This window comes from Gastrolobium bilobum, unplaced genomic scaffold (assembly GCF_033153095.1).
Source record: "Gastrolobium bilobum isolate Gb01-03AN ecotype WA unplaced genomic scaffold, APGP_CSIRO_Gbil_v1 utg2703, whole genome shotgun sequence".
In the NCBI taxonomy this organism is placed as follows: domain Eukaryota; kingdom Viridiplantae; phylum Streptophyta; class Magnoliopsida; order Fabales; family Fabaceae; genus Gastrolobium; species Gastrolobium bilobum.
In genome coordinates, this window is record NW_026898904.1 from 251,419 (window position 1) to 323,507 (window position 72,089).

The following is a 72,089-nucleotide window of genomic DNA, read 5'->3' on the forward strand; positions in this document are numbered from 1 at the left end:
CCTCTTATTTACATTATAATAATTACTTAAATTATATTCATTAATTAATTACTAATTCACAATAAATTATAACAATTAAATGTACAAAGATCAACTACTATAATATAAAAATCATTGATCAATTTTCACTTATCAGCTTGAGCTGTTGGGTTGAAATTACTCTTTACGTGCTATTAAAGCCTATGTGACCTCAGGCTCACATTAGTTCGATCTTCACTGCCCTCACTTTCTAGTAAAATTAAATCAGCATAAGGTAGAACAAAAATAACAGACCTGTGTAATATCCACGCAACCTCTTGTTTGAGAGGTTGCTTTAGATAAGTATAAAAAGCATTGATGGATATTCATTTACCGGCTTGAGTTCTTATGTGAGATAGTTACTTATCAACAACCGAGATGAGGAATAAAATTGTCTATTCTTACACTAAAAAATGTTACGTCGGTCAAAATATATTTTTTCTTTACTTAAAACAATTTATATATGGGTTAAGTGTGTCCTTTTAAAGAACACAAGTTATATTCTTTAAGTGATTAACACTATGTACTACGGGTAGTAAATAGTTATAATATAATTTTTTTTTCTCTGTCCACCTCAGATGAAGTAACTGAGGAGAGAGAAAAAAAAACTTTTCATATTATAACTATGTACTACCGTAGTATATAATATTAATCACTAAAAGGACACACCTTATGTCCTTTTAAAGAACAAACTTTTTTTTCCATATAAGTATATGATCTTTTGATACCAGTGTCTAACTTTAAAATTTGACATCAAATCAATAACCGTTGATTTCTGTCAATCAACGATTATCATTTATTGGGAATAATAATTAATTATTAAGTTTGATTCTCAATAAATGATAATCGTTGATTTACGAAAATCAACGGTTAGGATTTGATGTCAAATTTTAAAGTTTGACAACAGTGTTAAAGGATCTTGCCCTATATATATATATATATATATATATATATATATATATATATATATGAAAAAATATTTGTTCTTTTAAAGTATAATTTGTCCTTTTAAAGTATAATTTGTTCTTTTAAAGGATATAAGTTATATTATTTTAAATTTTAACACTATGTACTACCCTTAGTACATAGTTATAATATGAAAAGTTACTTTTCTCTCTCTCTCTCCTCCGTTACTTCAGCTTTCATGAAGAGAGAAAAAAAACTTTTTATATTATAACTATGTACTATTCGTAATACATAGTGTTAAAAATTAAAAGAAAATGAGTTGTTTTTGTAATTCAAGTTAATCTTTCCAAAGTTAACACACATTGACGCAAGTAGGGGTGTAAATAGGCTAGACTAGGCTAGGCTTTGACTTAAATAGGCTAGGCCTATATAAAAAATGTTGCGCCTAGCCTGGCCTGCTGGCCTGTGTAGGCCCCAAATCACAAGTTTGGCCTGACTTATATTTAAAAGATAAAAGCCTTAGTCTAGGCCTGTTAGCCTGTTTAAGCTATTCAACATTCAACAATTAAAAGAATAACTAAAATAATATTATTGTATTAGTCGAAATTATTAAAATAATAATTTTATTTACAATAAATAATATGATATAGGCCAGCCTGTAGGCTTATAGGCCCGACATGTACAAAAAAGCAATGACCTGTTTTCTAAATAGTTTTTTTAAAAAACATAGGTCTTTTCTATTTTACTATTTATAATAGGTCAAGTCTAGCCTAATATAGGCTAGGCCGTAGGCCGGTATAGCCTATTTACACCCCTAAATGCAAGTGTCTTTTCAAATTGCATCATTTTAATGTTGAAAATTGAGTTGCTAGAAAACTTACAAATGAAGGTCGAAGAAAAGTCAAGCACATTCGATCATATATTGAGCTACATAATATTTTTGAGTTGAGACCAGTGTTCTTGGAAAGATACATCTAGGGCTACAAATTGGTATTAACTATTAAGAACACTTTTCTTGGTTCAAGAAGAACACTTTTTCAAATTGCACTATTTTATTGTTGAAAATCAGACTGCAAGAAAAGTAAAATATGGATGTGTAAAACAAGCCAAGTATAGAGGGAGACCTTTTTTTAAAAGTAAATACATCCGATCAGTTCCTCTATTTTCTCTAGGGAAAATTTCAAAAAACCTCCAACAAGTTTCCTCAAAATTACTTAACACCCTCCTTGAAATTTTTAATCATTTATCCCCTTACTTAATTTTTTTTATCACTTACCTCCTTAATTTGATTTTTCATCCAAAATTTTGTTAACAAAGTTAAATTTTTAAAAAATACCAAAATTACCCTTAATAGAAAAAAGAAAAATATAATTTCTTCACCAACGCAATTTTAGACGAACTCACGGAATATTTTCTTTAAGGTAGCCTTGTTAGAATTAGTAATTATTAAAATTATTTCCTACAAATTCCATTGCTATTGAACACCGCACTAACAATTGATGGTGTCGTTGTTCAAATACATGGGCTAAAAATATCAACGAGTTGATTACAAAGAAACCAACATGATACTCAATAGAATCGTCCACTAATAATTTCCTAAGATGTAAATCATTCACAATATCAAATATTATCAAAAAGAAAAAAACTTGCCACCGCTTAAAAGTAATATTTTTAAGGAAAAACTTCAAAAAAAACTCCTTCAAGTTTTCTCAAAATCACTTAACCCCTTCCCTGAAATTTTTACTCATTTTATTTTATCAACGACACCAACAATTATGAGTGTGGTGTTTAATAGCAATGAAATTTGTAGGAAATAATTTTAATAATTATTAATTCTAACAAGGCTACCTTAAAGAAAACATTATGTGAGTTCGTCTAAAATTGCGTTAGTGAAGAAATTATATTTTTCTTTTTTCTATTAAGGGTAATTTTGGTATTTTTAAAAAAATTTAACTCTGTTTACAAAATTTTGGATGAAAAATCAAATTAGGGAGGTAAATGATAAAAAAATTTAAATAGGAGGATAAATGATTAAAAATTTCTGGGAGGGGGTTAAGTGATTTTGAGAAAACTTGTAAGGAGGTTTTTGAAGTTTTCCTTTTTCTCTATAAATTGAAATATATGCAGATGGTTTTGAGATGTGAAAATATGAAGAGGAAGCATTTAAGGACCACTCTTTTCCGCTTACTTGATATATATAACTTTTATTATTTCTTTTTCTTTTCTGATTTGCCTCTTCCATCAAAGGTTCATGATTTGCCTCTTCCATCAAAGGTTCATGATTTATGTAATTTTTTATTTTCTTTTCATTGTCACTTCCTCCGTGAAAGACTTTGAATTTAGGAAAAAATGCGTATTATTTTAAAAGATATAAAGTTGTGTTATTTTAAGTGAGAGAAGATAGATTATAGGAGAGAAAGTGAGGGGGGGGGGAGATTTTAAAAGTATGAGTCTCGTCTCTTTGTGAGAGTGAAATGACACAAGGTGTATTATTTAAAATGACACACCTTAAAATACCAAAAAAAAAATGACACACCTTTTTTCCCTGGAATTTATATAATGTTTTCTTTCATTTTTGTTCCTTCCATATAAGATTAGGGTCTCTATAATATATAATTTTATGAATTTTTATTTTACTTTTTTTCAAGGAATAAAAAAAATATTTTAAAATTTATTAATAATTTGTATGATTAACTTTAACGTAATCATGTTTAAAATGAATGTATTAACTTCAACCTACTTGTATACTCTTCACTTAGTCAATTACCAACCAAGTGTGAAACCCACCATTGATATGTTCCCCCTCAACCGAGTATCCCAGAGCCTAGTACTTAACCCGCCTCCTAACCAATCACCTGGCTAGTTTGCGCCCAACCCGGCTCTAATACCACTGTCAGGCAGGTCCAGGGAGAAGTCTGTGGCGGATGACCACCACCAATGAGCCAAGTTACTCCAAGTACATCAAGTAGGTCCGACACCACATCTCAATACGGCCCTGTAGGCTAGTCCTTCATTGGAACAAGAAATTGCTTGAGGTAGGGTTTGAAACCCTGACTCAAGCAAACTCTTGGGAGCTCAGTTGTCAGCTGAACTATCCTTAGAGGTTAAATTTCAATTAACTCTAACAGCGATACAATCCAAATTGTTCGCACACGCGCGCGCACATATATATATATATATATATTTTAAAAGAAAAACAGATACACTAATGTTAAATATTTTGTTTAATTTCCTCATTAAAAAGACATTTATTTTTCAATGTGGCTTTATAGGCTTATAGCATGTTTGTAGTATATAATTGGGTGTTAACACCGCGAAGCATTAAAACGTCGGAAATCAGAAGCGGCGCAATTAGGAAAATGAATGACGAGTGAGATGTGATTATAGGTAGGTCGGATTAAAAAGAAAAGGATGGGTGACTCATTGTCCTCAGCATGAGCCAATAAACAGAGCCAGCGAGCATGCATCGGTATCAATCCTCCTTTATAAAGGAAAACGGGGATTGTAATATTTTGGCACTTCTAATATACTCTACGTCATTTGTAGAGTACAAAAATAAATTGGAGTGGTGATCGAATTATAATTACTTGTGTAAATCTTCCCATGACAATTTCTTACTAATGTATTATTATGATGTTATGTTTCATTGAATCTATTGAGATAATTAAGTGTAACGGAATTCCACGTTAATTAGAATTGACAAGTGGGAGGACTTATGAACCCAATAACTTAATGTTTTGGATTGAAACATGATATTAGATTAACTTGATATGATCTAACTTAACTTATTGGTGGTGGTCCCCTGTCACAACTTTCCCCTTGGCTTCCTCATCTCCTCTCAACTATAGTCATTGTGGTTGGGTCCAATATCATTTGGAATGTTATGACGAGCAACCATAATTGGTTGCAGAACAACAACTACTACTCATCCACGAGCTTGGACGAAAGGAATAAAGTCCTCGTGAAGGGTCTAGACATGGCCTTCGGGGTTGCTAGCTCTTGGGGAAAAACAAAACCTTATTATTGCCATAAGGTGTTGTCTCGTTATTGTGCGTATACAATGGTAAGCTATGTGAAGGTGAGAGCCTTAGAGGGATCCCCTATTGAGTCACATGTGCTTATAGTGGGGTGTTAAGGGATTAAACCCTTGAAGGGGCCTTTAATTTCTAGCCCATTATAATGTGCTTATGTGAATTGTCAAAACAATACCATATAATATAATATTAATGATTCTTTTTAAAACAATTATTTTATTAAAATGTAATTATATAGTTTTTTTAAAATGTATTGTCACATTGACTAGTGAGTAGGCCGAATCAATATCCGTTTCATTGCCAAATAATCACGATTTTTCAATAATTTCGTAGAGTTTGTTTGGGAGATAATTTTAGGAAGGAATGGAAATGAAGGATTTTATTAATCTCTTTCTTTATTTGTGAGTTTAAAAAAAATAAGGGGAATAATTTGGGAATTTTCATAAAATCCTCCAGAAAATTTCTTGTTTTTAAAATTAAAATTCTCTCAATTTGGAGGATTTTAACTCCCAAACAAAAGAAGAAAATACTTCATTTCTCTTCTCTTCCTTCTCCTTGCTTGAATTTCTTTTCTTTTCTTTTCTTCCAAACTCCCAAACAAAGCCTAAGGTAGAAATGTTTATTGTCAATTAATCACTCAATTAAGGGTAAGAGAGTTTAACAGAGTTGTAAAATCTTTATGGGTCCTAATTTATTTCAAGGCCCTCAAAATTAGACTAGTATCTTGCACGTGGAATTTATTTAAATGATACTAACAAGTAACGATTAGAAGAGTTTCACTCGAAGGTGTTGAGATATATAGTTTCACATTGGTTGAAGAGCAACTAATGTGGAATTTATAAGGCCTTCGGCATTTCTACCTTTTGAGCTAGTTTTTGGGATGGTATATCCCAAGGTTCTTTACAGAAAGAAAAGTGAAAATTATTCATGTACCTAATAAAGCAACTTGGCACTCGAAACTCAATCATTTTCTTATGAAAGTGACTCATGCTTTCCTAGAAAGTTGAAAGGTTGAGGCACTTATAACCCTTGACGATATGGAACTTTCATTATTTACCTTTTCTCCTCCGGATAAAACCAAACTGTAGTTAACTCTACGGAACAAGCAATTAACAATATGTCAAAATAATTTTATCCAGGTAAGAAAAATAAAGAAGAGAGAGTCTCACAAAAATGAGATTTCTGTCAAATCCCAACTAGTAAAAGAATTTGGATACGAAATCACTAGGTTTTGTTTAATTGAGAATGTTGAAGTTAAATGCAGTTGGTCAATTTGAGTGTTATGTGACTTTTCTTATTTTGGATTGTCAAAATTTTAGCTATATAAAAATAATGATAATAATAATAATAATAATATTTATTATTATTATTATTATAACTATTATAATAATAGAATACTTAATTATAAGAGATCTGATGCATTAAAAAGCAAAGAAAACTAAAAAAAAAAAAGTAAAGCTATTTTCATACTCAAATCGTATGAAATTTTTTTAAGAAATCAAGTAAGGAAAATAATAATTACAATAACAGGTTAATTTTCCTTTTAGCATAAATTTGTTTTATATCATGTTCTCAAATCTCAACTGAATGTATTTGAACCAGAAGCGATAATCCAACTTTGTTTCAATTATCATATGGAAGTGCGCCCAAAAACATCCTTTGTCCACTCAATATATTCCAAGGTATAGAAAAACTTCAATAATTGTCTTATATTTAAGATAATAAATAATCTGATTATTTAAAAAAATTAAAAAAATTCATTTTTTATTCATTAATTATTAAGAAAAATATGCGGGAATAATTAAAGATAAAGTAAGAGTTATATTGCACTGAATCATCGAATTCCCGGCATATATGTATACAATTTTAAAAAAGATATTTAAAACATATACAAGGAAAATAAGAAGACGATATAAAATATTGGACCATTTCATGTTCCCGGCCAGGCACATAATTGTACCTTTCAAAGATTCTTTCTATTTTTCATTTCGGGTCCAAGTTTTGAGTGCATGCATTTGCATTGAGGAGAAGAGAAACCATAACATTGATATCTATATGGGGCCACCAGATAGCGAGATTTAACCCCCTGCCATGTGCATTATGGTCCATCTATAGCTTGGTTTTTGCACCTTCTAGCTTCCCACCAATCCCATCCCAGGCTCTAGAAAGTGAAAACTCATTTGCACCTTAGACACTTGATTTTGGGGTCCCAGCTTGTAGATGCACATTAAATGAAATAAAAAACCTTTAAGGGCATGCAATGTTTTACTTTTATCCTTGGCCAAAGTTGCAAAGAAACCAAAGGTGGGCTCAACTGCTACTTTGCTTCAGCAATCCACCTACCCAGATGTATGTGACTTTCAGTTTTTCACAATCCGTGACCCTTGCAAGGCTGCAAATGAAAGCTCACATTTTTTTTCTTTTGATCATGATGTACATGTGTTTATTAGTTTTAGTTTTTTTTTTTGGATTAAGTTTATTAGTTTTAGTTATGTAGGCTTAACTCAGGTCTTTGATCGAGGAGAAAATCTTAAATAAGTACTATTACAGGTAGACATGTTTTAATATGGCATCACCACATTATACATGTTTAATGTTAAATAAGACTACGGTAGACAGTGTTTATGTAAGATTTTCTCTAAATTAAGAGCTAAAATTTGATAATAGACTCATGTTTAATTTTAAAAAGTAACAAGAGAGGCAAAACGATGGTAGCTAAGTTGGCGCATGGCAACTGAGAAAGTGGGGGTGAAAGTATGTGTTCGATCCAGTATCATCTTTGGGAAGAGTTTAAAGCTTTAATCATAAATTCGCCCCAAACAGAATTGACTCTAACGAAAGATACATATAGTTTATAAAAAATTAAAAATTAAAAACAAGGAGAGAGAGAGGGTGTGTTTTTTCACATGCCTTACGTTTTATAGAGTTTTATAAAAGCAATTAGTCATCGTCAACACAAAATGTCAAGAGAGTTTAATACGTATCTTGAGTATTATATTGCATATAATGTTTTTTAAGGGCATTCAATCATTCTTTTTCCTTTCTCGCCTGCGTAATTGCGGGATTTTGAGCATGCATCATGCATTAATGTGTCACTAAGCATCAACTTGCATTTTTTAGTATACATTAAATAGATTTATATTCGTGTGACAAAAAATTCTATGTTTACCCATTATAAATGTTTTATTTATGTAATTTCTCACATTTAATATAATCTCTCACTAATCAGCATCAATTTACCCACCATAAAATGAATTTTGATGTGAGGAACTAAATTATAAAATCTGGCACATAAGAGACTAAGTTGAGAACGAACATATTTTTAGTGCGTGACCAATGTATGATTTTTGTTTATTCATGTAAGAAGTCTATCTATCAAATGTTGGTAACTCAGTTGATAGCAAGAAAGTTGAGTAAGTGGAAAGGAAAGGGTCTTGGTTCGATTCCCATATATCACATTTGGAAGGGGTTTAAATATTTTCATATCTGACCCGCTCGCACTTCGGATTAGTCTCATAGCCGGTTTGTTTTGTCCTGAAGATAGAGATGTCTAGGCTAGTGAGTTTTTTTTGGATCTAGGTACTCTATAAGGTACCTATGAGTTAGATATCCTTGAGTTTAGTAGATTATTATGCACAGAATAAAAGATAACTTTCGCCAATGAGCTGATATGTGTACACAGTGACAACATAACAATAGTAAAGAGAAAATAATTATACTTGTAGGCTTTACCTCTTATTTATAGAATTTATCTGTGGGTATTATTATGATTCTGGACCTTCTGTGCCTCTTCTAGTAGCCCAAACCCATGTTTAACACTGTTGTATTAGGATTAATATTTTTGATGAATATTTTTTATTGATTATATCAGATTTGTATTTGAATTATTTTTTATTGGGCTTTATATTAAATGGACTCACATATGAGTCCATAATACGGCTCAAAGAATTAAAAGTTATAAAAATATTAAGGGGAGCTAATTCATTGAGATAATTAGGATTCGGTTAATGTAAAAAGTCTATCTGGAAATCTTGGAGTGTTTACTAGTTTTAGTGGAAAAGAATGATCATGCCTTTTCATACTCACCTTAATTTTGGACAGTCTGGAATCTCATTTCAATTCACATGTGTTGAATTTTCTCTATTGTGTCTTGCAACAGGACTGAACAGGGGTCAATTCGTTTTAGTTCGTCTTACAAGTACTTTACATCTATATAAATATTATATTTATGACATTGTTTTCAATTAAGGATATTTTATTTATTTAAAATATTTTTGATATTTTATATAACATGGGAAATTTTTACATTTAAGAATTAAGCGTTAAGTGTTATCACAGTGGATCTAAATAATAAATATGAATAGGTTATCATGAGAGGTGAAACTAAAAGTTTTCATTAATTTAGGTATTTATATTGAGTATATTCATTAGATTACTACTTATTTTAAAAAAATAACATATATGAGATAATTAATTAATTTTAATATAATAGTTAATTATTGTATGAATTTATTTTAAAGCATATAATAAGTACTTGACGAGGTGAAATAAAAAAGGTGCGGGTTTTAATTCTTAAGACTATGTGCAAGTGCAAGGTTGGGTTGAACCAATACCTGTTCTAACTCCTCCATAATACCAAACCTAGATGGTAGTGATCACTAATAACTGTCGTTAAGTTGAAAAAAATTATTCTTTGTTTATTATCAAATGTTTTTCTTGATATAAATTCAGTTGTGTCTCGCTTGGATTTTTTAGGTTTGGACGTTTTTAAGGATTGAGCATGGGCTCTTTGACCCATTGGGTTTTTTTTTTTTTTTTTAGTGTACCAATTTAGTATTTGATTTTCGTTATTTATCAATGAGTCGTTTAGTGACGTGAGAGGAACTTAGCGTTACTGACGCCGCGACCCTCCCCCTGCGTCACTCACATATCTTTTTTTAATTGAGTGTTGTCCCTTTCCCTTCTGGCACTTAAAGGATTGTGCCAAGTAGCAAAATCTCGTTAGTCCCGTTACCGTAAAACTTCAGAAGACCGTAACTTTTGACTCGGGTATTCAAATCAGATGATTTTTTTATTTTACATAACTTTTTGATATCTACGCAATGACACCTTATTTGTCATATTTTATCTCTCACAAACATAATTCAAATTTGTAAAAATGTAGAACTATTGTTGCAAATTTGAACTATGTTTGTGAGAGATAAAATATGTTAAATAAGGTATCATTGTATAAATCTCAAAAAGTTATGTGAAAAAAAATTATTCGATTTGGATACTTAAGTCAAAAGTTATGGTCTTCCAAAGTTTCATGATAATAGGACTAACGAGATTAGGCCACTTGGCACAATCCTGTGAGTGTCGGAAGGGAGGGGGCGCCACTCAATTGAAAAAAAAATGTGTGAGTGACGCAGGGGAGGGTCGCGACACTCAATGATGCTGGGTTCTCTTTGCGTCACTAAATGACCCCATTAATAGATATCGTGAATTAAATACCATATTAAAAATTTAAAGGGATAAAAATCTCAAATGGGTCAAAGAACCTTGCAACATGTGTGTTGAGTTCATATATTGTTAATGAGAAATATTACTCTCATGTGATATAAGAGAATTTTTCTCTTATGCACTCACAAATTAAGGGTGAGTTTCACTCTTTATTTTTTTTTCTCCTTTATTCTCTCTCCTCTAAGTTGTGAGGGTATGAGAGAAAAAATCTCTCATGTTACACGAGAGTAATATTTTCCATTGTTAATAGCCTGTAATCCAAAAAAAAATAGCCTTGTGATTGTAGATTTTCGTTATGGGTGTATTTTTCTCTTTTTTTATTTATTACAAGAGAAAAGTGTTTATTCTTTTAAATGACACAACTTATATCATTTCACTCTCACAAAGAGATGAGACCCACACATTTTTTTTTTTTGTCCTCTCTCTCCTCTTTTATCTATCTCTTTCTCTCTCTTAAAATGACATAACTTTACATCATTTAAAATGATACACATTTTCCCCTTATTACAATGATAGTACTAAATATTTAACGTAAAACCTTATGTAAATTCCCTTACCACTCATTAGGGCGTTTGGTAGAGGAGAAATTTTTTTTATCTGGGAATCTTGATTTTTAAAAATATAATTTTTACATTCAGTTTACGATAATATCCGAAAATTTAAAATTTTAAAAAATTCAGTTTCCTTAGAATCCGAGAAAAAACGGTGTACCAAAATTCGACGGTATATAATTTTGGGTGTATTTTTCTCTTTGGTTGGTACTTGGAGATATTTTTATATAAAATTAGTATGTATTTATTTTGTGGACTTATCTCATTATAAGTTTATAACTCTGTATGTTCCGTGCTGGGTTTTTTATTTAAAGTCCACTGTTCATAACAAATCTATATAAACCATCGAATCCACAGATTAAATAAAATGAAGCGTGTTATCAAAAAAATAAAAAATAAAAAAAAAATGAAGCGATTCTGTTAGCTTTTTTGATTTTTTTGTATTTTTGGCAGCAAAAAGATATGAAATATAGGGAGTGATTTGGGCTTGAAAAAGGGCTTTGGAAAATTTGAAAAGTCTATGATGTCTGCTGATTCAAAACGTGACCCAAGCATGGAACCAATTAATCAATAATACATGGATTATTTGGCCCAGGGATTTGACTACTTTCAAATAGGAAGGATTTAATGTTTTTGTTTTTATTGGAGAAATTTTTTGTCCACTACTCTAATGTAAAAGTGAATGGGTTATATTAATTAATTTTTTTTTATAATGAGATTCACTTACTTTTATATGAATATGATAGATAAAATTTTTCTGCAATAAAATAAAAATATTTTTCCCAAATAAAATTGCAGAAAAAATACAGAGTTAAATGAAATAGATTTTAAAAAATTTACAATAATATTTTATCGGAAGTTAATTTTTAAATAAGAATTACAAACCCGCTTTACTTTTCGAGGATTTTTTAAAATTGGTTGCTTCTGTTTATTCTAGTTTCTCTTCTTTTTATGAGAAGAAATCGGATCAAACATATTTTTGAGGTTATATATCTCTTGAAAAAATAATTTTTTTATGAAGAAAAATAAAAAAAAAAACCTAAAACTGTCAGGACAGGAGGAGCTTCTAGAGCTTTTTATTTTTTCGTCATTCACCATTTTTGTGAGACACAAGTTTTGAGGAAAATTATTTCATCTTCTTATGTCTCTAACAACCTTAAGGCTCTATTAACTATGTCATTTGTTAAGTCATAATTATTAATGGGTTAAATGATAATCCATTATAATAAGTAGGCTTAATATCATGTCCTGAACCAAAATCTTAAAATTTTAAATTTATGAGTCATTTCACTCACATTTTCCTTATTTAATCAATTCTTAATTGATATAGGATTTAATTACTTATTATTCCAACTTGAATATCCAACATTGCTTTGATAACTTCTCTAATCTCCACCATTAATTTTTTGGAGAAAAATCGTTCAAACCCAAGGGATTGTTTAGTGACATAGAAGTGTTCCTATTGCCTCAATATATAACATTTATTCACATGAATTTTAGTCACGAGGACGATTCGAACATTTTCTGAGTCTAACCTTTCAATAAACAATTTGTAGGCATGAACAATTATGGATTAAAGACCAAATAAATTTACTTATATTTTAGCATAATTTTTAAGAGCTTATTTTTTAACTTTAGCCTTAAAGTAGTTGAGCTACATGGTGTAAGGAAAGTGAGCCACTCAATTAATATCCACATATTAATATAGAGAAAATGCACAATAACTCAGCAAAAGCTTACAGAAACTTTGTGAGGATGATAGGGATTAGGAATTTTGTTATTGTTTAATAGTTGAAAGTTTCATTATAGATTGAGAGTCAAAGTCTGGAGAGGAATTGCAGTGCTATTGGTCCATGAAATTTTGGATGCTCCCTCTCTCAAAATAGGGGACAAAATGGAAAAAGAAGAAAAAATGAGAGAAATAAAAATGGGAGAAAAATTTCTTCATGTGAGAGGGATCACCAAATAATTAAGTGAGTCTGAACCACTTAATTATTTTTCCAAAGTCTGTTAAGTAGCCATACTTAAACTACTCAACAACATTCCGAATTGATTGAAGAGACCAATGACTTGTTAAATCAAGCATTGATCATCAAAATCTTGATAAATCCGTTCAAGAGTTAATTTTTTCTTAACATTTAGATTTGCTTCGTGTGTATTATTAAGGGAAGGATGACCTATTTTTCTTGTTGCTACCTTAGAGGAATTTGAAGGTTATTGAGTAGTTTGTAGTTTTTGTCAATGCTCCATGAGTGATGATTTGATGTTTCTGTCTCTGACATTTACTAAGGTTGCGATAGAAAAACACTCTCCAATAAAAGAGTGTTTTTATTGGAGAGTGTCCTTAGGTTGGTAAACTTAACTTTTTATTTTTATTTATTGGGTGTGAGATTCCCATATATTAGAGAAATAAACTAAATAGTTTAATAATTATTATAAAAAAAATTATATTTACAAACTTTTTTTATTTTATAAATTCTTATAAATTATACTATCTATTATCTATTAGGGGTAATACATTTTAATAAATCTATCATTAAAAAATTAAGAATGCCGGATAATTGTAAAAAAACAAATTAGAAAAAGCGAATATGTTGATAAAACAAAAAACATTGAAATTGGAACCATTTTGTGACTGCGTACGCTGTTGTTGTTGGAAGACAATTTCTCTTGGTCGTGCTCGTCCTCCTCTTGCTGTCGCCATTCTCTGCGATCCAAAGCGCAAGACAACCTCAATCCCTACAGATCTCGTGTGTCGATCCACAATCCCAAGGTAATCAATCAACAATGATTCCAAGATTGATTCATAGAATCAACAACATCGATTCAATTCGTTACTGATTAGGGCTGTTTTGTTTGATTTGCGTTCTCTCTCTCTCCCCCCCCTAATATCGGTAATGATTTTGATGTGTTGTTGATGCCTTAGTTTTCCAACTCATTTCCTTAGGAATATTTTTGTGATCCTTAGTTTATTGCTTTAGAAACATTTTAGGGTTCAAATACCTTCTCCCACTGCTCCACCTCATTGGTTTGATTCCAACAAAACTCGTTCTCTGCTCCCTCCTCTGTCACAGGTGGTCTGATAAACGCACGAATCTTTTTCTGTTCTTTTTCTCTTTCTTTTTTCCGACTTCATTCCTCTGTGTATTCCCTTTTTTTCCCTTATGCTCCCTGACTCTTGTTGTTATTAACATGTTAATTATGACTTAGATTAATGGTTTTTGTGTGTCTCGAGTATGACTTTTGATTATTAAACATGAATATGTCTTTATTTTTGAGCAAATTTTTTTTTTTTTTTTTTTATATTTGAGCATATATATTTGTGCTGTATAAATTAATTTTTTTGTTCTCTTCTTTAGTGCACTACTTGATGCTACACGTAAAAAATATTTCTCTCACTAATAGCTAATGGTTATCTGTTTCTATAGTCTGATGACAAAAGTTATATGGTGAGAATGTATTTTGAGCTAGTATAGATTGAGGCAGCTATATCTTGTTTCTGACAAAAAGAGAGAGATGTGTTTTTTGCAGCTGTGGAAGAAATGAATTGGATTCAGCGCAAGATCCTCCTTTACAATGTGACTTTTGGGCTTTATATGTTGGATTGGTGGGAGCGTTGTACTTTTAGTATCCTTTATTTGCACTCTCATATACATGGATTTTAACTCCTTCTTATATCTTTTTTCTTTGTAATTTACTAATTTTCCTAAAATGCAAAGTTTTCATCATTTCTAGATATTTTTGAGGGGATTTCTTTAAAGTGTGAACTTGAGATTCATCAATTGTTGGAAACTTGTTTGTCATATTTCTAAGGTAGTCTGAACAGTAGTGGTTTAGGTGACTTTTGGTTGGGAAGGAACCATGTCAGAGGATTTTTGCAAAAAAGGTGGAGAAATTTCTTGAAAGCATATGCTATCATGTCTGTTGTGGTACTACTTGTTTGAGTTCCTAAACTTTTACAGATACTTTGGTGATTGTATTAATGTGGTTCGTACTACGATACATTGCTGAGTTCTTCAAGAGGTAGTGGATTTCCTCCCTTGTCATCCATCTTTTTAATTGGTGGCATAAGTGGCACTCAACCTTTTCCTAACATGCATGTATATTACTAGATTATAATGATATATATGGTAATTGAGTATGCTAATTTTGATTGCAGTTATTTTTGTTGATTTGGAATATGGATTACTGCAAAGACTATTTAACATGCATGCAGCAAACAGTGCTCTCTGACATTTCTCCACCTATGCATTAGCTAACACATTTTTTTAGCGATTAAAGCTCTGAATAAATAATATTTTTTTTACTAATCTCCTTCTACATTTGTCTCTGTTGACCGTACTATATTCTGTATGTAAATTTTGAAAAAGTCATAATTCTATGTTAAACATCTTTGGAAACTCCTACAATGATCTGATGATAGGTCAAAAACTCAAACAAAGATGAGACTTTTGTACCAACTCTCCCATTTTTGTAAACTAGAGATTTAAGCCAAAATAAGCACAGCAACATACCATTCTTAGGGTCATTGTATTCTTGGGATCCAATTTAGCAAATGTAATCCTTTGTAATACAGCAACATATCATTATGAGAGCCCTTTATATCTTAGCACCCAATTTACCTCCTGTTTCTGGTTCTGAATATGCCATCAAGTTTAGATTCTTTATAAACAATACTTCCGCAGTCTGTTGCTGAAGTTACATAAATTGCCATCCAACCTGCATGGAAGTAGTATCCTATTTCTTTTATAATTTGTTATCCTACAGTTGCAAGATAATATCTATGAATATTGTAATTGAAATTACTGTATCAATTTGCCATTTTTTTTCCTTTCTAAACTGTATTTATATATTTATTTTTAAAGGTCAGGTATGTTTAGTGAGAAGCTGATTCTTTCTTTCGGGAAGATGCCAATGTAGACCATCACTTGGGGATTGAAATTAGTACCTGCCTGTGTATTTGGTATAGCTGACTAGGGAATATCTTGTAGCAGTTTGATATTGAACTGGCTTGGAATTTCTTCAAGCTGGCAAACCAAATTGCAATTCTATACACCATCACGAATCTTATTTGAACATTTCTTTATTTGTAAGCTTGTATGGGATGTTCATTTTCATTTTTTGCGTTGTAATAGTTTGTTGGAAATGTTCACTACTATCTGTTCTGAACAGTTGAAAATCAAAGGTTTCATTAAAAAGGAAGAGTGTAATTAAAATTTGGGGATTGGAGAAGCTGACCATATGGAATGACTGAAGCTACTGGAATTCACTGACTCTATAAATTTTAGTGTTTTCTGAATTGAAGAGCATATTAAGAGAAAAATTATGTAAATAGTCCCTGGATGATGGTGCACTTTTCGTTTTTACTTTGCCCTACCGCCCCCTCCACTTATTACTGTTATTGCATTATGCTTTGTTATTTCAATCTTGCTATGCTGGTTCGTTCATTTTGTTCCAGGCAAAGCCGATTTGTATTCTTGTGGGCATGGTTTTTTGAGGACTTGGTTGAACTGTGGGTATGTTGAACAGACTGTAATAGTAAACCATAACCTCAAAGTCGGTGCATTCTATTATCTTATTATGTTTAATTGAGATGAGCTTACTATGTTCGATGTGGATCCCTTGTGTGATTTTATTTCTTAACGTAATCATCTATCTTTTTTTTAATTATCTTAAAAAAATTGACTTCTTTTTTAATGAAAAAACTGTTTTCTTTGAAAAAAAACACAAAATCTTTTAAAGGAAAAACTCTTCTAAAAAAATGTCTTTAAAATAATGAAATAAGAGTATATATATATAATTAACTTTTAACGGAATAAAATTGGGTTACACTTTAATTTAATCAAGAATTAATAATTTTTTATTTTTGCTCAGAATGAATAATTTTTTTTCTAGTCACTTTTAAGAAGTATCATTCATGTTTATTTTGTTACTAAAATGATCATTGCAAGGATAAATCTATCATTATTTTTTAATAGATTAAAATGATACATTTTCAACTCAATTTAGTGAAGCCCCATGTATGTTTTAAAATGCACTGTAAACTATAACACCCGAATTAAAAAAAAAAAATCGGTTTATTTAACCAAAATTTATGTATAAAGCTACTTACACAATAATGTCAAACACAAACGGTACCATGGGCGGATTGTGGAAATAGTAATTACATAAAATCTATTAAATAAATGCATATAAACCAATTCTTACAGAGGAAGTATTCTGTCATGTCAAACAAAACGTTATGGAAAAACTGCCCTCTACATGATAATCTCATGAAAATATTAACATTTTATGATAGAAACAAGCGACATATAAGAAACATGGAACCATCTTCTGAAAAGCTAAACTAGCATGTCATTCTTTACAACTAGGTGCTATAGCCAGCAACGAGAATCACGATGTGGGACATCAAAATCGCCACTAGGAGTAAGAAAAAGAAAAAGAAAAACAAAGAAAGATCCCACTACGCATCATTCACAGCATAAACTACCTAAGGACATTCAGACCTGGGTTAATGCTGTGCCAGTTTCTATCTTGTAAATCTCCAAGTTTGAAGTAGCCACGGCAGATAAACTATAAATCTCAGGAGAACGAAACTCCTCACAGTCCATGGAGCCATTTTTGGTGAAAAAAGCAATAAGAGTATTCATCATCCTACTCACAGCTGACTGAAATTCTTTTTGGCTGTTAGTGGTGGTACTATTATTACTACTTTGAGCAAGATTATGTACAACTGAGCCAACTGGAGCCCCCTCAACATATGAACTACATGCTGTCAGTATGTCATAAGCTCGTGTTCGGAAATGCCCCGCAACCAAATCCTCAAAGTGCTGCAGATGAAGGAAATATTTAGATACATAAGATTATGATTTAGACAAATTTTTAGGCTCCTACTGCATCCACATACATCAGTTTCAGGTGTTTTGAGTGTTTATGTGACCAGAAAACCACATAACCTAGATCCAACAATTAAGCTCGCAATATCAGCTATGTATATATTCAGGAAAATACAGGGAATAACCTATGAATGAACAATGCTACAAACCAACTCCAGTGAGCAAACAATCAAATAAGTTGGAGAGTGATAATTCATAAGTATTATGCACTTCCTATTTATTCATCAAAGTACCAAGCCTTAATATCCCAGAATTCTCAAATAATAATTCATAAAAGTGTGAGCATTCTGGTACAGTGGTACCATATTGGTTTTAGACCATTAGCCAAAAGCACCTTGATGTGGCACAAGATAATACATTTCCTGTCATGAGAAGCATTTATTTGGAGCTTTTGCACTTTTTATTTAAGCAAATTTGATAACACCAGAAATTTCACAGCAAGATCATATAAGATCACTGCAAAATGCAAACACCCACTACTTTTTCAGCTCTGTATCCTCTACATTCTTTCCTGCCAAGTAGTTTTATGTCATCCTACATCTTGAACAATCTTTCCTTATCACCCTGCTAAGCAAAAAATTTTATTGGACTCTCTATTTTGTACCCTATTTGCAAGTCTTATCAATGTTACCACCACACATCCACCTAAGAATTCTGATTTTTCACCGTATCATTTCTATATGAGTGCTGCACGAGTCTCCTAAAAGCATCCGGAGTAACGTACAGTACAAGTAACTACATCTAGCCAAATTTGGCAATCAGTTAATATGTGCTAAAAGAGTTACACTAAAAGCAAACCCAAAAGATCAAAATAATATCTCTGCATAAAGGAAGAAGCCTGGAGAACATAAATTGAACAGTTATACCATTGTTTAGAGAAACATAAAATTTTCTACCGCAAAGCAAAATTGCAAAGGTTTGACTCTCCTAAGTAGCCAATATGTGAAAAAAATGCAGAAATCAAACAATCTCTTCAGTCAAGCAAAACAAAACCTAGCTTATTTCCATTGTAGATCCAGATTTTGGAAGACATAACTGAGTAATGTCATTATTAAATTTGATTTAATGGCCCTACACCAATGAAGCAACGGTATGATTCTCGAGCTGCAGTACCTATGTCCGGTATGGCAACAGTATGATTCTCGAGCTGCAGTACCTATGTCCGGTATGGTTCCAGTGCCGGCAAGACATGCAAATTCTTTCTTTTTTAAACCAAAATTTCACATAATTTTGGACAAAAACTGTGATGTGGCAATCAGTCCCCAAACTTTGTACCTACCAAGCCTGTTTCAAATGACAGTGTTTTTATTCAATACTTTGCAGCCCCTTTCCTCACTTCAGCCCCGATTCAGTCCAACCTGTGATGATTCCACCTACAAACCAAGCCTTCTACCTGCGTTGCTTTTGTTTCAGTTTGGCACTTTCTTGGACACCATGTGTACGCATTTTCACTTTGTTTCTATTCCGGCACAATTTCTTTCCTATTTTTTTTACCTTTCCATTATTCTGCATTAATTTTATTTTTTAATGGAAAGTTGATTTTACTGTTACTTTTCAACTACAATGCTAGTTTATTTCCAATCTTACAATTGGCCTTTAAAAAAGACAATCATAAAATGATTTTATTTTTCGTTAGTTACTATTACTCAATTTTCATTGTTCAGTAATAAATTTTATATTATTTTTAAATGTTTTATAAGCATTTTTTCATATTTTATATATATTCAGTCATACCCTACCATACCTATCATAATTTGATTTTTTAAAAGAGCCGTATCAGTGCTTCTTTTCTTTTTTTTAAGTAAACACACATTGGTGCTTCTTAGCCCTAGACAACTATGAATAAGGTTAAGAGAAAAATTATAAATGCTTGATTCCTAGAAAAAGCTTTGCATAATTTAAAACACTGCAACAATTTAGATTTTTTAAAAGATGAATTTAGTGGAGGTATTCCCATTGTTCATATGAAGCTTAGTTATTTATCAATAATAAAGTTATCCGAGCTCAGGGTTTAGGAATACAGTTGACTCAATAACTAGGGATGTATTATTGAGCTCCTAAAATCAGTATCTAGCCCATTTAATGATTTTATAATCCTCTGCCCATCTATTGATTTTAAACATCCAGTCAAATTTTAATATTAGAAATTAATAATATATATTATATAACATGACATCTAAATCTTGAAACATAGAAATATTCATACCAGTCCAATTTATAGAGTTGAAACAAGAGAAAAAAGGGGCAAAGCCATCTAACACCTAAGTATGAAATTCAGTCAGGAATCATAACAATTATTGGAAAAGTAAGATATGAAAAATGTCAAGACAAAACTATACGCAAAGAATGCAGAATCAGATATCTTCTAATGAACATACCTTTGGAGGTTTACGCAGTGTATACATCATTGTCTTCAAGGAATAAATGAATGTATTCTCATTGTACTCCTTAGATCTTCTTTGCCCCTCCGCACCAGTATAAGTTGATGAATATCCAGGCTCATTAAAAAAGGGCTTTTCATTCAGAATCAGAGCTTGAATAGAAACCAAGACTTGTAGCATGGTTGATTTTTCTGGAATCCAGTTTTCGCTATTCCTACCATGCCAAGTGCCCAAAAGACTGAGGCAGACTTTTCCACATTGATATAAATTTGGATTTAGCCTAAGGCCACCTGAGTGGTAGTGAACTTTCTGCAGAAGATAATTCAAGTGACCATTATACACATAGCAAAAGACACATATGATAAACACATGGAACATTGATGATACATACTGGTGGACCAGCAGGGTAGGTAGATGGGAAGAGGCAATCAAAAAAGAAAAGACCATCATGGTATGGGGTTCCTTGAGGTCCAATGATGACAGCCCTTAAAAGCTCCATCCTAGATTCACAAACTCTCACAAAGATTGTTTCTGTAAAAGTAAGTTTGTGAGATACATATACAAGGAAAGATGATTGAAAATGAAATCAAATTATCATACAGGTTGAATTTCATGTTTCATCGCAGACAAAGGTAAAAAGTTGGAGCGTAAGAAAATACGTTGGCTGATGATTTACCTTTCTCCCAAAAAAGATTTTAAAGACGACAAGTGTTATTAGCAAAACTTTAAAAAAAATGCAATTGTGAAAGCACTACAAAAGATTACAACTGGAGAAAAGGCCATAACAGCAACACACATTATCTTGTATATAAGGAATAATGACTTTCTTTTTTCAAGAGAGAAATTTTACCTGGCAAATTTTCCTCCAAAATTTTCCATTCCTCCTGGATTTTTTTGGCCCAATTCTTAGGTCGCTGTGAGGAACATTTAAAAAGAGCAAGATTCAATTAAATCAAATGCTAGGAAATATGTGTCGGCAGATGCAACTTAAAAAAATGTTTTCCGATATTTATCACCTGCGGCTCTGAAGCGCCCTCCTTATCATAGTAATGATCAGGATAAGAATCAACAGTATCAAATTGCTTAAATTGTCCAAATTTTTGCATCACTGTATCTTCAGTTACATCTACTTTTCCCTTAGAACTAGATTCTGCATGGGCAAAAGCAATAGCATGCTTGCATTCGCTAGAAGGTATGTCCTTCAACCAAGGCAGAGATGCTTCTACACCAGGAGGCAAGTCCACACTGTCAAATTGATCCTGCATACTTGAATAATCGTCTGCATAGACATCATCATTGTAATAAAAATCCGAGCCATAATCAGGATCTTCATCTTCATCATCATCAATCATATCATCATCATCCTGACATGAAATATCAGAATTTGAACCATTGGGATTGTTCGAATTCAGTGATCCCGAGGTAGAACTCTTGCAGAGATCAACACTACCAGATGATTCTCCCACAATCATGGAATTTTCATGATTATTGACCAAGCCATCCTGGAAAAAGAAGAAAAACAAATAAAAGTTAAAACCAGCATAAGGCTAAAGGTCATGTTAAGCATGTAGGTTCATCACCAAGCAATAAAATCAGGATAACATAATAGTTCGCACCCCCACCTTTTCCATTGTGCTGTACCCCCTTTTTCCCCAATAAACTATTCCCTCTTTCAACTCAATTACATCAAAATTAACCTATCCGTTGTATAATAGCATAATGTCCAGGATTGACGCAGGAAGTGACTTTTGCTGCAATGCGCTGATTAGTGGAATAGTCCAGCAGTAAGCCCCTCTATAATTATATTTGTCACTTTCCAACTAAGCTTGAGTGGTTTAAGAACACTCCCCATTCCTAAGCTGTAGGAATGCATTATCATGAACACGATGAACAAACCAGCCACATTGTGGCACTGTTTAGAGACTACAGTTACCACATTTAAAGTTTGGGGGCATTGTAGGTATAATTCAGCTACAGGTAACAATCGATGAGCTACAAAGTCAACTCACTGATTTTAAGGGGGGGGATCCCTTATCCATGAATTTAACATGTACTAACTAGTTATTCATATCCAAAATGAGCTGGCATGTAACTGGCACTTGAATAAATGTCCAGTATCCAGTTCCACAGTTTTGATAGCAAATGGTAATATAATTAAAGCTTAGATAAATATTTCCAGGCCCCCAAATGAAATGTATTAGAAATTGTTTACTTTTAACAAACACGTTTTCAAAGTCAAGGTCTTTCTCTGGCTATTTCCAAAGGTGACTGCGGGGTCATAAGGCAAAAGTGGAAGTTTCAAGACATTTTAAGCATTTCTTAAATTCAACAGATAAGCATTGAAAGACCAATTAAAACCACCGAGACAGAAAAACTATTAGCATTGTTCTTACCCACAAATATAACTGTACAATTATTCATGGCAACGTTTCTACTGTTCGGTTGCACACTAAGCAGATATCAATATACCAGATGCCCAATATAACCCAAAACGTGAAAAGTAAACTAAGAGAATCAAACCAAGGGAAAAGGAACAAAAAATTAAAATTAAAATTAAAAAAACCCAATACTTGAAAAAATTGAAAAAAAATAAAACACATGAGTTCACGAAATTCAAACGATCAAGTATGAAGGTCAAAATCCAAAAGGGCACAAACAAAAACAACAGCACAACAAGAAAAACCTATAAAGCAACAAACTTTACCCATAATCTAACCTAGAAAAGCACGAATGAGACAAACCCACAAAGGGATGACACCGAATTCCGAAACAAAACAAACCAGAATTGTAGAAGAAGAAAAAAAAATCTTTTTGAGGAGAAAATTCGTGAAAGGGATACCTGCTCCTGCTTTCGTTTCTTCATCCCAGAATTCTGGAGAGTCCCATGATGATCCATGAGAATCAAAGCCCCCAAACCCCACTTCACAAGAGAGTAGAGAGATGGAGTACTCAGGTGGTGCAAACCAAGGGACACAGTCCTACACTTCCTAAAAGAAGAAAATAAAACTACTATTTTTATAACATAATATTATTTATGGCATGATAATTCTTTCTCCTGTTAGAGAGACATCAAAATGTTTACAATAACTTTTTTTACTTTTGTTTTGTAATGAGAGTTGTGTTTATAGTAGGAGAATTCTTTTTTTTTTTTGGAAATAATAGTAGGAGAATTCTTTCTCCTAGAACATGAGAATTCTTTTTAATCCCATTATTATTTATAGAGTAAATATTTGTGTTCGTCATCAAATTTTACGATATCCGTTTTAATCCCTAGTACATAGAAAGGCTATTCGTGGTCTTTAAGAAATTCAAAATGGACTCATTTAGTTGAAATCGCGATACCTCACAAATCCAAAAAAATTAGTCCCTCAAAAGAACTAAAACGAGTCCACTTTAAATTTCTCAGAAACTACAAATAGCTTTTTTATTTGCTAGGGACTAAAGTGGACATCGTAAAATTTGCTGGCGACCGAAAAAGGATATTTACTCTTATTTATAATAACGCTTTAGCTTATCACTCTTATTACTTTTTACTTATAATTATTAGGTAGGATATTGTAACAATCAATTAATGTTATTATCAATATCACTATTCATCAATTTTATCGTTAGATTGATTATGTTGATCCAACGTATCACTACCAATCAATTTTACTGTTAGATCGATTATATGGATCTAACGATTATATTTATTTTCATCTTTGTATATTATAATTCCCTATATTTAATGTGAAAACATTAAATATGGAAAATCAAAATCATAAACATACAAAGATGGAAATAAATATAAAGTATTAAACATGAGCAATCATAATCATACAAAGATGAAAATAAATATAATCATTAGATCAACATAATCAATCTAATGATGAAATTAATTGATAGTAATATTAATAATAACACTAATTAATTGTTACAATATATCATTCCTCAAACTTATTAGCTAGTGTTTTATTAAAATTAACTGTTGAAAAAAAAAATTAGCCATCATGAATTTTAAATTGACCTAATGATAACTAAAAAAATAATAAGTATAAAATAGTGATAAGTATAATAACTATTATAATATGAAAAAAAAATATGCTTTTGTTGTAACAAAATTTTTCTCTATTATACTGACGTTAGGTCCTATGTAGGAGAATTTTTTTTCTCCAAAAACATTTAACTGATGTAATATAGATTTAATATTTCTACAGTAGATAAGTTATCTACATTTACTCTCAAAACATATTATTTTAGGTTGAAAGATTAAAAAAGTATAATAAGAAAAAATATTATTATCCACAAATAAATTATAATTATAAAAATACCTTGATTTTTGTTCTAAAATAATGTCATTTTAACTTCAATGTAGATAATTTATGTACATTAACTGCTAAAAAAAAATGAACCTATATAATATAGGGATAGGATATACTTACTACCAAAAAAGTTTACCACATTTATAACTAATCTAATCATCGTTGATTTCTGTCAATCTAACAGTTATAATTTATTGGATCTCAGTTATAAGTTTACCTGATATGTCATAAATGATCAATAAAATACTTCACAAATACTATGATTCAGGGAAAACAAAAAAGGTACAAAAAGAAATGATCCAGCGTTTGTAATGTGACTGTCAGTTTATGAGAAATTGCCACCTAGGCAATGAGAGAGAAAATGCAGTTCGCACCTTATCCAGTTATTATATTCTACTTCATTGTTCATTACTTCAATGTACTCTGAGTCATCTGATTGGTTATGCCGAGTTTTGTATCCAAGCGATAAAGATCAAGTAGGGTATGCACATTCCCTTGTAGTGAGTGTCAATACAGTGGATTGCTGCTGTGGACTGTTCGGAGGTATCTTAAAAACGAAGGACATATAGTAATTAATTGACTTCTTGTTTAGCGAAATTTCTTATTCGATTTAAAGTCATTAAATAAAGCTTGAAAGAATGAATCCTGGACCCACACCTACCTTTGGCGTGCAACACAAGGACTGTTTTTCATTTTGTAAATTGCATTTGTTTGACCTATCTGTCATTTCTGAATCATAATATTTTCTAATTTTGATAATAATTGCACATAAATATACATGTTATTTTTTATTCATACATTTTTTATTATTTAATTATAGTTAATAATATTATTATGTATAGAGTTTAGTTAATATTATTTATATTTTATAAACACTTGCATTCTAATCATGTCGTTTCAACACAAAAAGATGTAACTCCGTATCAATTATTTTTATTATCAGTTCATTTTATATAAATTGTTTATGTGATAATATCTAGGAAAAAATATTTTTCATATTGTATTGAAAATTATTTTTTCATGTTGTGACCATTCAATTTGGGCTTTTTCACCCTTTTGCCCCTTATTAATTAATTAATAATCATTTTGCCTCTGATTCGAAACTATTTATCAATCTGCCCCTCTTTAGTCGACTACCTTGCATTTTTTATCGACTAAATGGCCAAAACAGACAAAAAATGGCTGCTGGACTAAATCTCCCTATTTAGTCGACTAAATCTTCATATTTGAAAAAAAAAAAAAGTCAGTATGATTTTAATCGATTAAGTAGGGAGATTTAGTCGATTAAATCTCCCAACAACCGTTTAGTCGATTAAAAATACAAGGTAGTCGATTAAAGAGGGGCAGATTGGTAGATAGTTTCGAATCAGGGGCAAAATGATTATTAATTAATTAATTAATAAAGGACAAAAGGGTGAAAAAGCCATTCAATTTGTATACAAATGTTTTTTTCTTTTTTCTTTTTCTAATAAGTATGGGGTCCAACAATGATTGAGTCGCAATATCAGAAAATAATTTTCATGCAACTTGAGAAAATTAAAGCTCTAATATTTATTAGTTTTTATGTCTTAGGTTTCCCCTTCAATAATATTTTCATACTCAAATACGATTGATGTTAAATATATTATAATTTTTTTCATATAATTTTTAAATTATAAAATTGATAATAGTTATTATATTTAGGATATTCAAATCTTTTCTTATTTTTAATGATTTAATTTTGGACTTATCCCATGGGCCCACAGCTCCTAAAAGTATTACTAAAAATAAGTGACATGCTAAAGAGATAATAATAGAATTTTATATCCAATGCCTAAGGGATAGGTGATAAATTATCCTGTCCCCCAACAATCTTTCTATCTATTGAGATTATGCATCTATAGGTAACCTCTTAATCAATTAAAATTAAAATAAAATTTGATCTTGTCATATCAATAAGGTAGCCTTCCCTAGGCCTACTGAGACAAGTAGCCCACGCCTATGTAGGTTCAAGCCCATGTGATTATATCACATGTTTTACTCATTCTTACTTGATCTTATTACAAAAGATCCTTATTATATAATATAGACCCAAAATCATTTGCTAGTTGTAAAGTCCATGCGCACTCGATATGTTATTCCTTATGATTTTAGCCACAGTAAGCAAAATCCTAGGCATTCTCAGTTAAACTATGCAACACATCATAGAAAAAAGCTTCTCAAACCAATTGGCTAACCAAATGTTGAGATCTAACACCCAAGAAATAAATAACACTGATCACGAAATCATTGAGAGACATTTCAATTATTCATTCGGGATAAGTGATAAAACTACTTATCTTATCTTCCAACAATCTTATTTCTATTAGGATTCTGCACCTATATGTAACACCTTTTATAAATAAAAGGTTAAATCTCTTGCCGTATTTTTTCCACTGACTTTTATAAGCGTACTAATCCAAGATACAAATACATTAGGTTAGACATCCTCAATTCATTAGATCCATTAGATTTATATTTAATAAATATCTAATTTAAAAATTATATTTTATTAAAATCATGTATCTAGTTATGATCTATCTAGAATTTTTATTTATCTAGGATTTTGATTATGCTTAAGTTATAAATATCCTTTAGTTTTTTTTATGTATTTCATACTTATAAAATCGTATGAACACTAAATATGTACTGCTTTATAAATATTAGAAGATGGAGAAGAAATAAATAAATAAAATATTCTATTTATATTACATTCCGCATATTTTTGAACATGTCATCCGAGGTTATAAATTTTCAAATCTTGACTATTATCTTAAAATAGAAACAAATATTAAAAAAATTAAAATAACAATAATTATAGATAAAGGAATGTTTGGTAGAGGGTTTTTTATATGAAAAATTAAAATGAAATTATTTGAAAAATTATTTGGAAGTTGTATTTTTAAAACATAAGGTAATGTTTGGTAGAGGGTTTTTTATATTTTTACATTCTTTTTTGTCAAGTTGTTTGAACTTGTAAACGTTATTTCAAATTCCTTTTGTACGTTTTTTTTTGCATCAATTTTGCAGTTAGTCTGCCTTAAGCTGGCTTTTTGACCCTTATAACCCTTTATTATTAATTAATTACCGATTTGACCTTGATTATAAACTATTTCAAAAATTTAACCCCCTCAGAAAACATAACACCAATCTGCCCCTGTTTGACCGTTGACCACCAAGCCTACCCGGGTACACCCCTCTGTACCCGGGTATTTTTTGAAAATTTTTGTCTACCCGGGTAGGGAGGCGTGTACCCGGGTATTGTTCTTCGTACCTGAAAAATTGCTTGAATTATTTACCCGGGTAGAGAGGGGTGTACCCGGGTAAATCTTCGACCACCCATTTGGTATTTTTTCTCTCTTTTTTACAGCTAATGAGATAGATCAGTATTATCAAGTTAAGCATGCCTAACCAATTTGAAGAGCTTTTAGCTTTGAGAATGGATTTGGAATTTCCATACATCAACACTTTACTGCTCATCAAAGCGGTCCCTGTTCGTATCGATTATGATGGGGTCTACTTTTATGTACGTCAAAATCGCGCTCCTATATATAAATGTGGTACCGGGTCTATTGGGGAGAGTGAGACGGAAAGAAAATAAAGACAGGGTTCATGGTACATAAATTTAGTGTGAGCATGCAGCTTTTCATTTTACTGGTAAATGACGAATTATCACGTTCAGGGAAGACATGCATGGGACAAGGTTTGTGGTTGTGGATTTATACTGTTAACTGAGAATTCTCTTTCTGAAATATTCATTGAAAAATATTTGTGTGCTTTACAGACCCAAAAAAGTTGCAGAGGCAGAGCACGTGATAGTCGGTGCCTCCATATTCAAAGCTTGGAGAAGAAGAGTGCATGGGAGATCCAAAGAGTAATCATACCGGGTGGTTGAAGATTTACCCGGGTACACCCCTCTCTACCCGGGTAAATAATTCAAGCAATTTCTCAGGTGCGAAGAACAATACCCGGGTACACGCCTCCCTACCCGGGTAGACAAAAATTTTCAAAAAATACCCGGGTACAGAGGGGTGTACCCGGGTAGGCTTGGTGGTCAACGATCAAACAGGGGCAGATTGGTGTTATGTTTTCTGAGGGGGTTAAATTTTTGAAATAGTTTATAATCAAGGTCAAATCGGTAATTAATTAATAATAAAGGGTTATAAGGGTAAAAAAGCCGCCTTAAGCTAGTTTACTCTTCAGTGGCATACATAATAATTGTTGACCCGCATACACTAATTAAGTTCCAAGTCACACAATGTATATAGACTTCAAACAAGGCCTGTAATAGCATCATACTAACAATCTACACTACCACATGCACCAATTGCATGGGATAGGAGAAATTACAGTGGCTTTTGATGACATTTGAATGACAGTTAAAATCAATATTACAGAGTTTTGCTTTGAACATTTACATGACATAATACAATAACGAATGGGGTCTACAATTAACAATTCTGAACTTAACAAGAAGTTATTATGGTCCAACACTAAATGATGAGCTTATCATAAGTATGGGTTTCCTAAATATCTTAAGCTTCTCCTCCAACTTCGAATTATGAAGCATGTGCTCCTTGAAGCCCTTCCTCTTCTGAATATTAGTACCAATCTGTGCAGCATGTGATCTACAAGCCAATGGATCAGACGAAGTTGGGAAATTTATGGGTCCAATTGTTCCATGTGGTATAACAACTATCAGTTTTATTCTAAGTGATGAGCCCTTTGATACTTGGTTAATTCTTGGGAAATTGAAGATAATGCCAAACTATAACTGTTTGTCCTACCAATTTGAGTTTCACTAGAGGGAAATATTTTTCTCATGTTGCATGAGACAAATTGTCTCATGCAACACATAAAAAAGTTAGTGGGACCCATTAAGAAGAAGAGAGAGAAAAGAAAAAAATGGGTCCTACTCACTTTTTGTATGTTGCATGAGACAATTTGTCTCATGCAACATAAGAAAAACATATCCCTTCATTAAAACATAGTAATCTGGCTAGATTGCATTTCCTTATCACATCTAATAAAGAAATCAATCTAACATAAGCCTTGCACAAGATTAATAATTGGCATAACTGTTGCGGTCACAGCTGCATTTCAATTATCATTAGCTCTTCTTTTTTTTTTAATTGCGAGATACTCAAGTTCGAGAGAATATGAAATCTCATTCTCATTGAGTGTGTTATTCAGTTTATAAACAAGTACAAATAACAAGAGAAAATGATGAGTTGGCAAATTAACAGTTAACTGACTGTATAATGAGCTCTAGCTGTTAACTAATTCTCTAACTATAGTTAATTACATAGATAGTAATATTTTTTTTTGTAAAAGGACTGTGATTATTGAGCTGATGCCTAATGTCTTTTGATGAAAACTTCCTTTTAGGATGCAAATAGAAGTTGGCCATTAATTTAGGCCCGTGAGTGCAGAAAGATATAGTGTACATTCTGCAGGCTCTTCCAATCCTTTTCCACTTTAGCATAATATATCAGTACAAAAGTTTAGAAGCAACTTATTCAAACATCATTTGTCTGTGTCACGGCTATAATAGATGATTGAAGTTTCTTCTTCTTCTTCTTTTTTTTTTCCCTCTGCAAATTATGTTTCAAATTCCCATTCCTCTGATCTCCATTCCCAGAATCAGTCTTGATGACCCAAGGTGAGATATGTTAAAGTAAATGCAAAAATTAAAGTGGAATCTGGATGATGCATGCCGGAGACATGCATGCCGACTGGACAAAGGAGAGACAGAGATTTGGAAAATATCGACTTTGGTAGAAGACGTGTTGCGACAGACTTAATACGCAATGTTTCTTTTCAAAAAAAATTTAAAGGGTTATTTTTCCATTTCAACCCTTTTTTCATCAATATTTTACGTCTAACTAAATATAGACTTTGTAAATTTAAATAAATTTGCCCGGTAATATTTCGATCAACCAAATAACTTTTTTTACATTTTCCTACAAAATTCACTTTTCAATCATTTCCCTAGTAATTATTTTTCCTTTAGTATTCAAAAAAATTCTCCTCGACGAAACACTCCGTAACAGTTTTACATAACTCATTACTAATAATCAATTATGATGGGAGTGCCATAAGTTTACATACCCAAAATTAGTTGGACGCAACAGTAATTAAAGGCATTGAGGGGATGTCAGATGCTTGATTGCTAAAAGTATTACTTGGTAGATAGTCTAAATATATTGATTCATGCCCGGGCTCAAATCTTTGCCTTACATCCTAGTCTCCTATCATTTTGAAATGGTTACACCCTTTCTATTAAGAATTATAGAGTTAGCAAAACGTGTTGAATTTAACAGATTAATTTAGCAATCTCAGTAATAGAATGGTCGTCCTATATTTTAACGTGTCAACCCGTATATTTTAACGTGTCAACCCAACTCAATTCGTCTTGCTATATAAGCAGGTCAAAACAAGGTTGGAGACAGGGCGGGGCAAGCCATTTTCTTCTTCTTTTGTCTTTTTAAAATAAAATATTTGAATGATAGAGATTAGAAATAAAAAATTAGCATTAAGCATGCTTATTTTTCTTAATATTTTTACTTTTAGGCATAAATTGGTATTCCCAACCCACTTATCAATAAGTAAACCCAATTAACCTATTTTGCTAACTCAATCAATGCCTTTGATGTTAGTGTCCCTATCATCATGTTAAAAACAAAACCTAAAATCCATCCATTCATCATCACCTTAAATAGATTGAATGAAGCAAGAAGCCAGTAAGGATTAATGCAATATTGAAGACTCCACAAGTGTATCACAATTTAGTTCGAGAACTTCAAACAGATGTCTCATATAGAGAAGCGCATGCTTTGACCACTCAACGAAATAATTTTTTAAATTGTTGAATTCAGTTTTACCAACATTTATTGAATCACTTTCAGCTTCAAATATGAGTTAATCAAATTAATTTTGCTTGTTTGGACTGAAAAAAAATAGTATTCATAATCATTGCAACGTGCTCCCTGCAGAGCATATACCATTTTGCAATTTCACTAAGCATACAAAGAGTGATGTCTTCAATACATAAACAACATGAATCATACATACAATTTTTTTTTTAAAAAAAGAAACAAAAACAAAATTTGACAACTCAAATAACATGAATCATACATGGGAAGCTTCAGAAAAGTATTAAGATTCTATTATATAATAAACAATTCAGGAAGCTTCTCGTTGCCTTCAGGTTTCATTTATTAAAGAAACTAATTCTTCACGAAATGTTGGAATTTTGTCTGCCTCAACAGCCATGACTAATCCCATTGACCTGTAATTCCTCAGCTGTAACAAGCAGAAACATGAATATATAGCTCAGAATCATTGATGAAAGAGATTGCTATCCACTCACTACAGAATCAAATTTAAGCAAGAAACCATAACTGAAAGAAATTTCAGATCTATTGTGTAGCGGGTACAACAAGAAAACAGGAAGAAGAAGGAGAAGAGAGCAAGAGCAGACTGGGGAAGAACAGGGAAGAACAAGGAGAGAGTTTTTGGAACTTTTCTGATACCCATCACTTCCCACACTCGGGATTTATATATCCCATGAGTTTGTTACAACTGAAAATGCAATGATGACAAAAGCAATTGACAATTAAAAAGGAAATTGGAAATTGCAATAACTCCAAAGGGAACACTTCAACAACATCAACATCAACAACACCTTTATCCCAAATTAATTGGGGTCGGTGGTAGATGAACCCACATAAAAGATATGCCTCAACTCCTATAACATGTACATTCATAGCATGACAGACACAATACTTCAGGAAACATGATTTTTTTCCTTACAAATAACCTCAAATTTTATATGATATACAGTAATAAATTTCTCCAAATTTATTTTCATATTATGTTTGCTTACCAGACAAAAATGAACAACATACGCAAAGAAAATCTAGAGTGTTAAACACAGAGCACAAATGAGATGTCTTAGATGGCTTACATACCACCACAGAAAGTTAAACGACAATTTATTGAATCTAATGTCCTAAATGCCAAGATAATAGAATGAGTTTGCTTATATATCAGGATAAGAGCGTCCTAGGTCTATACCATATGCAGCAGCATAACCTCCATTGCAAACATGGTTAAAAAATCTTGAAATTCTTACTACAAAAAAGGAAAGGTTTGCAATCAAAAGATAGAAACTTAAAGAATGAGAAATCCATAACAACTTGTGAGAGATCACCAAATTGTGGAGAATGAGAAATATATACATCCTAATCCTGATGTTATTATTTTGTGGCAGTGGAGAAGGAAAGAGAAAACCAATCACATCTCGTGGTACTGAAAATAAAATTCTATTTGATATGAAATTTCTTATTGTTTTGGCTGTTAAATCAAGGCAATCACATTTTAGATGATGTCTAATAATCCATTCCCTTAACAACCAAGCTTGTCAAAGGTCCTCAGAACAACCAAAGAAAAACATAGGCAAGAAACAAACTTTAGCTACAACGAGCTATCCAATATCTATGTCAATCTGTAAAAGGACCCGGCACCTCACCCTGAAGAAAACCATTTGCTAACCCACAATGAACAAAAAAAATGGATGGGGAGAAACTTCTGATTAAAATTTTGGTCACTGCATTCCATTTGTATAAACACCACAATCCCACAAAAAGACCACATGGCCAAGATTGTTTATATTTCTGCTACAAATAGAGGTAGCACTATGTTTTTTAAGTAACATTCAGAAATTGACCCAAAACAAGGGACTTTAAGCAAGTTAATAAAAGCATCACAATAATGGTCTATTAAAACTTGCCTCATGAGATGTAAGCTTCTGAGTTTGCAACGGAAAACAGAAGGACCAAGAGCTTAACTGGAAAATATTTTGGAAAATAATCAGTACCAGAGAGAAAATAATTCAAAATGATACCACAAACACATCAATACCTTGTGAAAAATTTCATCCTCAGGTTTTATATACATTATCGCCACATCACTTTCATTGCCGAGTTTTCTTTTCTGTTGTACATTCTTGTGCTATATTTTCACATCCCCATGAAAGAAGTAAAACATCACAAAACAATGAAAGTGGAGAAGACAAATATGAAGTTAACCATAAAAGCTAGAAAGATGAACAAGAGGACAATAAATTGAAGGGAGATACTATAGAAGCATAATACCTTGTAAATTTTGCTAAGTATTATATAATGCTTAAACTGGAAGGAATTCTGGAGGTCCTCTGTTGGCTGTTAAATGTGAAACACAACAATATAAGTTCTAAAAAGAAACTCCAGCAATCAAATAGAAACACATTTTAACACCCTCGCCCATCTGATACTACTAACATCTAACCTCATCTTCTGTGGCCCATGACACTTCATCAAAAAGGGCATCATAAAGATGTGGCAAAAGCTGGGGAGGGAGGTTCACCACGCGCTGTGATACCAGGAGACCTACATTATGGGCTTGTTCCCCCAAAAGTAATTTTAATTGATCAGCAACACCCTTCTCTTGGCACGCTTTAAGGAGGAAAAAGTCCTTGAGTGTCATAATACATCTTTGCTCCTGGCAAAGTATTACTCAAGGTTTTACAAATGTTGAGATGCTAAGCCAGTCATGAACCAAATTTGCACATTGCCAACAGAGAATGAACTGAAGACACTAAAGTGAAAAAATGAATATTGAACTAAGAATGAATTGATTAAGTTTCAATTTTAAAACAAAATTTAATATACAATTCTAATTCCATTCTTAATTATCAAAATACATGCATGATACTATTTTGGTGAGGGGAGCTTCCCATAACAAATTGCAAACTAGTAAAAATTGGATATTGGGGTCTAAGTTATATAACATGACAACTAAACACATTTTCGAAAGGAAAATCATTAAAGGTAGTAAAGGCAGGAACACACCATGCAAGAAAAAGAAAAAGAAGTATATCTTACGTCAAGTGACCAAACGGCAAAGGCAATGATTTTATATACTAGAGTACTAAAAACTATTGGTAATATGTTTTCTCTTTATGTAACATGTTAGTCTTCTGTATTGTTGTAGGTAGTTAGCTACCAAGTTCGTTATTGCCCATGTGCTTTCTGTTATACTGAACATATTCAATTTAGTTTAGTTAGATCTGAAACTTGGAATAAAATAGATTTATGAATGGAATAAAATATGCAGTATTTACAGACAAAAGTATTAGTCTTGGTTTGATCAAGCTGCTGAATATTGGAAACAAGCTATAGCTCTCACTCCCGGTAATTATATTGAAGCACAGAATTGGTTGAAGATCCAGTAAAATAAGTGATGTGGTATGATCAAAATCTAAGCTTTGTGATTCCTGTATAAACAATGTTCACAGTTAACTTTTCTTACTCTTTCTCTCTTTTTCTCGCATTTTCTCTTCAGTTCGTTGAATACATAACTACACTCAGGGTTTCCAAAAAAAAAATTTAATAATTTGAGGCAACCATATCCGGCAAAAGTCATAGATAACACAATACGAGTTATTACCCTATATCTCCATAAATTAAGAGCAGTAACAACAGCAAAAAGTCCTTCATCCTCGTCATCCTCTATCTTGACAACAGTCCCCACGGTGGTCTGTCCCAAAATCAAGTCTACAAAGCCAGTCAAATCCCATTCTTGATCATCGAGGTAAGTTTGCAACAAGGTCTTCACTCCATGAAAATCATCAGGTTTAGGATCAAAAAAGGAAAAATCTGCCTGGACAACTCCCTTAAACCAGCAAAGAGCCCATTTCAATTTAATTTCACTTGTTCAAAGATAAAGTCTTGAATTTCAAAAAAATTAATAATACAAAATGAATCATCAGAAACTATAGCATGAGAAGAGAAGAAATCTCACATTAAACTCCTCATCAGATGACTCGGGCCTTTCTGGTTGCTCTTCCAACGCGCGCTTCATAAATCCATTACCTAGTAAGTGGGTCAGAGATAGGCATGCAAAACATAAACTCACTTGAAACTTAAAAGAAGGCACTTCAAAACATTGATTTACATGATTGATTAAGATTAAAATATTGAAAAAAAAAAAAGTCTTACTAGGAGAGCTAGGGGTGGGTTTTTGAATAAATTCGGAGTCTGGTATTGGAAGCTTGTTCATAGAAAAAGAGGCCATACGAGCAAGAGCACGAGCAAAAGGGGAGAATGTAATAGGCAAAGATTTGAGTCGTTGGCAATGCCTTCTTGGCCTTCGAGGCATTTTCGTACTGCAACTATACAAATTTCATTCAAACTATTATACTAAGAAAAGAAAAAAACACAAACACAAAATAAGATGTTATGCTATGTATTTCAAGTTTCAAGGGTGCATTTAGTTCGAGTAAGATGTAAAATTGTAGTGTAACGGCATAGCACATACCAGAAAGAGCGACGTCGGAAAAGAGAATGAATAGCAACAGAGCTCCACAAACAAGAAGTTATTATAGGGTTGCGTATGGGTTGAATACTCGGGTCGTCGAGTTTAAAATATTCGACCCGTTATCTAAATTAAATTATATCAGATTTATACATGTAACCGCCTAATAACCTTTCTTGTTGTTGAGTTGAACCTTCAAGGCTCAAGCCTTTAAGTAATGGACTTCCAAAACTTTGGACCCAATCCGAGGTCCAATCCAAAACAACTTCTATATGAAAAATCGGTTTCCCTCCTCTTCTTCTTAGACACTGAAGATTTTTACGAAAAATAATGCTATTTCACTTTACATTTACATAATTTTTACTATCACATTATAATACATAGTTATACCAAAATTTTAGGGGGTGTTCGCGATCTGGATTGGATCGGTTTTGAAGCAAAAAATCATCTGATCCAATCCCTTCGGTTTGATCATTTAATCATCCAATCGATTTGGATTTTTTTTTCAAATCTGATCCAATCCAATTTTTTTTGGTTTGGATTGGATCGATTTTCAGTTTTTTGAAAAACCCAAAATCAGACCTTATAAGAATTACTTTTAGAAAAATAAGGAGTATTAGTTGTCATGGATCATTTGTACTGGTAGTAACAGAAATTTTTGGCAATACCGTAACACTAAATCTTCCAAAATCACCTTGAGGATGTGTTTGGTAGAAGTTTTTCTCTCAAATAACTAGGCAACTTAGATTGGGTTTAGGATTTTACCATGTTTGGTAGAAGTGTTTATAAAATTGAACTAGGCAAATGCTTTCCCCAGGCATAGTCAATTGTGTGTAAATCTTTGTTGAGTTCACTGTTCCAGAAAACCAATTAATAAGTGGTATTTCATGTTAGGGATTTGCTTTCATGCTGTCACAGGAGCGATGAATAGTTTTCCTGCAGAAACAAAATTATGGTGGGGCTAATTCAAAAAAAGAAAGAAAAAAAAATAAAAGAAAAAGGGGATTTTCGATGTATGGGCAAGATATGTTTTGATTGTTATGTTACACGACAATCGGATTTCCCTTCGTGTTAACTAGGAAAAGGAAGAAACTAGCGGAAATTTTTTGTCAGAAATGCCCCTCATCTACTGTTGAGACACTTGACTACTCATACTCTTCAACTAAAAGCTATGGTTCAGTAAGAAGTGTACCAAATTTTTTTCAGATTCAAAATTTAATATGCCCATTTTGGTAATTTATATCCATTATCCCATCAATATATTATTTTCAACCAAACATAGACTTTGGAAACTTACATCAATTTTCCCGTTAATATTTCAGTTTATCAAACAACTTTTTTTAACTTTCTTACCAAATTCATTTTCCCAATATATTACTAGTAAAAGGATTTCTCTGGTAAAAAAAAAAAAATTCCTCTACCAAACGCCCCCTAAAAAAATTTTTTGCTGCCTACTCAACAAAATAGCTTGCTAACAATGATGTAAATGCTGTCAAATACCTCCATAATAATTGATAAGGAAGTGAAAACATGTCAGAAAAATGCCTCATCACAGTCTAAAGTTATACTTGATAGTAATGATTATTCAAATACTATTTCTTAAATTAAGAAAGTGAACCAGTATATGTGTTGCCTTCTATTAATTATATTAACTATTATTGTATAACATATAAAAGCAAAAACATATCAAGGACAAAAAAATAATAATATAAGTATAACATAAAAGGATAATTTTTGTACAGATGGGTAGTAATTGATTTCACCGTAAGTTAATAATTGATATCACTAATTGAAAAGTATAACATAAAATTTAATAATAAAATAATAACAAGTTAGTCACTAATTGATTTCACATTGTTAGATGGGTAGTTTCTGATCGAATTATTTGTTTACAGCTCTTAAGGGGTGTTTGGTTCAGGATATCTCAAAAATTTCCTAGCGAAGTGCATGTTGCATTCTCTGTTCTCCGTGTTTGGTAGAATGAAATCATGACTTTTACCCATGAAACATAGTTGTCTATCTAATTACAAATGCATGTAAAAAAGGTGAGAATACACTGTTAACGAATGCTGTTTACAACATGGTATTTCTTGAAAAATCGGAGAAATTGTAAAAGTGGATGAAAATCAAGACAAGAATACCCCTCTTAACCACATGTAACATTCAAAATTTTATAAAAAGGTTACTTTCGTAATTTCTATCCATTTTCCCATCAAATTTTTATTTTCAACCAAACATACAATCAGCATATTTAACCCAATTTTTCTAGTAATATTTTGCAGTACCAAACAACCTTTTTTAAACTTTCCTACCAAACTTACTTTCCTACGTTTTTCCTTGTAATTACATTTTCCTAATAAAAAAAAATTTCTCCTAAACCAAATATTGCCTCCGTGAATGTCAAGTGTGTCATTTTCAAAAGGTTTTGGCAAGAAAAAGGATGCTAAAATATTATGGCACTAGCCAGTAGGTGGTTTACACAATCCTATGAGCAGAACACCAAGTATAATATAGAGGTAAAACTTTCATAGTTATTACTCCAAGAGAACCATATTAATTTTTTTGATAGCAACTGAAGTGAACCATATTAAAGCATATAAATTAACCATAGAGGAAAGTTAAGGGAAATGTATAATATCGTGACTAACTTTTCTTTTTTTACCTTAATTATTGTATAAATCAGATTTGGGATTTGGCTAGTTAGAGAAGAAAAGTTAGGAATTTTTCAGTGGGTAGCTATAGTTACTACAGCACAAGTGAAGGAGGAAATGTGCTTGGAGGAAGTGAAGGAGCGTGAAAACAATATGGCTTCCTCGGAAGGGGGTAACTATCCCAACGATGATATTAACTCTCTAATTAGTGTTATGTTGTGTATGTGACTGAGAGGTAGGGGTATAAATGGGCTGGGCTGCGCTTTGATCTTTTTGACTCAAGCCTACGTCAAAAAAAATTCAGCCTATCTGGCCTACTGGCCTTATTAAAGGCTTTATTTGTAGGTCAAGCCCGGCCCATTTTTTAAAATAAGAAAGCCTAACATGGCCTACAGGCCTTGTAGGCCTCCCACTGTAGATAGTAAGCAAAAAAAAAATTGTATAGAGCAAAGAAAGTTGAATTCATGCATGTACTAGTACTTTTCATAAGAAAAAAATGACAAACAAGAAAGAGTCAACATAATACCCCAGCTCTAGAATGTATATCATAGAGGAATAGAGTCAGACAAATGAAGAAAATAAGAAAAATACAATTACCGAATGCTGAAATAAAGTCTACAAGAGAATGTCATTTATCTAAAAATCTTTAAACCACCATCAAGACAAGGGAAAGAAGAGTATTATTGAAAGATCTTCATCAGTAACATCATAATCCAGCAAGGTACCCATTACTCCATGGTATTAAGCTGCAACAGCATGTAAAATTTGGAGACATTAGACAAGTTTTCCTTTCATAAAATAAAATAGCACAAAAAGTAAGATATATTGATATTTGGTACTCTGCGTCTTTGCCACATAAAATAAATATTATTTTATTATTTTATTTTAATAAATTAAATAGGTCAGCCTACAAGGCTGTAGGCCGGGCTTGACAACTAGTAATATGTTGAAAAAGATACCTTTCCGAAGAGAGAAGAACAACCAAGGTCCTCTTGAGGGTTTCCTTGTGACTCGATGAAGTAGTAGACGGACCTGTGAAAATGACCAGTGATGAATTTTATGTTTTTTTACGTTTATGGCTGTGTTCTTTTTAAGGATTTCGCTAGTGAGAAGACGGACTCGTGTTCTTTTTAGAGAGTTAATTTTTTTTTTTAATATAAGCATTTGACCCGCACCGGTTTACAAAACCCGTGTTCTCTTAATCTGCACAACTATTATATTAAGAAAACAAAATAACACAAACACAAAATAAGATGTTATGCTATGTATTTCAAGTTTCAAGGGTGCATTTAGTTCGAGTAAGATGTAAAATTGTAGTGTAACGGCATAGCACATACCGGAAAGAGCGACGTCGGAACAGAGAATGAATAGCAACAGAACTCCACAAGCAACAAGTTATTTCAGGGTTGCGTATGGGTTGAATACTCGGGTCATCGGGTTTAAAATATTCGACCCGTTATCTAAATTAAATTATATCGGATTTATACATGATGTAACCGCCTAATAACCTTTCTTGTTGTTGAGTTGAACCTTCAAGGCTCAAGCCTTTTAAGTAATGGATTTCCAGAACTTTGGACCCAATCCGAGGTCCAATCCAAAACAACTTCTATATGAAAAATCGGTTTCCCTCCTCCTCTTCTTAGACACTGAAGATTTTTATGAAAAATAATGCTATTTCACTTTACATTTACATAATTTTTACCATCAGATTATAATTAAATTCACTAAAATTTCTACATAGCTATACCAAAATTCTAATGCAAGGTGATGTGCATTTTAAAGATGTGTAAAAAACATTATTCTTATCAATGATCATTCTCACATAATTACTTTTTCAGTGTCCTTATTGGCTAATAAGTTATACATGCATTTGTTTAAGGGTTGTACATTTATCCTGTTATAGGAAAAATTTACAACTCTCCTTCATGCTAATGAAATCATGGGACACACCAAATTTAAAAAAAATAAAATAAAATGAAAAGACGTTTTTTAAATTTTTGTAGGAGGAGATGAGTTTCTCCTATTCCCCTTCGTTTAAAGCAACCGGTAGCTTTAAAACCAATATACAACCTCTATTTCACATATTACTAGTCTTCACTACATGTATCTAGCTAGATATAAAAGCATATCTATATATATTTTAGGCTAACGGGGTTCCTTTTTTAAACAAATAAAAATAAAACAAAATCTTTAAGTAATTTGAACTTGAGTTCATGAATAACTACAATCATTTAGGGTTTCTAAGTGTAATTATATTTCTCTTATAAATTGAGTGCTTGAGTGGGACGAGAGAGAATATAGTTCAACATTGCTTGACGTATTCCCTCATTTCTTTTTTGATTTGCAACTGTTGTAAGTGTGATTGTGCAGTCCGAAAAATGTTAGTAGCAGATCATGAATAATACAGTTCTGGCAAAAGAAATGTTTACTTCCAATTTGTTGTGGAAGAATTGTTCCATTGTTGAACTCAGTTTTCCTCCAGCAGTTTAAGTCGAATTCAATGTGCCATCATATATGCCTTAGTAATTTGATTTTTTTTTATTTGTTTCCTGCATTCTGTTAGCACAAAACCTTTTTACTATTGAATTCCATTAATTATCTGACAATTAAAGGCATGTAACCAATTACGCTTCATCTATGAAAGACAATGACAATTTTTTATGGGGGGTGTTCTCAAACATACATTTGTCAAGTTTGTGAAGCATTGACTAAACAGGAAGAGTTACAATTCCAAAATGAGAATTCTATGTTGAGAACTCCAATTCAAAGCCCTTACCTAAGCTTTATCTGAAAACTTAACTTTCAGAATTTGAAGATTACCACAAAGCAAGGGAGGACAGCTCTAGGATTCAAAACATAAAGTTCTTCAATATCCGTTTTAACAAAAGAATCAAACTCTGAATCAGTCATTCCTTGAATCTCAAGTAGAGGATTATAGACTCGCCCAGCTATTACTCTGCACACTATAACAGACTCTCTCAGGACAGGTTTATGGGAAGAGCCAATGGAATCAATGGCTTTTCCAGTTATAAAAGCGGTAAAAGCCCCAACTGCACCGTGGAGTTCTTTGTTGGTGGAGAAACCATGCCTCAGAATTTGACATACACCACATTGGTCTAAAGTACATAGGCTAGAAGAGCCATTTATACCAAGGGAGCATGCAACAGTTGTACCATGAAACCTTAACAACTCATTTCCATCAACCAAGCATCGAGGGTGCTTATCTTGTTTCCTTTCAACATTAATATTCTTAACCATTTCTCTGCATTCCTCAAAGCAAGCAAATGTTTTTTGCGTGTTCTGAACCTTCATGACACATTCAATTTGTGCTGCCTTGCTTTCAGAACTGACATAGCTACCTTGGCATATTTTTTCGATAATCTGCCATGATGAATCTTCCTTATGAAGTCCTATGACTGCAAAATTGTACATGTTGAAGTTTCATATTAAACCACATTCTCATAAAGTAATTCTTTTCAAAAGAAAGTCCCAAACTTCCACCGTATAAAAAGTACATACTATAATAGGAAATAGTCACTTAGCTTTTGTTTTTTTTCAAGTACAGTGTACTATGGCAGTTTTTAAAACTAATTTAAACAACAACAAAAAAGCATTTGACTTTTTTAATTTAAAAAAAAGAGAGTCAAAAGCCCTGGTTTGAAATGAATTTAAAGCATGCTTTGACTTGATTATTTTTAAGGACATAAAATTATTTTTTTCAAAAGTTCTTTTCGACAAAATTTCTAGTCAAAGTCAAACTTTGACTAATTTTTTTGAAAAAAAAAAAACTAAAAGTTTTGGCGAAACTTTTATTTAAAAGATATTTTGAATACAATAATGAAAACTAAATTAATGTAATTAAAAGATATTCTATTAAAGTTTTGTCATTACTGGAAACTAAATTAACGAGTTGTATTGTATCTCTTATTTTTAATTACTTCACAAAAAAAAAACAAAAAAACACTAAAAAAAATGTTTTGAGTTTTCAATTATTTGAAGACAATAAATATAAATTTGCTTTTAAGTCTCATGCGATAAAAATTATGGCAAACATATATCAATTTTTTAAAAACATTATTTTTATGAACAGTTCCAAACATGAATTTCGTTTATGTTTATTAAAATTAGATGGGTTGCAACTAATTGACCCATTCATCAGACACAAGACTGACCTAAATAAAAAAGGAGGCATGATATCAGGGTTGCATATGCGAAATTCTATTTTCTCTTTGTGCCGATGTAGTTAGAATATTTAGAGTCAATTTGGTAAGGACATGAAAACATGAAGAGTCGTCGGGGACTCTTGACATATAATTGAGATGTATAAGAGATTTTTAATTGGAAAATATAATATTAAATATTTACATCTTATGTTTCTTTGTAAAATTGATGAGTGTTATAAATTTAATTTAATTTTTTTATTAAATTATTGAATATTAAAAATAATATATACTACATAAATTAAAAATATTATTTAATATTAAAATATTTATTAACGTGACAAATTTTGATTTTTTTTTTAATTACATGCTATCATATCATGGTGTATGCCACTTCAACTATAAAAAGTACTGGTCCTTACCTGAATGCCCAGAGATATCGCGTTCTTCAACAGTGTCAAGAGATTTTAATTTCTCACCACGTTCTTGATGACAAGTTAATGTTGGAGGACCATTACAATCTTTCTGCACTAAAACTCTTGGCTTTAAGAAGATATAACATTCATCACAATCAACATAATGTGTTTCCCTTGAAGATATAGCTCGCTTCGTTGATCTCTGATGATGACCTTCTACCCCTTCGCCATCTTCACTGCTGAGAGGATAAGGACAACATACACACATTTTAATCTCACCGCTTGAACTATCAAGGACAATTTCATGGGTAACAGGGTTAAGAATGGCATTGCGTGCTTGGGATTTTGAACTATCAATCTTGCCTTGCTTAATACTTCTATGGTGCCCGCTTGCCATAGGATCATGAACATCCAATGAATGTGGTTTGCAATGAAGTGATTTCTTCAAAGAATGCCAAATCTCTGACATTCTCTTAAAATATGTTTTCTTTGTGACATGAAAGATTCATCCTTCACAAGGCTAAATATACACTGTATCTCTAGGCAACCAAACAATAAAGGAAACCCAATTATTATTTTTGAATTAGGTTAGATTCTTTATTTGCGAAATTGTTTTCTTTATCGGATCATTCACAATTTGGAGGATATTCATGGGAGTAAATTTTGTTAACGAACCTGATATTGCCACATCGAGCTCTCTACTGAGAAATACAAAAAAATTCAAACTCCTTATTTATTTATTACTCAAATCGAAAATATTTCCTTTTTACTTGAACTTATTTCCTATTATTTATTTTAATTGTCCTCTAAAAAAATTATTAATTATTATTATAGAGAGTTAAAGATATAATTATACACCAAACACCCTTGACACACAAATGGTAAGAAGTCTGGGCCATTAATCAAAGGTGCCGAATTCGAGCCCTAAAAATGAATTTTTCTTTTTGTTGGGAAAACTACCCCTTTAATAGGGTAGATATTTTAAGTTTTAAATCTCACATTTTTTGGGCACAAGTTTAAATGTTATATTAAATTAGTGGCTCGAAATGTAGGAATTTTTATTAGCTATTATTATAATAAGATTTCATTGTAATAAAATATTATTTATATTATAAAAGTACGTCTTTTAATATTCTGTAAAGGAAATAATGTCATGGCAAAAGAAATAATTTATTATTTATATTTTACAATTTTATAAATTAGCTAATAATTTTATTAATTATTATCTTCAGACTATAATGCACCGATACTGACACAGGACACGGGACACGACACAACACGCCAACACGTTAATTCTAAAAAATGTCATATTCTGACACGTTAGGACACGTTTTGATATTAGATAATATTTTTAATATATATAATATAATTTATATTTAATGCTTATAACAGCCCATAATAAGTCATATAATCAATCAAATATTCAAATTTTATAAGATAAATATAAACAAAAATAATTTTCCGTACCTTGTTAATTTTTCATGTCAAATATCATAACAGAGAAAAATTAATTTATATTTTTTTTTCATGTTTAGTTAATAAAATAAATTTTAGTTCTAAAAAAAATAACATGTCGGATGCGTGTCGGAGCGTTGACAGCGTGTCGAAAAAGCGTATCGGAACGTATCAGAACGTTAACCACATGTCTTATAATGTTGACCGCGTGTCGGACGCATATCGAAACTTGTCGGTGTTCGACACGTAAATTTTCAAAAATTTAACGTGTCGGTGCTTTGTTGTCTTCAGATATACATATATTTTTAATTTGAATATATTTAATGATATTAAATTAAATAATCTAAAATAAGATAAAATAAAAAAGATAAGAAATTCACTACTTTTTAAGAAATATATTTATATATATATATATATATATATATATATGAGAAAAATATTTCTTCGGCAACTTGAGATAAATTACTCTCTGGCTACCCCAAAATTACGTCATTTTGATTATTTATTTTCTTATATTAATTGATTCACCTTTGAATGATTATAATTCTCTTTTTCTCTCTATTCCTTTATCACCATTGATCCATCTTTATACGGTTATAATTTAGTAGCCAGAGATAAGATTATCTCAAGCAGTTTGAGAAATGATAAGCCCTAACCACGAATATTTTTTCCTTTACACAATTATTAATAAAAAATATAAAAAATAAACCAAACCCATTTGATATATCAACTAGTGTTAAACTCACTTGTGGAGGAACCAAAACTTTAAATTGACATTATTAATTGTGTTACGATCCTAGTTCAAGGTAAGACTTAGAGTCACACATCGAAAACATAAAATTCTGGTGTGAGGTTCGTACGGACTTTGGACTCTCTTATCTCATGAGCTAACTTTTGGGATGGGACTCTCCTAAGGTTCGTTTCAATTGATATCATGGAAACCCATATCGGAAACATAAGGTTCTGGTGTAGGGTTTATATAAACTTTGACTCTCGTATCTTGCGAGCTAGTTTTCTTGGGAGATCTCTCATGTTCGTATCAGATTGTGGTTTATATATTTCGGTTAAACTTGCCATTGAAAAGTATTCATAAGCTTGATCTAACTCTTGTGATCGGTCCATTAAAATTGTAATTAAAATACTCCCTTAGAAAAATGTCAGCTATGCTTATATCTATAGTTTTATGACTCTGATTCCAGTCTATTAATCCATATCAACATGGGTGCCAAGTTATGTTGAATTCGATTTAACTCTAATGATTATTAATTGATATTGTATCCTCAAGTATTGATAACAAATAACAATTAACAAATAATAGAATAAATTGGTTAGAAAGAATGTATTTTTTGTGATCTTTGTAGTTTTTTCATACAATATTGCACACATAAAATTAAATGAAGGTCATATTTCCTAACAATGTTTGCATGATTTTATTTTACATATAACAATTTCCATGATTTTAAACACATCTCTCTTTTTTATTTTAAATTTATCATTGTTTTTTTTTTCATAATATCTGAGATATTGAAGAAAATTAAAAATTGCAACATTATGCATTTGTATGACATGCCAACGTTACTTGCTAGAAATTCTTGTCCTTAGCTTTGAGTTTTGGTGTATTTCTATGTTCAAGGTCACAAAAAGTAATTTTCAAGGTGAGTAAGGTCCCCTTATCTTTTTTCTAACGAGACCCGTTTACTTTCATGCTCCTTTTGTTAAAGAATGCTTGCTAAGCCCTTTTGCCATGACATGCCACAACTTCAATGATGAATGAACATAAAAAATGGAAAGTAAAAAAATAAGAAATGAACACTGCTCGCAAGTACTTTAATACTTATCCAAATATTTAAAAAACATAAGTCTTTCAATTGCTGAATTGAAATTTATTTATAACTAAAGTTGGATTGTTGTTCTGTTTTTACTGGCTTAGGCCATTACACTACCCGTTGCCGCCTCAGTAATCGAAATTTCACTAAGCAGTACATGACTATTCATCACAATGCCACGTCATTCAATCGGTTAATTTTGTTGGTCGTTAGCGTTCATTTACAATACAAGTTCTCTTAGTTAACGAGCAGCTCCATTCCCTTCTCTTTGATCTCTTCATTCCATTCCCTTAATATTGGTACTTTCTTTTTTTCTTTTTCGAAACGTCTTTTGGGTCGACTTCTTTTTGTTTCTTGTTCGTTCACGTTATCAAAGAGAATATGTAAGTGAGTGTGTTTTCTTTAGTAACTCATATGGTTCTTTCTTTCCTTCTTTCTTTCAGTTTCTGGGTCTTTGAAGGCATTTGTGTTACGTAGATTTCAAATTTCATCAAAATGGATATGCATGAAAATGAATTGGGAGAAGCTAATGTCAATAGTATGTTTTCTTGTAAATAATAATAGTATTATTATTGTTGTAATTAATCTGGATAGAAGTTGCTAAATTGAGGTTGAAGCTTCAAATTTTTAACTGCTGTCAGTGGGATGGTTCTGGGGGTGGAGGAGCTATTTGTGTAGAAAATACCTCTTCAGTGTGTTGGAGATATGACCTTATCTTGTAGATAGACATCTTATCATATAAGATATTCAGTTTATTGTAATCTTAGTTGTTAGCTTGTAATCTTAGTTGTTAGCAACATATTCAATTATTCTGAGTTGTTTTAGGATAGTTCTAGTTTGTTAGGTTTGTTAATATTTTGCTGTTTCTTATTGTATTCAATTCAGCCTATTTAAAGGCAACCTATTGGAATATCAAATCAACCAATTGGTACCATATTTTATCATGGTATCCGAGCTTTCCATAACCATACTTCCGCAACACCTACAGAGGGTGAAAGCTTGTCCAAATGGCTCCAGGCAGTAACAGCAACAGTCTCAAGCCTTCCGATCCCGCATCTCCATTCTACTTAGGCGGTTCGGACAACCCTGGTGTCATCTTGACGACTGTCATGCTGAGAGGGGAGGACAATTACGAAAATTGGGCAAAGCTCATGAAAAACGCTCTCAAGGCCAAAAGTAAAACTGATTTTATTGATGGTTCTATCAAGAAACCAGACAAGGAGAACCAAGATGAATGGCGTGCATGGGAGATGTGCAACTCCATGATCAATGGGTGGATTCACCCATTGATGCTAAATTACAACCTTTTATTAAGTGCTTTGATGATGTGAAAGATTTGTGGGAAGACTTGAAGGAGAGGTATGCTGTTTAGAATTTTCCAAAACAGTATCAACTCAGAGCTGCTCTCACAAACACACGACAACAAGTACTATTGGTGAATATTACACCAAGCTCCGCGCGATCTGGGATGAGCTCGAGGGTGGCAAGATTTCCAAATCATGCGCTTGTGGAGATAATTGTGCAGTGACAAAAGAGATAGAAGAAGGCAGAGAACATGAACGCGTGTATCAATTCCTTATGGGATTGGATGAGGCGTCCTTTGGAAACTTACGTTCTCAGATTCTGAATACTACTCCTCTTCTAACTCTTAATAAAGTTTATGCGATTGTTACACAGGAGGAAACACACCGCGCCATTGGTCGCGGCCATGATGATCGCAGCGCTGTCATTGGCTATGCAGCCCGCACCAGTGGCGGACGAGACCCTAACGCATAACGTATGTTTGCGGACCAACCAGTGGCTCGTCCTTCATGTCCTCACTGTGGGAAGACCAACCATGATCCATCTCGTTGCTGGAAAATTATTGGCTTTCCACCTATTCGTGGAGCAACTCGCGGACGGGGAAGGGGACATACTGGCAGACGTGGTTATCATGAACAAGCATATGCCATGCAAACATCTGACGTTCCTCAACCAGCAAACGTGTCGTCCTCACCAACAGCAGCTGCATTCTCGGTTCTTACTCCTAAAGTGGTGCATAAACTCATGACATTGGTAGATAACCCTCAAACAAATCAGACCACTGACAAATTGTCTGGTAAGGCTACTCAATCTCAATGGCTTATTGATAGTGGTGTCTCACAGCATATGACAGGCACATTGGGTTTATTGACTGATGTTAGAAAAATTAAACCTCTAGCAGTGGGGTTACCTAATGGTGCAATTACTCATACAGAACAACAAGGGACAATGGTGTTTAATAACAACTTTATATTGTCAGACGTCTTATTTGTCCCACATTTGCGCTGCAATTTGATCTCAGTTTCTCAATTATTGCAGCAGAGTAACAACAAAGTGATTTTTACTAATGGAAAATGTATTTTGCAGGACCAAGCATTGATGAGGGAGACTGGATTGGGTGATATTCATGCAGGAGTTTATGTGTTTCAACCCAAGCATGCTTCCGTTTCAACCGTAAGGGTTCAGGAGTCTGCAGAGTTGTGGCACAAGCGATTGGGTCATCCATCTTATGAAGTTGTGTCTTTGCTTCCTTTATTTTCCCATGTTTCAGCTAAAATTGCAGCAAATAATACGACATGTGCCATCTATTGTCGTGCTAAGCACACTAGAACTATGTTTCATTCCAGTAGTAATCGAAGTAAACAATGTTTTGATTTAATTCATTGACATACATGGGGACCCTATCGTTCTTCTTCCTATTCAGGTGCACATTACTTTTTAACAATTGTTGATGATTTCAGTCAGTTTGTTTGGGTGTATATGTGGCAAAAGCTGGGGAGGGAGGTTCACCACACGCTGTGATACCAGGAGACCTACATTATGGGCTTGTTCCCCCAAAACTAATTTTAATTGATCAGCAACACCCTTCTCTTGGCATCCTTTAAGGAGGAAAAAGTCCTTGAGTGTCATAATACATCTTTGCTCCTGGCAAAGTATTACTCAAGGTTTTACAAATGTTGAGATGCTAAGCCAGTCATGAACCAAATTTGCTCATTGCCAAACAGAGAATGAACTGAAGACACTAACTAAAGTGAAAAAATGAATATTGAACTAAGAATGAACTGATTAAGTTCAATTTTCAAAACAAAATTTAATATACAAATCTAATTCCATTCTTAATTATCAAAATACATGCATGATACTATTTTGGTGAGGGGAGCTTCCCATAACAAATTGCAAACTAGTAAAAATTGGATATTGGGGTCTAAGTTATATAACATAACAACTAAACACATTTTCGAAAGGAAAATCATGAAAGGTAGTAAAGGCAGGAACACACCATGCAAGAAAAAGAAAAAGAAGTATATCTTACGTCAAGTGACCAAACGGTAAAGGCAATGATTTTATATACTAGAGTACTAAAAACTATTGGTAATATGTTTTCTCTTTATGTAACATGTTAGTCTTCTGTATTGTTGTAGCTAGTTAGCTACCAAGTTAGTTATTGCCCAAGTTATCGTTTACTGATATTTTTGTATTTCAATTTTTTTTTTTTTTGCAAAGCCAATATATACAAAAAGATGTTATTTGCACCATAATCATGAAACAAATTTTAGGATTTTCAAAAAATTGAAAACCGATCTAATCCAAACAGGAAAAAATTGGATTGGATTGGATCAGATTTGAAAAAAAATCAAACCGAATGGATGATTACATGATCAAACCGAAGAGATTGGATAGGATGATTTTTGCTTCTAAAATCGATCCAATCCAGACCGCGAACACCCCTAAATCACAGAGAGTGGGCTAAGTTTTTTTATTTATTTAATGGGGTAGGATATTATAACAACCAATTAGTGTTACTACCAATGTTACTACCAATCAATTTTACCGTTAGATCGATTATGTTGATCCAACGATTATATTTATTTTCATCATTGTATGGTTATGATTCCCCATATTTAATCATTCAATATGGGGAATCATAAACATACAAAGGTGAAAATAAATATAAAATATTAAATATAGGGAATTATAACCATACAAAGATGGAAATAAATATAATCGTTAGATCAACATAATCAATCTAACGGTAAAATTGATTAGTTGTAACATTGGTAATAACAGTAGTTGGTTGTTACAATATCCTTCCACTTTTTTAATAGTTTGGACTTAGATAGTTAGTTTCAATGATAAACTACGCTCGTCTAGCGTTTATAAGTGCCCGTTTGGATGAGTTTTTTTTCTTAAAAAAGCTGCTTTTTCTTTAAATAAAAGTCCTTTTGAGAATTTTTAGATGTTTGGATAACAACTTTTTAAAAAAACAAAATTTAAAATAAAAGTTAAAATGCTGCTTTTTTTTTATAGCCAGTCGTTGGTTGCTTTCAAAAAAAGCAGAAATTAAAAGATAATATAATTATTTTTTTTTGAAAAAAAGATAATATAAATTTTTATAATACAATTTTAACCTTATCCTATCATACTCTCTTTATCCCATGATCATGTTATTTTATCTCTCTTTTATTGTAATTATATATATAAAAAGTACTTTTTTTCATTTTAACATCCAAACAATTTTTTTATGTAAAAGTGATTTTCAGATCATACATCCAAACTTAAAATAACTTTATCTTTTAAAAAAAGTTATTTAAAAAAAAAACAATGCATAAAAAGTCATTTTTTAAAAAATTCATCCAAAGGAGCCCTTAGATACCTGTGGACGAGCGAATATAGTTCAACATTGGTTGACGTAGATACGTGTCTCCGCCTTTTTTTTTTTTTAGTTACATAGAGGGGAAAATCCCCAGCAGAAAGCAGAAAAGAAACCAGAAGCGAAAATAAACAAACAGAAAAGCAGCAGACTTCTCCAATCCTCTAAGAGCAGCCATTGTTAAGATCCGGGTCCAAGAGATCAGCAGCTAGGAGGTTGAGTAGCTCACTGTGGGGAGATGAGATTATGTTGAGACCATGGGGATCCTCTGTAGCCTTGTTCGCAATCCAATCTGCACAGTAGTTACATGACCTCGGGGTATGTTTCAGTAAAACAGTCCATTCTTTGTGTAGGAGAGCTCGAATCTTAGCTACAAGAGGCAGCTTTCGAGTATCATCACCATTGTTGGTGAGAAGGCTAAGAGCCTGAGAAGAATCCGATTCCAGAACTAACTTCTTCCAGTCATGGTTCCAAGCAAAAACTAAGCCATGAAATAAAGCCCAGAGTTCTGCTTGAAAGGGAGTGCAGGTACTAATGAAGGCCGAGAAACCTTTTATCCAGGAGCCACTCCTATCCCTCACAAGTGAGACCTCCACAAGCAGCCTTGTTACCAAGCATAGCACCATCGACATTCATTTTCATGAATCCGATTTCTGGTCTTGTCCACAAAGAGGGGAGAGGAGAAGGGGAAATTCTAAAGAGAGTATTTTTGTTCTTAAACAAGCAGATCCTGTTTTCCTCAATTTGAGCAGCTAGATTTTTGGAAAGGTCATCTGGTCTTTTAAATTCCTCTTCATGAAGCTCTCTATTCCTCCATGTCCACAGGTTATGGCAAACAATAAAGAAAGAGTCCCTCTCGTCCTTACGATGACTGGACTTTATGTTTAGATTTAGACACATCCATTCCTTAAACGAAGTAGCAACAAAGAAACCCATAGGGAGAGGAATTATTTATGTTTACGTGTCTCCGCTTTTCTTCCCTCATTTCTTTTTTGATTTGCAACTGTTGTAAGTGTGATTGTTCGGTCCCAAAAATATTAGTAGCAGATCATGAACACAGTCCTGGCAAAAGAAATATTTACTTCCAAGTTGTTGTGTAAGAATTTTCCATATTGTTGAATTCAGTTTTCCTCCAGCAGTTTAAGTCGAATTCAATGTGCCATCATATATGCCATAGTAATTTGAATTTTTTTTATTTGTTTCCTGCATTCTGTTAGCACAAAACCTTTTAATATTGAATTCCATTAATTTTCTGACAATGAAAGGCATGTAATAAAAGACGCTTCATGATAAATCCTCACTTCGAGGGTGAGGAGCCTCCTGCAAACATAGAGAAAAACTAGAAGAAAATACTGAATATTGCTTATCATTTCATTGAAGGATTATGTGTCTTTATACACAGCTCAGGTGATCACACCTCTTACAACAATTATAACAGAATGTAAAGGAAAAACTCACACGTCCAGCTGCTTAACAATGCAGCGTCAAATCCGCTAACTAACTTATTACAGCAATGCAATACTCTAGAGTATTCTGCCTCCCTCATCCTAAGCCACCTGATAGTCACACATCCATTTTGGTTTATTCTTCTGACGTCTAGCCCACCTGGCTCGTGGGGTAATTTGTTGTTCTGGTTCAACAACATCATCTTGGTCTTCTTCTTCTTGGGCCATGCTTTCAGCCTCCTGGCCCAACTGTTCCTCAAGCTCAGCCTCCTGGCCCAACTGCTCCTGGCCCAACTGTTCCTCAAGCTGTGGGTTCATATCATCCCCTACCTCATCAAGACCAACCTTGTCCTCAAGGTGGAACTCAGGGTATGCTTTCTGTACCTCAGAAAGCAGCTCCCAAGATGCATCTTCCGGATAGAGGCCTTGCCACTGGATCAAGACTTTAGTCCCAGCAGGTGTAGCACCTGGTAGTACATCCAACACAGTCAATGGCTGCACTATGGGCTTATTGTCAATTGTATCAGTAGGGAGGGATAACGGTTGATCAGGATCACTTGCAGTAGCACTGTGGAAAGGCTTGAGCATTGATGTGTGAAAAACAGGATGAATTTGAGACCCTGGAGGTAGACTCAATTCGACGGCCACAGGGTTAATGCATCGCACAATTTGGAAAGGGCCATAAAAACGTTTAGCCAGCTTTTTTGAATGAATGCCTGTGACTGACGTCTGTCGATATGGTCTAAGTCGTACCATAACCCAATCCCCCTCTTTGAATTCATGATGTCGATGGTGCTTATCAGCAGATTGTTTCATGCTCTCTTGCGCTTTCGTCAGGCGGTGTTTAAGCCTAGCCATTACCCTCTCCCTTGTTTCGAGCTCAGCTTCGACCGCTTCTAGTGAACTACTACCCAGAACATAGGCAGGAATTGTTGGGGGAATCCGTCCATATACAACCTGGTAAGGTGTCATACCAGTCGAGGAGTGTACAGCGGTGTTGTAGCACCACTCCGCCCAATGAAGGAACTTTCCCCACAGTCGAGGTTGCTCATGAACAAAGGAACGCAGATACTGTTGCAACGTGCGATTAACTACCTCTGTCTGCCCATCGCTTTGAGGGTGATACGCAGTTGACAATCGGAGCTTGGTGCCACTGAGTTTGAAGAGCTCTTGCCAAAAACGGCTCAAGAATAGAGGATCCCGATCTGAAATCATGCTTTTGGGCATGCCATGTAGTTTGCAAATCAGCTGAGCAAACAAATCAGCCACCTTGGTTGCTGTAAAATGAGTACTCAGCATCCCAAAATGCGCTGCCTTAGAGAAACGATCGACCACCACCAAGATCACTGTGTGGTTTTGGAAAGAAGGGAGCCCAACGATGAAATCGAGGGACACATCTTCCCATACGCGTGTTGGTATCTCAATTGGATGCAGCCATCCAATTGGAGCTTGAGTGGAAGATTTTATCTGTTGACAAACTAGGCACTGTTTAACAAAGGTAATTACATCAGATTTCATACCTTGCCAGTAGAAATTTTCTTGCAAACGTCCCATGGTCTTGCTGACCCCGAAGTGCCCAGCTAAGGGGGAAGCGTGGAATTCCAGCAGGAGTAGCTGTCTAAGAGGTGAATCTGAGGGGATGAAAATCTTGTCTTTAAACAATAGCACCCCTTGCACTACTCGCAAATGAGGATGAGACTGAGGATCTGTTTCCAGTTGTTGCAAAAGTCTTTGCACATCAGGATCGTTGTGATAAGAATCTTTCAGCTTGGAAATGAACTCGAATTGGGGAATAGTGATAACCAATAATTCCACTGACGGAAAGGTCACACGAGAGAGAGCATCAGCCACACGGTTGGAAGCTCCTGGCTTATATGCGATAGTATAGTCATACCCTAATAACTTGGAGAGGTAGTATTGCTGCTCTGGAGTCTGGATGATCTGTGTCATGAGTTCCCTCAGACTCCGTTGATCAGTATGTATTGTGAAGTGTCGCCCTAGTAAATAAGGTCTCCATTTGCGCACTGCTTCCGTGATAGCATGTAACTCTCGAACATAAGTCGATGCTACTGCTAACCGATTGCAGAATTTCTTGCTGAAGAAACAAATCGGATGTCCAGCTTGTAACAGAACAGCACCCATTCCCAATCCTGACGCGTCAGTCTCCAGCACAAAATCCGATTCAAAGTCAGGAAGATGTAGTAGAACTGGTGCTTGTGTCATAGCCTCTTTAAGGTTAATAAACGCTTGTCTGCTGTCATCATTCCATTCAAATGCATCTTTCTTCAGCATGTCAGTAAGGGGGGCAGCAATGGCAGCATAATTCTGGACGAATTTTCGATAGAAGCCCGTTAGGCCCAAGAATCCGCGCAGCTGCTTCAAGGTAGTAGGCAATGGCCATTCTGTCATGGCTCTAATCTTTTCCGGGTCAGGGCCTACGCCGCTGTTGGAGATTATGTGCCCCAAATAATCAATGGAACATTGTGCAAAGGAGCACTTAGATCTTTTGAGAAAAAATTGGTTCTGCAGTAAGCACTCAAAGGTGCGACGTAAGTGAATCATATGATCAGCCTCTGTCTTGCTGTAAACCAAAATATCATCGAAAAAAACTATCACAAATTTAGGAAGAAAGGGACGAAACAACCTATTCATTGTAGACTGAAATGTTGCCGGTGCATTACAGAGTCCAAAAGGCATCACCAGGAACTCGTAGTGCCCATCGTGCGTTCGAAACGCTGTTTTGTCTGTGTCCGAGGGATCCATGCGAATCTGATGGTAACCTGAGCGCAAGTCCAACTTCGAGAACCACTTTGCGCCGTGGAGTTCGTCTAAGAGCTCGTCGATGGTAGGGATTGGGAATCGATCCTTCATGGTTATGGCATTCAGCGCACGATAGTCGACGCAGAACCTCCACGAGCCGTCCTTCTTGCGAACCAGTAGCACCGGAGAAGAAAATGAGCTGGTGCTTCCTTGTATAATTCCGGTTGCCAACATTTCATGAACCTGCTTCTCAATTTCTCTCTTCTGGAAAAATGGGTACCGGTAGGGACGGACATTTACTGGCGAAGCCCCTTATGTAAGAGGAATTTTATGGACAGTATCTCTTGACGGTGGAAGTTCATTAGGCGTGTCAAACAGCCGAGCATACTCATCAATCAGGTTGGTCAACAAAGGAAAAGAACTTTCTAGGTTTTCTGAAGATGTGGCAATAGAGGGGGTAACCTGCAAGTGGAAGAGTTCCAGTATGGATTGGGTTGTGGTCATCCTTTTGATTTGGGCCAAGGATACTTCTTGAAGCCCAATCGGTTTGGATCCAGTTAGCAACACAATCTCACCATTTTTAACAAATTTCATGGTCAGATCCCCATAATCCGTCAACACGGGCCCTAGGGTCTTTAGCCACTGGACCCCAAGTACTAATTCTGCTCCACTGATGGGTAAGACAAACAGGTCCACAGCGAACCGATGGGGCCCAAACCACAGGGGTACAGCCTTACACATCAGAGAACAATCGAGTTCTTCACCGTTGCCGACAATCACTTTGAACCCTTGTGTTTGCTGAGTGGTCAGTCCCAGAAACTTAGCTATACGATCTTGAATAAAATTGTGCGTACTCCCTCCGTCTATGAGAACAAAAATCTCCGTTTTCGCAATTCGTCCCACAACTCGAAGGGTTTGAGGAGCACTATGGCCAACTAATGCATGGTAGCTGATCTGGCCTGTGTCATCCGATGGTTCCTCGAGGTGCACTGGTTCTACTGTGTTTGATTCAACAGTTAATTCCAACCCAGACTGCTGGTACTCGGATTCGAAACCTGGATCTGCAATTAGAAGCATGAATAGTCGCTTGCATTTGTGCCCTGGATGATATTTCTCGTCACAGTTGTAGCAAAGCCCCTTTTCGCGTCTTTCTGCCATCTGATCCGGTGTCAGCCGTTTGATTAATGGGCTCCCTCTGGACTGATTATTTGGCTTGAAGCCAGTATTTCCTCGAGTCGCGTTTGTGGTGGAGACTGTGGTGATTGGTTGTTTGGGCACACTGTGGGATATGGGTTTAACCACATCGTTCACCTTTTCCTCTTGTAGTCGTGCTAGACCAATAGCTTGGGATAGTGACGTTGGAGTCAAGGCTTGGAGCTCCCTGCGAATGTCAGCTCTTAAACCAGAAATGAAGCAGCTCAACAAAAACGGTGGTGGAAGACCGACGATTCTGTTAGCCAGGGCTTCGAATTGAGCTTGGTATTCTCGGACGGAAGCGGTCTGGCACAATTTGAACAAGGCTCCCCTAGGATCTTCATACTGAGAAGGGGCAAAGCGTAGATCTAAAGATTGGAGGAACTGGGCCCAAGTGTTGAGCTGACCATTGGCATGCATCCACTGGTACCACCCCAGGGCTTCTCCCTCCATATAAAAAGAAGCAATCCGTAAACGTTGTTCTTCAGGTGTCCTGTGAAACTCAAAGAATTGGGAGATTTTGAAGGACCACCCTATCGGGTCAGATCCATCAAAACGAGGAACATCCAGTTTCATGGTGGTACGAATCCCAGCTGCTGGTATGCCTGCCTCGGTGTGGAGGTGTTGGTTTGCGTGGGTGAAAGCTAAGGGTCTGTTTTCCAAAGCTACCATCCTTTGTGTCATACTCTGCAAATCGGTCTGCATTGATAGATGAGCCTCAAGCAAGCGATTGAGAGTGATCTCTAAATTCTCATTAGGACTTGATGTGCCTGCCATGGCAGTAGGCGGTAGCTCTCAATGAAAGCACCAGATGATAAATCCTCACTTCGAGGGTGAGGAGCCTCCTGCAAACACAGAGAAAAACTAGAAGAAAATACTGAATATTGCTTATCATTTCATTGAAGGATTATGTGTCTTTATACACAGCTCAGGTGATCACACCTCTTACAACAATTATAACAGAATGTAAAGGAAAAACTCACACGTCCAACTGCTTAACAATGCAGCGTCAAATCCGCTAACTAACTTATTACAGCAATGCAATACTCTAGAGTATTCTGCCTCCCTCATCCTAAGCCACCTGATAGTCACGCATCCATTTTGGTTTATTCTTCTGATGTCTAGCCCACCTGGCTCGTGGGGTAATTTGTTGTTCTGGTTCAACAACGTCATCTTGGTCTTCTTCTTCTTGGGCCATGCTTTCAGCCTCCTGGCCCAACTATTCCTCAAGCTCAGCCTCCTGGCCCAACTGTTCCTCAAGTTGTGGGTTCATATCATCTCATCACTGAAAGACAATAACAATTTTTTATGTGGGGTGTTCTCAAACATACATTTGTAAGTTTGTGAAGCATTGACTAAATAGGAAGAGTTACATTTCCAATATGAGAAATCTACGTTGAAAACTACAATTCAAAACCCTTACCTAAGCTTTATCTGAAAACTTAACTTTCAGAATTTGAAGATTACCACAAAGCAAGGGAGGACAGCTCTAGGATTCAAAACATAAAGTTCTTCAATATCCGTTTTAACAAAAGAATCAAACTCTGAATCAGTCATTCCTTGAATCTCAAGTAGAGGATTATGGACTCGCCCAGCTATTACTCTGCAAACTATAACAGACTCTCTCACGACAGGTTTATGGGAAGAGTCAATGGAATCAATGGCTTTTCCAGTTATAGAAGCGGTAAAAGCCCCAACTGCACCGTGGAGTTCTTTGTTGGTGGAGAAACCATTCCTCAAAATTTGACATACACCACATTGGTCTAAAGTACAAAGGCTAGAAGAGCCATTTATACCAAGGGAGCATGCAACAGTTGTACCATGAAACCTCAACAACTCATTTCCATCAACCCAGCATCGAGGGTGCTTATTTTGTTGCCTTTCAACATTAATATTCTTAACCATTTCTCTGCATTCCTCAAAGCAAGCAAATGTTTTTTGCGTGTTCTGGACCTTCATGACACATTCAATTTGTGCTGCCTTGCTTTCAGAATTGACATAGCTACCTTGGCATATTTTTTCGATAATCTGCCATGATGAATCTTCTTTATGAAGTCCTATGACTGCAAAATTGTACATGTTGAAGTTTCATATTAAACCATACTGGTGTATTATCCGTGATGTACGTACCAGAAAAAAAAATCGATTTGTTTGTCTCGTAAAAATTTATCAAAGTTTAAAATAAATATTATGAATAATATTTTTTATTACATAAACATGTAATTGCATGATGTAGGAACAAACAAAAAATCAATGTCTCAAATTAAATAACATTACGACGTGCACTATAAATCATATTCATATATTCAGATAACAAAACATATTATTAACACGACGATGATAAAAAAAAAAACAATTAATAAAGACTTAATTAAAATTTAAAATATGCAAGTATTTGCAACTTAATATCATATATTTGTAATAAAAAGAAAGTCCATACTATAATAGGAAATAGTCACTTAGCTTTTCTTTTTATTTTTTTTTCAAGTACAGTATAGCAGTTTTTAAAACTAATTCAAACAACAACAAAAAGCATTTGACTTTTTTAATTTAAGAAAGAGAGAGTCAAAAGACCTGGTTTGAAATGAATTTAAAGCATGCTTTGACTTGATTATTTTTAAGGACATAATTTTTTTTTTCAAAAGTTCTTTTCGACAAAATTTCTAGTCAAAGTCAAACTTTGACTAATTTTTTTGAAAAAAACCTAAAAGTTTTGGCAAAACTTTTATTTAAAAGATATTTTGAATACAATAATGAAAACTAAATTAATGTAATTAAAAGATATTCTATTAAAGTTTTGTCATTACTGAAAACTAAATTAACGAGTTGTTTCTCTTATTTTTAATTACTTCACCAAAAAAAAAACACTAAAAAATTGTTTTGAGTTTTCAATTATTTGAAGACAATAAACATAAAGTTGCTTTTAAGTTTCATACGATAAAAAATTATGGCAAACAGATATCATTTTTTTAAAACATTATTTTTATGAACAATTTCAAACATGAATTTCGTTTATGTTTATTAAAATTAGATGGGTTGCAACTAATTGGCCCATTCAGACACAAGACTGACCAAAATAAAAAAAGAGGCATGATATCGGGTTTGCATATGCGAAATGCTATTTTCTCTTTGTGCCGATGTAGTTAGAATATTTAGAGTCAATTTGATAAGGACATGAAAACCAGGTATACGAAAAAAATAAAAAAATAAAATAAAACCAAAGCAGAATACATTGACTCAAAAACTATAAGCATCTCAAAAAACATGAAGAGTCGTGTCCACGACTCTTTGACACCCCTCGACAATTTTTGATATTTATAATATTTAAAATTTTATTATATATTATGAAAAATTGATCGATATTTTATCAAATTAATATAATAAAAAATAAAACTGGATACCGAATAAATTTTATTGGAATATATAAGAGATTTTTAATTCGAAAATATAATATTAAATATTTACCTATTATGTTTCTTTGAAAAATTGATGGATATTATAAGTTTATTTTCATTTTTTTGTTAAATTATTGAATATTAAATATAATATATATATTACATAAATTAAAAATATTATTTAATATTAAATGTGTCATAACGTGTCGCTATTTGATATCTTTTTAATTACATGTTATCGTATCATGTTTCATGTCTTTGTCGGTGTATGCTATTTCAATTATAAAAGATACTGATCCTTACCTGAATGCTCACAGATATGGCGTTCTTCAACAGTGTCAAGAGATTTTAATTTCTCACCACGTTCTTGATGACAAGTTAATGTTGGAGGACCATTACAATCTTTCTGCACTAAAACTCTTGGCTTTAAGAAGATATAACATTCATCACAATCAACATAATGTGTTTCCCTTGAAGATATAGCTCGCTTCGTTGATCTCTGATGATGACCTTCTACCCCTTCGCCATCTTCACTGCTGAGAGGATAAGGACAACATACACACATTTTAATCTCACCGCTTGAACTATCAAGGACAATTTCATGGGTAACAGGGTTAAGAATGGCATTGCGTATGCGTGCTTGGGATTTTGAATTATCAATCTTGCCTTGCTTAATACTTCTTTGGTGCCCACTTGCCATAGGATCATGAACATCCAATGAATGTGGTTTGCAATGAAGTGATTTCTTCAAAGAATGCCAAATCTCTGACATTCTCTTAAAATATGTTTTCTTTGTGATATGAAAGATTCATCCTTCACAAGGCTAAATATACACTGTATCTCTAGGCAACCAACCAATCAAGGAAACCCAAGTATTATTTTTGAATTAGGTTAGATTCTTTATTTGCGAAATTTTTTTCTTTATCGGATCATTCACAATTTGGCGGATATTCAAGGGAGTAAATTTTGTCAACGAACCTGATATTGCCACATCGAGCTTTCTAATGCAAAATACAAAAAATTTCAAACTCCTCATTTATTTATTACTTAAACCGAAAAATATTTCCTTTTTACTTGAACTTATTTCCTATTATTTATTTTAATTGTCCTCTAAAAAAATTATTAATTATTATAGACAGTTAAAGATACAATCATACACCAAACACGTTTGGCATATATGGTAATTGCACATATATATGATAAGGAGTCTGACCTGGCCCTTAACTAGAGGTATTAAATTCGAGCTCTAAAAATGAAAAAAAAAAAAAAGAAGATTTGTGAGAGATTTTAAATCTCACATTTTTGGGCATAAGTTTAAATGTTATATTAAATTAGTGACTCCAAATGTAGGAATTTTTATTAGCTATTATTATAATAAGATTTCATTGTAATAAAATATTATTTATATTATAAAGTACGTCTTTTAATATTCTGTAAAGGAAATAATGTCATGGCAAAGGAAATAATGTCATGGCAAAAGAAATAATTTATTATTGATTATGTATTTCATTTCCTGAATCTAAGGAAATGCATTAAAAAAATTATTAAATATTTTATAATTTTATAAATTAGCTAATAATTTTAATGATTATTATGTTCAGATGTACATATATTTTTAATTTGAATATATTTATTGATATGAAAAATGATATTAAATAAAAAATCTAAAATAAGATAAAATAAAAAAGATAAGAAATTCACTACTTTTTTAAGATTGGGTTTGTTTTTTCTGATGTTACTTTAGATAACTTTATCTAATGTTCATCAAAACGACGTCGTTTTGGGACAGAAATCATGGTGTTTTTGTAATTTTAATTTATTTCAGGGTTATAATAGTCTTTATCACTCTAATTTTTTAATTTTTCAACTCCAAAACGACGTCGTTTCGATGAACATTAGATAAAATTATCTAAAGTAACATCGGAAACTTTTTTCCCTTTAAGATTTTATAAAAAAAAAAAATAGAGGGACAAAACATAAAGATAATATATATATAGGGGTTTACGTTTCTGCAGCTGCTGTACACGCAGCAATCAAATATTTGTCATATATATACGTGAAAGCATTAAATGCGGAGAATCATAACCACACAAAAGATGAAACCATTAAATGTAGGAAATCATAACCATACTCCTGCCGTTGTTGTACGTAAAGTGTATGCGCGTAATGAGATTAAAATAATTTTACCATATATATGTGTGTGTGTGTGTGCAGTGGCGGACCTAGAAAAATCTTTTTATGTCCGCACATTTAGTGGTGGGGGTTCGTTGCCCACTTGCCCCCGAAATTTTTTTTGTAAAGAAAATTTAAATCAATGCTTAAATCCGTTCATAATCTAGTTGCTTCCATAAGAAGCTGCAGGTAGGGGTGTTAACGGGCCGAGCCGAGCCGAGCTTTGATCTTAACGGGCCAAGCCTGTATTTAAACGTGTCCGACTGGCCTTAGCCTGTTACCTGTTATGAATATAATATTGGCCTGTGGCCTGGTTTATTTACAAAAAATAAAAGCCTGTGTGAAGCCTGTCTTAGCCTGTTAGCATGTTAAAGAATAAAAATAAGAGAACAGAATTCCACAAAAAAATCAATTTCCAGATAGAAACATTAGCTTCCAATTTGCAGCAATAATTTACAAAGTCTACAATAAATAAAAAAAATAAAGTGAGAGAAGGTAGATAACAGGTTATATTATCTTAGCCCATTATAAAAAAAGTGCCAACAAAAATAAAAATAAAATAAATAAAATAAAAAATAAATTGACACAAACGAGCAGTGCACAGTGGAACGAATGAGTTTTTGTGGGTTTGTTTGTATGAAGGAGGATGAAGGATAATATAGAACAGCACTAGTAATTCGGGATACTGACCAAAATGCCACTGTTCACCAACTTTTTTACCTAAATGTCACGCGAACAGTGTTATTTCTCAATCTGCCATGGGGCAAGTTCGCTTCTCGGTGTAGCGAACTCAGTTTGCTGACGTGTCACATTTTTAGTGCATAACAAGTATCAAATTTTAAAAAATAAAAAATAAAAAAATGAAGGTTGCCTACCATGTAGGTGAACTTGGTTAAAATCAAGTTGGTGTCCACTAGAAACGTGACACGTCAGCAAACCGAGTTCCCTACACGGGGAAGCAAACTTGCCCCCGTGGCAGATTGAGAAATAACACTGTTCGCGTGACATTTAGGTAAAAAAGTTGGGGAACAGTGGCATTTTGGTCACTGTTCCTAGTAATTTCATAAATATACATAAATTCAATATATATCCAAATAGCATAATATAGAACAAAATCATTCAAAAAGTCTGTTAAACCAATAAAATGGGATGAAATAAATTGATGGGAGAGAGTTATTACAAGTAGTATAAAAAGTATAAATAAATATTTATATACTAGGCTAGCCTGGGAGGCTCTAAGATCGAGCTTCTGAATTAGAGCCTGAGGCCTTTTTACTAAACGAGCTTTTATACAAGTCCAAGTCTGGTTCCAACACGAGCTTTTATTAAACGAGCTCAGGCCTTTACGAGCCGAGTCAAAGGCCCCTGAAAGGCCCCTGGCTCGTTTACCACCCCTAGCTGCAGGCAATAGTTTGACCAATTATTTCCCTCTAAAAAAAAATCTGGCCCCCACTTTAGTCTATTATAAAAAAAAATTAGTCACCTGGTCCTTGTGAAATTCAAAGTGGACCCATTTTGATCTTTTTGAGCGACTGATGTAGTTTTTTTTCGAATTTGTGAGGGATCACGATTTTAACTAAATTGATCCACTTTCAATTTTTTATGGACCTCGAGACTATTTTTTTTTGCAAGGGACTAAAATGGGGACCATGTTTTTTGCTAGGGACTTTCAAGGATATTTACTCTTAATATATATATTGAACCAAAAGAAAAAATAAGGACCTGCAACAAAAAAGAAAAAAAAAACTGAAAAATCCAAAATTTTATGACCGCACTTGCGGGCATTTTCCTTCAAGTGGGTCCGCCACTGTGTATGTGTGTGCGTGTGTGAAAGTGTTATGAAGGAATTTTGTTTACCAAATTCTACATGTACAAATAATAAGAGAAATTTAGAATATCAAGAGATGTTAATTGCATACAAAGAAAAAGGTCGATTTGACCTTGACAAAACTTGTCATTTAAATCACAAATATTTTTTCCTTTCCACAATTAGTAATAAAAATATATAGAAGGATACCAATATATATATATATATATATATATATATATATATATATATATATATATAAACCAAACCCATTTGATATATCAACTGAAACTCACTTTCTAAAGGTAGAGGAACCAAAACATTAAATTGACATTTTGATTGGGTTACGATCCTATTTTAAAGTATGAGACTTAGAGTTACACATCAAAAACATAAGATTTTGGTGTGGGTTTATATGGACTTTGGGCTCTCATATCTCATGAGTTAGCTTTTGAGATGAGACTCTCCCAAGATTCATTTCAGTTGGTATCACAGAGTCCTATATCATAAACATAAGGTTCTATTGTTAGATTTATATGAACTTTAACTCTTGTATCAGATTGTGGTTTATATATTTTGGTTATATTTGTAAGAACTCGCACCGTTAATTAAGGAATTTAATTAATAAATTATGAGAAAATAGGAAATGATTCCATAATTGACCCTAATAATTATAGTGAGGCTTTAATAATTATGGTAAGTGATTAAGAATGCTGAAAGTCGCTTTTCGGAAGAAAAGTGCAGATACCGGTTCTGCTAGTCGGTATAAATGAGTACCGAAAAAGTATCCCGGAAAATTAAAGTAAGTGAATGTGAATTACTATAATAATATGTAGGACTTGTAAAACGAGTTTCAAGTCCAGATAATGAGAACTGGTGCTAGAAACCGGTACTGGCTTGGAAAAGCGCGTACCGAAAAGGTGCTCAGAAAATTATAAGAAAAATATGATAAATCTTAGAAAATTATGTAGTTTCATAATCCAAAGTTTGGGATTAAAATGCTAAGCGTAGCAATCAAAGTTAATATTGTGTGTTAATCTTTAAGTAGGCTATATATACCCTTATTAAGGGCACAAAACCCTAGAAAACAGTTTCTCTACGTGGGTGAGGGGCTGATCAGCTGCTGGTTCCACTGTTACATTGCTTCACCACCATTTTGTGAGCTTTGTGACCTCTCTTCTTCCTTTTCTCTTCACTTTGTACCTTGGGTGAGTGGGAGAGATCATTGTGAGTGTGAAAGGAGCTCTTTTCCTGAGTGTGGTAGCTGTGTGGAGGCTGTTTGGAGTCTGAACTGCCTTGTGGGATTGTGTGAGCTTCTTCCTTGAGTTGTTGGAGCTCCAAGGAGCAACCTTTGTGAAGAAAGGACCCTCCTTGGTGTGCATTTTCGTGTATAGTGAGAGTCAGAACCTTGGAGCTGTTGTGTGAGCTCCAAGAGCATCTCCATTCTGAGTTTTGAGCCTTGGTATGTTGTACCATCCTTTAACTTGAGTTTAAATGCTTAAAAATGGTACCTTGATGCATCTAATGAGTAAAAGATGATAACTTGTTGTTGGGTAATGTTGAACACACCTAGAAATGTATGTTTAGGTGTTTAAAATCGATAAAAAAACCCAACCTTGGAAGGATACCTTCACGAAATGCAGTTTCTGCATTCTGTCGTGAAATATCCGGATATGTGCCCGAGAAATATCCGGATATGTGATATCCGGATATGGGATTTGGACATCCGGATATTAGATATCCGGATATGGGATTCTGGATATCCGGATATTGCATATGCGGATATGTCCAGTGAGATATCCGGATATGGCATATCCGGATATGGTCCCGAGGAATATCAGGATATTCTGGAAAAACGTAGAACAGTAGTTGTGCTGTGTGTACAGTAGGCTATTAGAGGTTTGTGGACCCTAGATTGATGAAGTTGAACTTCTGTAATTAATGATTTAAGTCAGAATCGTTGTGATTAAGGACTTATGGCTTGGTATGGAGCCTTAAGACGTAAAACGTAAGGAAAGGCGTTGTCTTTAATTTGTATGCATGTGATACATGTTATTGATTTATATTTGGTCCATATCAGATTGTGATCTGCTGTGATTGGACTTTGAGCTTGTGGCATTGGATAGCTAGCTTAGAGGTAAGCTTTCGTGTCCTCGGTTTAGCCATGTTGTGGTTCCACCATGTCCCATGGGGGTATGGTTTATGCATGTTGTGTACATGCTTTTGGATATTTGATATGTTGATTGAACTTTACATGTAATGGCTTTTAATATGCATGTGTTGTTTCATCTTGACGGGAAGCCTGAGTATGTAGCGTCATACAAGACGGTGTACCGGGGTGAATCCAAGTGGTACTTGCACAGTGTGTAGGTGATAGACGTATACCTGCACTGTCTCTGGCCAGTAGATTAGTATTGACACACATGACATGATTATCTGCTGCATTGCATTGTTTTAGAAATGATAAATGATAAACTGCTTTTGAACTTATATTGCACATGTAAGTGAGCTTGGGGTGGAAGATCCTTGAGGACTCACTGTCTTACTGAGATTTCTAGTTTAGAGATCTTACCCCACGTTTGGGGAATGCTTATTTCAGGATCAGGTAGTATGGGTACTGATGCCTCAGGCAGCAGGAGGCCGGAGCTTAGCTGATTATATTTTACTGCTTTATGTTAGCATGACTGGATTTGGATGCTGTTTATGTTTTCCGCTATTTATGATATGTTGTTGTTGAGACTGATGTTGGGCATGTTGCCTTATTTGAGTGAGCATAGGGATTGTCCATGACACTTTCTGTTAGTACTTTTTAGATTGGAGCTGTATAAACTGTTAGATGGTCCGGTCTACGTTGTTGTAGTTCCGTGACTAGAGCCACACTTATATTATCTATGTTATGAGGTATTTCAGTTAGCTGTTTTATTGCAATTACATACAGGCGATGTTTTATTAATTGATTATTAAGCAAGTTGGTAATGTTAATGGCATCATAATTGAAAATAAAAAGTAATTCTGCATTTTTAATTAAGCGCAACTTAATACGATATTATGATAACATTACCGTATATATACGGGGTGTTACAATATTTGTCATTGAAAAGTATTCAGAAGCTTTATCTAACCCTTGTGATCAGTCCACTAAAATTGTAATTAAAATACTCCCTTAGAAAAATGTGCTATGCTTATATCTATAGTTTTATGACTTTGATTTCATAGTCTCATCAATCCAAATTAACATGGTGCCAAGTTACGTTGAATTCGATTTAACTCTAACGATTATGAATTGATATTGTATCCTCAATTATTGATAACAATTAACAAATAATAGAACAAATTAGTTATAAAGAATGTATTTGTGATCTTTGTAGATTTTGCATACAATATTGCACGCATAAAATTTGTTGGGTTAAGTCGGACCCTCAAGTTGATTGCGAAAGCGAAACAGTAGAAATGCAAGGGGAGAGATGGAGAAGAACACAGTCAATTTGTTTAACGTGAAAAAACTTTCTCCAATGTGAAGAAGTAAAAACCCACTGGATACTAGTCCAGAATCAAACTTCCAATATAAAAATAATGGGTTACAACAGTTAAACTTCTCTAGTCTTTCACTAGAGGTACAATTAAGTTTCACCAAGTATGGTGGTAACATCAAATGTCCCTAAAGAGGTCTAACACTCAAACATCTCTTTAGAGGTACTATCAAATAATCAAGCACCATCTATAATGGTGGTATTCAAACTTTCTTAGAGATGTCTCACTCAAACTTCTCCCTAAATGTATTTATATTCTTTTTTTCGTTTTTCTCATCATATCTCTAAACCTCACATACTACAAGCTTATACAGGGGATGGAGATGATTCTAGACATTCAACCACTCAAAATTTATGACCCTTGAGCCTTGCACCAAAAAATGGAGAGTTCCAACCTCTTGATACTTGAATCAAACATTGAAGAAGAAACAACTCCCAACAAAATTAAATGAAGGTTCATATTTCCTAACAATATTTGCATGATTTTATTTTATATATAACAATTTTCATGATTTTAAACATGTCTTTTTTTTTATTTTAAATTTATCATTGTTTTTTTTTTCATAATATCTGAGATATTGAAGAAAATTAAAACTTGCAATATTATTATGCATTTGTATGGCATGCCGCTGAGCCAACCTTCCTTGCTAAAAATTCTTGTACTTTGCTTTGAGTTTTGGTGTACTGATCAAGGTCACAAGAGTAATTTTCTACGTGAGTAAGGTCCCCTAATCTTTTTTCTCAATTTTCTTTGGGTAAAGTGTGTATCATTTTAAAGAATATAAAGATGTGTCATTTTAAGTGAGAGAAAGAGATAGATAAAGAAAGAGAGAAAGTGGACATAAAAAATAAAGGGGTGGGTCTCAACTCTTTGCAAGAGTAAAAAGATATAAATTGTGTCATTTAAAAAGGCAAACACTTTTTTATCTTATTTTCTTTACAAGAAGACCCATTTACTTTCACACTCCTTCTGTTAAAAAATGCTTGCTAAGACCTTTTGTCACGACATGTGATGTGACAACTTCAACTATGAAGGAACTTAAAAAATGGAAAGTAAAAAAAATGAAAAATGAACACTACTCGCAAGTATTTTAATACTTATTCAATTATTTAAAAAACATAAGTCTTTCAATAGCTGAATTCAAATTTATTTATAACTAAAAATTGATTGTTGTTCTATTTTTACTGGCTGAGAGGGGTGGGGTTGTGTCATTGATGTTTGTAACCAGAATGTAAACGTTATTTTTTTTGGAAAGTAAGTTTTATACACGAGGTAGGATTAGGCTTGGCAAAAATAAGTCAACCATCAAGTTGACTCGTAATTCGGCTAAAACGAATCGGGTTGAGTTAGAAAAAATGAATTAGTAACTCGAGTCAACCCGACTCGTTTCAGCTCAAAAAAATCGAGCCAACCCACGAGTCAAACGGGTTAACTCGCAGGTTATGGTTTTTTTTTAATATAAAAGTATAAAAATTAATGAAGGTAAAGTAAAAAACTAAAACCTAGAATCCCAAATCCAAAGACCCAAGCGAAAATACGCTGCAGTTGCCAATAAGTCTAAAACCATGCATTAAGGACCTTTTTTATAGTATGTGTGACAGTGTGAATGTGGTGCCAACTGTCAATAAGTCCAAGTCCAAATGCAAAAGAAATTTTAATGATTTATCTATTTAATGTCTTTGTATTGAATGAATTAATAATTTAGGAAAAAAAAATTAGATAGCATGAATGGAATTTTATTTTATTTTTCATTTTTTCGAGCCAATCCGCAAGCCAACCTTAACCCGACTTGGATCGGGTTGGGTTGAGTTTTCTGTTTCGTTTATTTTTCGAGTCAACCCTAACCCGGCTCATATTTTTTGGGTTGAACGCGGATAGAGTTGAGCCGGGTTGGCCCGTTTTGCCAACCTTAGGTAGGATGCTTTGACACTAGTGTCAAATTTGAAATTTGACACCTTATCTGAGAGTCATTAGATCAAAAAAGATCAACGACTCTAATTTGTAAGCATGTGACATCATTGATCTTTTTGATCTAATGCTCTCAGATGAGGTTAAGGGTGAGAAAAATAACAAAAAAATTGAACCGAACCGAACCATCCTTAAAATAACCAGTTTTTAAAAATCAATTCATGAACCGAACCGATTTTTAAAGAACCAGTTCATGAACCGAACCGATATTTAGAACCAGTTTAAGAACTGAACCATTTTGAACCGAACCGAACCGTTTCCGAACCGAACCGTTTTTAAACCGAACCAAATTGATTTTTATAACTTTATTTTTAAATTTTTTTATTTTCAAAATAGGGTCGACCCGAACTCATTCCGAACCGAACCGAATCGTTTCCAATCGAAACGAACCACTTCCGAACCAAATCAGTTTTGAACCGAACCATTTTCGAACCGACCATTTTAAACCAATTCAGTTCGATTCGACCCATACCAAGCCTGTACCAAAAAAATTCAATTTAGCCTGGCCCAAGCCTAGTATGAGTCTAACTGTTAGCCTGACTTGACCTGTTTATATAAAAAAAAATGGTCTGGCCTAGTCCGTTAGCATGCTAATTTTTAACTTCAAAGCATAACCATTAATCAACTTCACAAAATACTCAAATTCTGTTGCTAAACCAAAAATCATAATTTCAACGTCTAAACAGAATCGTGAATCACAACAAAACTCATCATAATCTGCATTTAAGTCACTTTCAAAAGCAGAATGCTTAAACTAAATAACATATATTTCATCAGATCCAACAAATAAATCCATATTATGTAAATTAAAATAACTGCATGTATCCAACAAACACATTATGATGCTTGTAGTAAGTATAACATCTCCCAAAAACTTTTTAATATATTCATATACACAATCTAACACGCTGAGATATTGATTCCTCCTACACAAGAAATAAAGTCAGATTTCTATTAAAATATAATCGAAATAATTGAGTTATAAATAATTGCAATTGATTAAATTTATATCTTTTATTTTTTTTCAAGGCATACTTATTCTATTTTATTTTATTTAAAATAAATAGTACAATATAGACCGGCCTGTAGGCTTATAGGTCAGGTCTTGTGAAATTCGACCTACGGCCTATTTATTAAACAAGTTTTTTCAAGGCCCAAGCCCGACCTATTTTACTAAATATACTATGTCAGGTCTGGCTTGACGTAGGCCGAGCCGTAGGCTCCTGTAGGCTGGGCCGGCCCAGTTTCACCCTTAGCCCCAAGGAAAAATGTAGGAGTGTGAGGTGGAAGCTTATAAATTCTCTCACCTCTTACTAGTTATCCAATATGGGACTTCTTAAACCCTCACACCCTTTCAACTTCTTTTTTCTCTTTTTTTCTTTAATCCACTTCTTATTCATAGCCAATAGATTATCTATACAATTTCTATATAAATGATTAAATTCCAACAGATATCAGGTTTGCAGAAATATTTGCATATGCGAAATGCTATTTTCTCTTTGTGCCGATGTCGTTAGAATATTTAGAGTCAATTTGATAAGGAACATGAAAACCAGGTACACGCAAAAAAATAAAATATATATATATATATATATATATATATATATATATATATATATATTATATATATATATTGACTCAAAAACTATAAACATCTAAAAAAACATGAAGAGTCATGTCCGAGACTCCTTTGAAATCTCGATATTTCGACACGTTCCGATATTTATAATATTTGAAATTTTATTATATATTATGAAAAAATTGATTCATATTTTATCAAACTAATGTAATAAAAATTAAGGGGAAATATTTATCTTTTTTAAATGATATAACTTTATGTCATTTTAGATACTAGCAGTTGATTTTCGTTAATCTGCGATTAGGATTTATTGGGTGAAACTTATTAATTAATTAGTAATTCGCAATAAAATTCATTAATTATTATCGTTGATTGACAGAAATTAATGGTTAGGAGCTAAATTGCTACAAATTTATATTTTTTTAAAGGACAAATATCTTTTTCCCAAAAATTAAAATTAAAAATCGAATAAATCCCACTAGAGTGTATAAGATAATTTTAATTAAAAAATATAATAATAAATATATACATCTTATGTTTTTTTGCAAAATTGGTAGATATTATAAGTTTAGTTTTATTTTTTATTAAATTATTGGATATTAAATATAATATATACTACATAAATTAAAAATATTATTTAATATCAAAAATATCTATCAAAATCTAATATTTTTTGAATTACATACTGTCATATCATGTTTCTTATCGGTGTGGGTACATGCTAGGGTGTAAATGGGCCAGGCTGGCCCAGCCCAGCCTACGATCCGGCCTACATTGAGCCCAGCCCAGGTCCGGCCTTTCAGAAAAGTAGAGTAGGCTTAGGCTTATAAAAAAGCTTTTTTAATAAATAGGCCATAGGCCAATTTTGTCAAGTCCGGCCTACAGCCTTGTAGGCTGGCCTATTTAATTTATTAAAATAAAATAATAAAATAATATTTATTTTATGTGGCAAAGACACAAAGTACCAAATACCAATATCTCTTACTTTTTGTGCTATTTTATTTTTTGAAAGGAAAACTTGTCTAATGTCTCCAAATTTTACATGTTGTTGCATCTTAATACCATGGAGCAATGGGTACCTTGCTGGATTATG

At 33.3% G+C, this 72,089-nt stretch overlaps 5 protein-coding genes across 6 annotated transcripts; 1 reads left to right on the forward strand and 4 right to left on the reverse strand.

Annotated features, from left to right (window-relative positions):
- Positions 1-13,642: 13,642 nt before the first annotated feature.
- LOC133285293 (uncharacterized) lies at positions 13,643-16,310 on the forward strand. 2 transcript variants are annotated; one of them, XM_061482510.1, is made up of 4 exons: positions 13,643-13,784; positions 14,543-14,638; positions 14,974-15,034; positions 15,877-16,310. In XM_061482510.1, the coding sequence occupies exons 2-4, from the start codon at positions 14,554-14,556 to the stop codon at positions 15,929-15,931; spliced, it is 201 nt and encodes a 66-aa protein (XP_061338494.1). In that variant the 5' UTR covers positions 13,643-13,784; positions 14,543-14,553; the 3' UTR covers positions 15,932-16,310. The 2 variants fall into 2 exon arrangements, with proteins under 2 accessions (XP_061338494.1, XP_061338495.1); XM_061482511.1 differs by having other exon boundaries at positions 15,882-16,310.
- A 963-nt stretch (positions 16,311-17,273) lies between these two features.
- On the reverse strand, positions 17,274-23,261 carry LOC133285288 (putative ubiquitin-conjugating enzyme E2 38). Its single transcript, XM_061482503.1, has 6 exons — positions 23,128-23,261; positions 21,305-21,790; positions 21,139-21,202; positions 20,680-20,819; positions 20,286-20,597; positions 17,274-17,841 (listed from the first exon to the last, which is right to left on the reverse strand). Exons 1-6 carry the CDS (start codon positions 23,182-23,184, stop codon positions 17,512-17,514), a joined length of 1,389 nt encoding a protein of 462 aa, XP_061338487.1. The 5' UTR covers positions 23,185-23,261; the 3' UTR covers positions 17,274-17,511.
- Positions 23,262-31,616: 8,355 nt separating this feature from the next.
- On the reverse strand, positions 31,617-36,063 carry LOC133285289 (protein BCCIP homolog). Its single transcript, XM_061482504.1, has 9 exons — positions 35,969-36,063; positions 35,650-35,822; positions 35,453-35,523; positions 35,099-35,323; positions 33,938-34,150; positions 33,766-33,831; positions 33,533-33,622; positions 33,402-33,458; positions 31,617-31,912 (listed from the first exon to the last, which is right to left on the reverse strand). The coding sequence occupies exons 2-9, from the start codon at positions 35,807-35,809 to the stop codon at positions 31,814-31,816; spliced, it is 981 nt and encodes a 326-aa protein (XP_061338488.1). The 5' UTR covers positions 35,810-35,822; positions 35,969-36,063; the 3' UTR covers positions 31,617-31,813.
- Positions 36,064-41,418: 5,355 nt separating this feature from the next.
- Positions 41,419-43,661, reverse strand: LOC133285306 (uncharacterized). Its single transcript, XM_061482524.1, has 2 exons — positions 43,199-43,661; positions 41,419-42,032 (listed from the first exon to the last, which is right to left on the reverse strand). Exons 1-2 carry the CDS (start codon positions 43,659-43,661, stop codon positions 41,419-41,421), a joined length of 1,077 nt encoding a protein of 358 aa, XP_061338508.1.
- Positions 43,662-57,993: 14,332 nt separating this feature from the next.
- Positions 57,994-60,711, reverse strand: LOC133285307 (uncharacterized). Its single transcript, XM_061482525.1, has 2 exons — positions 60,243-60,711; positions 57,994-58,607 (listed from the first exon to the last, which is right to left on the reverse strand). Exons 1-2 carry the CDS (start codon positions 60,709-60,711, stop codon positions 57,994-57,996), a joined length of 1,083 nt encoding a protein of 360 aa, XP_061338509.1.
- Between the last annotated feature and the right edge of the window lie 11,378 nt (positions 60,712-72,089).

Excerpts from the sequence above, each read along its gene's own strand:
- LOC133285293 (XM_061482510.1), top strand. The coding sequence starts at position 14,554 with ATGAATTGGATTCAGCGCAAGATCCTCCTTTACAATGTGACTTTTGGG. Across the intron at positions 14,639-14,973 it reads GTGGGAGCGTTGTACTTTTA|ATACTTTGGTGATTGTATTA; the intron begins GTATCCTTTATT and ends AAACTTTTACAG. Across the intron at positions 15,035-15,876 it reads ATTGCTGAGTTCTTCAAGAG|GTCAGGTATGTTTAGTGAGA; the intron begins GTAGTGGATTTC and ends TTATTTTTAAAG.
- LOC133285288 (XM_061482503.1), bottom strand. The coding sequence starts at position 23,184 with ATGGATCATCATGGGACTCTCCAGAATTCTGGGATGAAGAAACGAAAG. Across the intron at positions 21,203-21,304 it reads AGGGCGCTTCAGAGCCGCAG|CGACCTAAGAATTGGGCCAA; the intron begins GTGATAAATATC and ends TGTTCCTCACAG. Across the intron at positions 17,842-20,285 it reads CACTGCGTAAACCTCCAAAG|CACTTTGAGGATTTGGTTGC; the intron begins GTATGTTCATTA and ends CTTCATCTGCAG.
- LOC133285289 (XM_061482504.1), bottom strand. The coding sequence starts at position 35,809 with ATGCCTCGAAGGCCAAGAAGGCATTGCCAACGACTCAAATCTTTGCCT. Across the intron at positions 35,524-35,649 it reads ACCCACCCCTAGCTCTCCTA|GTAATGGATTTATGAAGCGC; the intron begins GTAAGACTTTTT and ends CCCACTTACTAG. Across the intron at positions 33,832-33,937 it reads CATGGGCCACAGAAGATGAG|CCAACAGAGGACCTCCAGAA; the intron begins GTTAGATGTTAG and ends CACATTTAACAG.
- LOC133285306 (XM_061482524.1), bottom strand. The coding sequence starts at position 43,661 with ATGTCAGAGATTTGGCATTCTTTGAAGAAATCACTTCATTGCAAACCA. Across the intron at positions 42,033-43,198 it reads CGATATCTCTGGGCATTCAG|TCATAGGACTTCATAAGGAA; the intron begins GTAAGGACCAGT and ends ACAATTTTGCAG.
- LOC133285307 (XM_061482525.1), bottom strand. The coding sequence starts at position 60,711 with ATGTCAGAGATTTGGCATTCTTTGAAGAAATCACTTCATTGCAAACCA. Across the intron at positions 58,608-60,242 it reads CCATATCTGTGAGCATTCAG|TCATAGGACTTCATAAAGAA; the intron begins GTAAGGATCAGT and ends ACAATTTTGCAG.